The 55099-nt window shown below is 41.3% G+C and overlaps 1 protein-coding gene across 1 annotated transcript; it reads left to right on the top strand.

Annotated features, from left to right (window-relative positions):
* Positions 1-26214: 26214 nt before the first annotated feature.
* LY86 (lymphocyte antigen 86) lies at positions 26215-52320 on the top strand. Its single transcript, XM_021534998.3, has 5 exons — positions 26215-26474; positions 40029-40115; positions 41554-41682; positions 48595-48647; positions 51572-52320. Exons 1-5 carry the CDS (start codon positions 26354-26356, stop codon positions 51665-51667), a joined length of 486 nt encoding a protein of 161 aa, XP_021390673.1. The 5' UTR covers positions 26215-26353; the 3' UTR covers positions 51668-52320.
* Positions 52321-55099: the final 2779 nt, after the last annotated feature.

Here is a 55099-nt window from a genome sequence, read left to right as displayed (position 1 = left end):
ACCAGGCTGTAGTCCTGCTGCCTGCCTTGTTCAGCTACACAACAGTAGTGGCAAGACAGCTCCAAAAAAACAATGTGATTCCAGCTGGGCACAGCAACCAGGCAGGATGCTACAATAAAACAGCAGCCCAGAGTAGAGCAGGGAATGAAAACTGTACTGTTAGCCTGGGTAGATCAGGGGTCCTTTTGTGTCAGAAGGAGGTGGAAGCCCACTGCATTCAGGCATGTGTATAGCCATCAGAAATGAACATATGTCCTAAAAATGAATCCCCTGTCATAATGAAACAAAGCAGAAGTTCTCGTATGTGTCTGTGTTTTCATAATCTGAACCACATTCCTGTCCTGTGCATCAACTCTGGTCTGCACAGTGGGGGCAGGTCACACAAATAAAATCCCTGACATTTTGCAGCCCCTTTTACAAGTCTGCATCCATGCAGGGATTGTGACAGCTGCTGGACCAGCATCCCTGAAGCAGCACACTGTTGCAGGTTGGAGCAGCTGTGGCACAGTGGGCGGTGCTGTGCGTCCCCTCTGCGCCAGCCTGATGCAAAGGGACCACAGCAGGGGGGAGTCAGACAGAGCCAGCGCTTTAGCTTCTTTGCTGAAAGATGCCAAATTTACAGTCATCAATTCATTTCATTCTTAGGGTCTCTCACCCGGGGAGGGGCAGGAGTCACCACCTCATGTCACCAGCTGGTGAGCAGGCACTGCAAATTTGTACCAACAGTCAAGAAGTGCAAAGGCAGATTCTGCTCTCCACTGCATAAGTAGAGGACAGCTCTGATCTGCAAAGCAGCCTCTGCCTGTCCCTCCAATTCAAGTAGTTCAGAGCCTTTTTTTTTCAAGGAGACAAATGTTTCATTTGCATTTCTCTTTCCTATGTCAAGTACTAGGAACTGACGGCAATCACACAGACAGTACATCACACAGCACTTCTGAAATCTCCTCTTGTGTGTTTCACAATAAAAATACTATGAAAATCCACAGTGGCATAGGTCATCCTCCAAGTCACAGTATTTGCTAAGTGAAGAAAAACAGGCAATGGTTGTGTCATCCAAAGGCATGTCGGAATCTTCCTTGGCACTGTAATTGGTAACACTCGAGTTCTTTTACAAAGTATTGAAACTGCAGCTGAAATTAAACACATCTGCTAGCAAAGGTAAACTTTTGAAAACTCAGGATATATTACAGATCTAGAACGTACCACCACTGTACCCCTGCTCTTCTTTGAAAGGTGGGTAAAGGCAAGGGTCGCACTTCCGGACATAGCCATATAGTGAAATCTTCATTTACATTACCAATCTCCTATTGCTTGATCTGCCTCCCTCAGCCAGGACCTCAAACATCTCCATATGTGAAAGCCTGGATCCATCTCCAAGCCATCTCTGTACCCAAGGGCCTGGAGGACCCCAGCCCTGCCACAGGTTTCACCCGAGGTGCTGCCTGCCCCTCTGAAAGCAGACAGCAGCCACCCTTTGCTCTCCCTCACAAGACAGCTCCTGCACTGGGCAGAAGAGCTACATTTCAATGATTTGAATTCCCTGGAAGCCTAGAAGTAGGTTCTTGCCCACCTGGGGAATTGGATAGCATTAAGAATAGGCATAGACTTCTTTTATAAATGCACAGGTTTGAATCTTGCCATCTTTTCATTTGCTTCCAATTCAAAAATTATTCCATTACTTTGAAAGTTAATGGAGAAAACAGTGAAAGAGTGCAAATATCATACAATCCCTACCATCACCTGTGAGCAGGCAGTTGGAAAGGGATACAAGTAAAAGAGATATTCTGGGCCTGGGAATCTGTGTCCAAGCAAGCTGTTTCCCAAAGGGCCCTTTGCATGCAAGTTTGAAAGGATGGGGCTGAAAATCAGCATAGGCACAGGAATCTTTTTGTCAGAATAGTCCTTCAGTTGTGGAGGACTAAGGATACACTTTTATGACTTAATTTTCCTGAATACCATTTCACAGGAGGCCAAGCACCCTGCATTTTTAAGGAGATTTCATAGACTGTTGAGCTTAATATAATCTCCCACAAATGTTTATAGGGAGAGTTTTATTTAATACAGTCTGTGATCTGTATAAACATCACCATGGTTTTAGGCTAACCAAACCCTGAGCTGATCTGGAAGTCGTGTGGGAGCTTTATTTGGTATACTAAAGTAGCACAGTTCAAAGTATGATTTTATTTGCAGTAGACTTCTGGGAATTAGAGATTAGTCATATGAGGATTTTAACAGTTGTGTAGTTATGATAGGTGGACTCAATGGCTTTTGTCTTGTAAAATGTCACCAAACTGTCTTGTTACTTCAAATTACAAGACTAAGTAGTTAAATACTTTAAATCCCTAAAGAAAGACTTGAATTTTTGGGATGGGGATGGCAGGATAAAAGCACAGAGGGAGAAAAATCAAAAAGTGTCTGCAAATAAAATTCCACACTATTCACTGTTCTTACAAGTAACTAGAAAAAATGGCACTATAGCTTTGACATGTAATTTGCTCTCATGACCCTGTGACAGGTTTGTTCAGTTTACAAGTCTATTTCCTCTTATTAATTGTCAGCCTTGAAAACTCCACTTGGGATCCACAAATCAAGTTGCATCTCTTCATGACTCCTAAATCACCAGTAATGAAGATTCTGCCCTTTGTAATTTACCTGTCAGTGCTTTGAAGATCCAGACTCAAATCCATCTTTCTCTTGCAGTGCCTGCATGTGCTGGCTCTGGATCTTTTCTAAGGAAGAACTTCTGTTTCAGTGTGGAAGAGACTAAGACAGACATTTCCCAGATTGCCTCACTTTTTTTTCCTCTACTCTCTGCAAACAATCTCTATGGGTTTTATGCATATTTCTGGGATGCTCAGAATATTTGCAAAAGATAGGTCTTTAAATATTAGAAAAGATAAACTAAGTGAAGAGTGAGGTATGATTATCTGTTGTGTTTTCCTGGTGTATTTCTTGATGATTTTATTAGAAGAACAGGCAGACGAGGAAAACAAAAAAGATTGAGACAACTTGACCACTGTAGCAGAGTTTCAGCACACCCTCCATTCACTAGGTTTTATTTCATGGGCACACAGGAACGCAGGTTTTTGAGACATCAAACTTCTGGACATTTTGCCACCAGTATCGACAAGGAGTACTTGTCCTATTTAGGAGTCCATCCTTCTTCACTTTCTAGACTTGGTACTGATTTTATTTGCCTGATCATGCAGTTTATTTAAGCTTGTACTTTTAGGAAAGTGATAGTGTTTTAGATTAGGAAGCGTCACTTGGTAGATTCACATATGGCAATTGCATGGTGAGTTGAAAAAGAAGCAATCAAGGGCTGTGTGTGGGAGTTTCTGATTTGTGCCTTGGAATTACTGCCTCTGCCAGGTATAAAGGCAGAGACAGAACAAACTCTTCTAGCAAAAATATCACTATTTTGGACTTATCTCACATAACCAAGATTAGAGACCAGTCATGATATCTTAGCCAACTCTAGACCCAGCATATTTAGACCTGTGTTTCTCTGCCTGCAGTTCAGTTACCAGCAGGTAACTGCTGACCTAGAATGAATCTCCAGATAGGCAGAGGTAATCTGAATGCAGAAGCTTTGTATTTACTCCCCCAAACATCAAACCAATTTGAAAGTCCAAATAAGCTTTATTTCTTTTTTTTATCATATAATTTTGGAGGATGGAATAACGCCAATGGTCCGTGACTTCATTCCATTCATTCATCAAATTCTTGAGAAGGTGCAGCCAGGAGGAAGAAAATCACCACACAGACATTAAACAGATGCAACAGAAAGCTACAACCTGTTAAGAAAAGTTAGCTATATAATAGCTATATAAGACTTCATCAAATATTAAATGTAGTTTGTTCTCTACTGACCCAAGAATCTCCTTACAAAACCACCTTCTCCTTAGTATGTTGCTTGAAAGTGAACAGTATACAGGATATTTCAATAGTTGCAGAACTGAGGCCTCATATATACTCTTACATCTTGGCTGTATCTCATTTTTTCCCTGCTCTTATTTCCAATTTACAGGGCTCTAAAATAGCCACTGTACTTGATTAAGTTGAGCAACACTTGTGTAATTTTAATCTCAGGAATCCCCAAAGCACCTGACTTAAAGAATGCAGGGGAAGTGTGTCAGGGTAGGCATCAACCTCTGACACACCATGACAGTTTTCATTTTCTCAGTCTCTTCAAACAGGTAGAGTTGTGATGATACTCTTCCTCTGTGATAAAACACACCTCAGCCAGTAGTATTTTGGGTCTTTCTCCCTTGATCTTCAAAGGTCATCTTAGGAATTCACGCCGTGTAGAATGGTAGATTTGCAGCCACAGGTGGAGACATCTTAATACCTACAATATCCTCATCAGTCATTCAGTGATGCCACAGCCACTCCTAGAAGCACAAAGGATAATAATCTGTTATTCCTGCTTTGAGTAACCCAGCCTTACTTTCTTGATTTCCCTTAGTCATTGATGAACAAGGATCAAAGTAATCCATGTCCTTATTTTAACTCTTTTTAAATATTTGGACTTGCCCATACACTGTGGCAGTGAGTTCCACTACTTATCATTCACTGAGAGGAGACTTCTTCCTTGAAGACTTCCAAACCTATTTCTTCAAGGAATTTCACCACATATTCTAACATTGTAGCATCCCTTAGCCATTCCTTACTGGCCTTCTCCATTCTGTTCACAGCAGACCTCCAGTCTCCCCAGAGACTGGAAAATGTGACTTACTCTCCACACTACTCTCCATAATCCACAGTATCTATCATCCTTGCCCTTTCCTGAGCATTTTCCAGCCCTACTGCATCCTATTTGAGATAGTGTGATCAGAACTGTGTAGATTTATGTAGGGACATAATATGTTAGATCTTTATTCCTTTTCTGATCATGTCTAGCCTTCCATCAGGAGGTCATGAGGAAACTGAAATGACAGATTTCATAATACAGAGGCAGTATCTTCTGTGCCCCAGCTGAAACAGCTTTTGGTTATAGGGGATCTAGGTTCAGATGAATGAGAGGACGTCACCAATAAAAGCAAAAAAAAAATTAAATAAAATTAGGTAGTCAGACTAGATTTTATTTTAAAATATAAGATAGTGAGATAATAAGAAAGGAAAATGTATGCAAGCTTTCCTAGCACAGTATTTTGGAGGGGTGAAAAAAATAGTAATTTATTTTCAAGCCATGTTTTGAAAAAGTGTCACTGAAGAAACCACACCAGAAATTTAGGATATGTCTATGCTGCACAATGCTAATTTACGTAGCTGAGCTCTGTGCTAATGCAGCTATATTGCTTACTGCACTTACAGCTAAATAGTTTAGGGCTCTCTCTGAAATCTCTTCACCAAATTTCACTGTGCAATGGAGAAATACTTTTTTTTAGTCTTCACCACTGCAGGGCACCTTGAAAAGCCAGGTGTCACACTACTGTGTCCTTTACACAAGTAGAATTGTGCTTGTGCTACCCTTGCAGACTTATCATGTTAAATGTACCTTGCAGAAAGACTACAGCCAAGACAACCCACAGATCTTAAATGTGACTAGATGAATGTGCCTACAAATTTCAGGAGAGATGCTTCCAGGCACAAAGTTAAATCCAGGAATATGGGTCTTCTGCATCAGTAGGGCCCTTACTCTGCACAGGCTCAAAACGGAACAGCTGGACTGTGTCTTGCCCAGTCAAAAATGGCCCTGGAACAGGGAGACTTACAGCTTTAACTCTGATCTAGAGTTAAAGCTCTTTCTGCCCATAACAACACGAGCTTGTGCAGAGGTTGGTACTCACTGAGGGCCAAGCTCTTTTTCCAGAGAGGAGTCCCATGCTGTTACAGCATTGTTGCTGCTTTTACTTGCAGCCCTGAGCCACACACAAGCCTCACTGTCTTGTGTACAGATGTCTGGTGTGCCCCTACATCCACAGGGAACAAAAAATCCTCAGGCTGCCAAGCCCACTCTGACAGCATGCAGCAAACCACTCAGCACTCAGTGGTGCTTGGAGGGGACAGACCCAAACATTTCCAAGTAGCTCTTCACTGAAACAGGCACCAAAGAATCTCAGCTCCTGGACACCAGGACACCCTCCAAGGGCTGCTCTGGGAGAAATGCAGTACTAAATTAGCAGCTACCCATGAAATACACAACTGACATGATGGCTGATGTATTTTTGGCCTGATTTCTGTCTGCCAGCACCCTTTAGTGAATCTTCTCCTTAGCTAATTTTAACCAGATTTGAAAGAAGGGCTGGACTATCACTGATAATTATATTTTTATAAGTTTCAGAGATCTGACAGCTGGAGAGAGAGTTAAGATCAAAATTAGTGCTCTCTATCAAGGGAAAGCAGGCAAAATTCAGCCACTATATATTCTAGCAAGCCTGAGGCAGCAAACGAACCCATACACATTTGGTGGCAGTGTAGCATTGCTGGCATTTGCTTTTGCCAGAGCTGGTTGTTTTGCACTAGTGTATGGTTTAGGACACAAACTCTTAAGTGTCCATGTTTAATTATATCTGATACTGTCATAACAGTTTCTATAATTTTGTTGAGGTATTTGTAATAGCAGAGCATCCACCGAAATTAGGCTGATTTGTGAGGGAGCAGTCAAAAATAGCTATTTTATTATAGGAAAAAAATGCAATTACAACACCTCAGAAATTACTTTTATTCCTCTTGAACAGCCTGTTGTTCAACTTTAATCTTGCAGTTACTAGAAAGTAAGATTGGACAGTGAGATTTGTATTTATTGAAAAAGAAGTTCAAAGCATGTCAGACCAATCTTCTGCTATGTGTCAAATTAAGGGAAATTGTGTTTTGCCTCCAAATTAAAAAGACAAACAATTCTTGGGGAATAAAAATGTTATTGTTCAAGGAAGAGTAATACAGTATGAATGCCTTTCCTTCAGCTGGCTCTCTTTGTAAATGAGCAAGAACACAGACGTCAATAAATTGTCATTACCCAAGCTTCATAAATCCTCAGAGGCTGTATTTTACCATGTAGTTTGGGTTACAAGACCTTATAAGAGGCCAAGAAATATTCGTTAGGAGTATTTATAGGCAAAGATGAGGTCTCCAAAATTTTGTGGTTGTTATTTGCAGTGTCAACACGGAAAAAAACCTGCTTGTCCTGGAAACTGCTAATTCTAAAACAGCTCTCTGCACATGAAACCATTGATAGAAGCCTATAGTCACTGAGTAGAATTAGAGGGTTTACCTGTTCATTATCAAGCACAGCTTTGCTAGCAGATCAGTTGCAAAAGACAACCTAATTTCCTATTGCTTTTTTGGTTAAAAGTAGGGCCAGCACAGATAAAAATAGCAAACAGCCCTGAAACTTTGAGCACAACACAGAAAGGAAAAAGCAGGAAAACTGATTAGAACAGGAGGTAAAATATGACCACATATGCACAACGTTGCATAAATCTTACAGGGAGCTCCAAGGACTGCAAACTGGTTCCTCTCATAAGGATTCACTTCTTATATCAAACAACATGTTGAGCTGTAAAGGATATATAGCAGCACAGTTTGAAAGGGGAAAAGCAGAAAAAAACCCCCACAGAATGTCTACTATACACTACAAAATTAAGACTGCTGAAAAGCACTTTCTGCTTTGTGGAAACAAGTCTCAAATTGTTCTGTGACTAAAGTGTGAAAGAAAATGTTTATATTTGGGTACAACATCCTGAAAAAAAAAATCTGGAAGTGTATATTCAATTAGCTATGAGTAATATTTGGGCCTCTGCTTACCCTAACCTCCTTAAGTTTGAAGCTTGTGTTATTGCACAGTTCAGATGATTTTTACTTCTTCACTCCCTTTGAATGAAGTAAACTCAGCATGTTAGGCCCTGCCTTACATGTTTCTTTCTGCACTGATCCCAAAATACAAGCCATATCTTGCCATCCTTCTCCAGCAGGACAAAGAGAGTGGCCCCTGTGGTAGTGTACAAATGTGAGAAAGCCACCATAACTCAGCTCTGAGTCAGACCAGAGGGGGACAAGTGACCATAGGAAAGCTGTTAATTAAGCACTGCTTCTACCATGAATAGGCTGATAGAGGGCATCATTATCAAAAGGAAACATGCATCTCTTCAAACAAGCTGTTTCTTGTCCTTGCTTAGTTAACAAAGAAGCTGTTTGAGCATGTCAGGTTAAGATTACCATACACACTGCCATGGGAAGTCCTTGAAAGCAACCTATGAACCTAACAACAGACAGCATGTGACAGCATTCAGAGCACAGCTTTTACTGCTCCCATGCCTTTGTGAAGCTCTTGGTGACTTTGGATATTCTGAGCAGGGACACAGGAAGTTTATTAAGAAGGAATTATTAAATATTGATTTTTTTTCCCTGGCATTGGTTGTCAAGATAAATGCCAGAAATTCATCTGTCCTGTTGAAACTGACCCAGAAAAGGTACTTCATCAACTTCAAGTCCATGGAAAAGAAAACAGGGACAATGAAGCAAGAAACTTTTCCATCTGACCCACATAGATCACTCATGAGAACCCATGAAAGTGGCCTGAATATTGAGACCACAACATCTGGCAGAAGGGATTTTGCAACTGCTCAGTAATTTTGCTGATCCTACACCTTGTAGTTGTCTCACAGTAATCTCTCAACCAGGAATTCCTTGGTCATATCCAGGAACCTGTGCCACCTTTCCACTCAGCCGGCATACACTGCCATTTACCCAGGCTGCAGCTGCTTCTGCAAAGAAGACTCAAAAGTAATATATTTGCATCAGATCTCAGTCAGAAATCCTGAACTGTCTTCACCAACACCTAATGAAGGAGCACCCTTCAGCAATTGTTTTTCTCATTCACACCAAAATAACAAAATTTCCCATGTTTCTCCCAGAGTTCAGCAGTGTATTTTAAGGTCAGTGTGACTTTGTCCAGAACTGGATGAGCTCCAGGGCTGAAGGCAAGGAGGGTGCCAGCCCTAGTGATAGCATTGAAGCTCAGCTACAACTCGAACTAGGATACAGTCTTGCTGGCACCTCCAGTGCTACCAGATCCCCTTTACTGAGGGAAGGCTGGAGGACATCTTAATGAGTTATTCAGGCCATAGTTTGTTATCTGCTGACAGTGCAACACACTCCTTTGAGCTAGGGCTTCGGCTTACCGGTGTTTTTCCAGAAGATTTGGAACAACTGACCTCTTTGGAAGAGTAGCCCAAGGGGGTTGTGAAGTTTTTATCCTTGAAGATTTAAGGATCTGAGTAAAATCCTTAGTGACCTGGTCTAACCTCACTGCCTATCCTACTTCCAGCAAGAGGTGGGACTACAGATATCCCATTTTCAATTCCAACCTAAACTGTCCTATAATGCTGGAAAAACATAGAAAATTTGTGGGTAATAGTCTTCTGCATTTTTTTTTTTTCTCACACGGAATAAGAGAGAACTTTTTTTTCAAAACTTAACTTATAGAAAAGGTTCCTGTTTGCCTTGCGTCTTACTCACAATTGTTGGTATGGACTAAACAACATTTGGCTGGTCCAAAGCGTTGATCCTCATCTCCACCTCTTGAAACCTAAGCCGATTTCTCTGTTTCATTTTGAAGGTTGATATAGTGCTTATTTGCAGTCTGTTTTAGGCCTGGTGGCCTGAAATTTTAGTGGGGAAAAAGAGGAGAGAGTGCCTCAATTACATCAGTTGCTGAAAAGAGAAGAACCCTCTCTGACAAATTCCCCTTAGCAACACTTGCCAGAGGGAGAAGCTGTCCAAGGGAATCTGGTGAGAAGCACAGAGAAATACCTGGAAAGCTCTTTGGCTGAAGTAAACTTAATTTTTTTGTGTCTTTTCATGTACATTTCAGTTTCTTCATTGAAGCAGATGTTTTCAGCCGGAGATGGGTATAAAAGTAATTTTCACATACAGGAAGATAAAGGCAAAACCAAAGTTAATTGTGCATGCGGTGAGGGGTGGCAGTCTGCAAAGCTGTGGAAAATTGATCACGCTATGGAGAGTCTTGAGGGAGTTTTGTTTCTGAAAGGGATACAAAGACATTTGCTTGGGAGTCTTTCTGGTGCCTTACAAAAGCAGTAAGGATTGTGTAAGACACTTACTCAAACTCTTGCACAAAATCATGGAACTGAATAATAACAAGAACAAAAGAACCTCTGGAGGTCATCTATTCCCACTTCCAAAGATAAGATATCACAGTGTTTCTGAACATCTTCTTCCGGTATTTGGCCATCTTATCTGTGAACATTTTCTTCCTTACACCCAGCTGTAATTTTTCACACTGTGACTTGTGCCTGTTGCCTCTTGTCTTTCCTCTGCTACACCAAAATCAAAAATATATTTGATGGTTCTCACAGTCCAAGCTTCTTTAAGAGATGGACAAGCAAAGACATCAGCTGGCAGAACATACAGTAACCATGTCTGGTGACAAAAGTGACTAATGGGTGACACAGAGAGGTGCAGCATCTACTTTTTAAGTAAAAAAGTGAAATCTGCTATATTTATTCTTTCATGCAAAGTCTGAACTTACTTAACTCATGGCCGAAGTACTGTAAAATCATAGTGTGAAATACTGGGAAATGTCAGCTATGCTGTGAGAAAACCTACCCTGAACCAAAATTTAGACTCTGTCTTAAAAAGCAATTTCCATTGTAATTGTCCTCCTTCACCAAGTTGCTCAAGAATGGCAAACATTCTTCTTTGTTCTCCTAGATCCTAATACAAGTTCATTAATTTGCTCTCCACTTTGGAAATTAACGAAGTATTACTAAAAATTACCATTCATGTACAATTTCTGTCACTTGCATTTGTAGCAAATAATGTTTTGCCCTATGACTAGTCCTGTTTATTTCTGGGTTGACATAAGTGGCAAATTCTGGCCCATAATATCTGTGTGCATCAAAAATAGAGAATGAAAGAGAGACAGTAAGAAGAGATTAGAATACCATGTATGCTTAGTAACCACCTACACATGCCTGCACCCCCACAGAAAAAAAGTCTCACTCTACAAAAAGTTATTGATTTTATTTTAAAGATCGACAGGTTAATTGAGCTGTTTTGGGAAAACTGACTACAGAATGAGTTTCATTCTGTCATTACATTTTGTCAAATTAAAAATCCAAGTATATTTTTTAAAAATCTACAAGGAAGCCCAATGAAGACTATGATGGAGTCTAGGACACCCTCACATTCTTTTCCAAACCGCCTGTTTTCATTGCATATCATGAATATTTGCATCAAGTTCCCATACATCTAACTTCTAGACATTATCCTCCTTTTACAAGCTGGTTTTCACTGAGTACTTTGAATTGTAGGGTATGAGCCTGAAAAAACATTAAGAGATAAGTCAAGTTTAAAGAGAATAAAACACAAACAAAAACCTTCCAATACTCATAAAAAGTAGAGATAAGCACAGAGGGGTTTAAAGGGTTTAAAGATTTATTTTCCCAGATATATTAGTGAGGCGTCTGGCAGAATGGTGATTAAAGTTTGCAGTCACAAAAAGTACATCCCACCTAACTCTATTTTTGCAGCAAATGCCTTCACTGTGTTTGGGCCCTTTTGAGTTTTGAGGGGAAGGAACCAAAGGACAGCTATGACTTTGTACCTAGGAGAACCAGACCTCTCTGGGGGTTCTTCCAAAACATGCAATAATAGAAGGCATACTGTACTTCTATACATACATAAGCAGATATGAATAGCACAGTGGTGGGCTGTCCATGCTCTACAGACTTCCAGGCTCTACAGACTTCACCAAATCGAAAAGAAAAGAAAAGAAAAGAAAAGAAAAGAAAAGAAAAGAAAAGAAAAGAAAAGAAAAGAAAAGAAAAGAAAAGAAAAGAAAAGAAAAGAAAAGAAAAGAAAAGAAAAGAAAAGAAAAGAAAAGAAAAACAACAACAACAAAAAAAAACCCACCAACAAAAAACCTAAAGGAAAAAGGCTACAGATCATTAAAAATAAAGCTAGTTCCATGTAGTTTCGTGCTGTGGGCTAGTTTATATACCAAGACTGCATAGTAGACCTCTTTGAATAGTAGAGTCTAGACAATGTCACCAGCACAAAACGCACTCAGTCTCAAAAATTTCCTACCTCTATTTTGCGCAGTGTATGGCAAGAGCTTTGCACAAAGCAGGGCATTCAGGTTTGTAGGACCCGGCTGCTGCAGTGCAGCATCAGGTGACCTGTTGCACAGGCACACACTGTGCCAGGCAAACTGCAATATTGACATATTAACATCAATATTGATACATTAAGATTGACAAGCTGAGATGAAAGAGTGAAAAGATGAGGAGTCTATCTCATTTTTCACTCAGAGGAATTGTGGAGCTTGATTCCAAACTACCAACTTTTCTCCTCTGCATATGTCAAGATGACCCCCTACTTCCCACACAGATACCAAATTTTGTGTATTCACAGGTTCTCTCCTTCACTCTAGCTCAGAAACAGCAGAAAACCATCCTGCATTAAATAAAGAGCAGGCAGATTTTGCAGCCCATCCCTGGGGTCTAGGCATAAGAGAGACGTTTCTGAGTGTACAGGGATGGAGACAGCTTTCAGGTACACCTGGCCTCTTTTTCCCCTACTGTATCTCACATGGTCACAATAACCTTTGCTCCTTCAGGCTCCTTCAGACTCTCCACCAACAGCACCAAAGGAGAGGGTCAAAGAAGGATGGATGGTTACAGGGCTCTGGTGGCTGGATTGTTTTCTCACTAGTGAAACACAGTGCTCCACAGCCCTGGTTATCAGTGTGAGACTTCAATCACCATGAAAGCCACACAATCCAGAAAATCCAGGAGTGCAATATTGTTTTATACGGGTGTAAACGCCACCATTACAGAGGATGCCTTCCCACTGGCTTCTCTTCAGTCAGCAGGTGAGATGGGGGACACTGCCATCAGCACATCTGCATCATGCAGCTGGGACATTCTGCTGCCACTCCACCATCAGCAGAGCAACATCCTCGCTCTCAGCAGCAGGGTAAACTGCCGTTACAGATCCTGCTGTCAACCTTGGTACTCTATCCCGGCCTCTGATTTTTTCAGTTGGTTCAGCAATAAAACCCCTAATCATGCTGGTGCCTGAAACATCATTGGTCTCTGAGACAAATAGCTTGGGTATCCCTCTGCAGAGCGATTGCTCCAGGCTCTTTGCAGTCTCAAGCAGGCATTAACACAGGCATGTGTCCCCCGCACACCGTGCCCTGCAAAACGTTAGAATGTTTCGCAGCAAGATAAACTGGTCTCACCACCTCCTCTGCTGCAAGTGCCTATTCTAAAGAGGGAGTCTCTGATTCCAGCAGAGCCTCCCTCCTGGAGGTGTGGCACTGCGGGAAGGAAAGGAAGACTGGGTATTGCACTTAAAATGAATGGGACTAGATGGCTGCTCTTGCTATTTTATCAAAAGCACCCCTTCCCCAGACAATACTGATTAACATGGATTTTAAGATAAAAGAGTATTGTATTAATACATATATGTATTCCCCCCTCTTCTAAACATCAGCAGTTAGCATGCTGCAAAGAAATGATTTCAGGTTGAGTGCATCACATACTGACTCGCTGCCATGAAGCTCTATACTTCAACAGAATTCCTGGTGAACAATGATGAAATATTCATCAGTTCATATTTGTAAATAGCCCAGCAACATACTGAGCAAATGACCTCCAACGAAGTGCCTCGCATTAAAATGGAACAGCAACCAGCTGAAATGAGGGAACTACAAACTATGCATGTGTTTTGTCAGCACAAACAAGCAGCAAACACAAACAGAAAGAAATCTAGTTGGACTCATCATCCTGACAGTGAGAAACAAATGAGAAGCCAGCCTGTTCGCTTCAGCAAGACCCACTGGTGGTGCTGCCTGTGGCAGGAGCAAGTAGGGCAACTTGGGCTAAACATTGCTTCCTGCCCTCTATCACAAGCAGAAAGTGAACCAGAAGTGAAGCAGAAAGGCAAGGCAGGAGGTTGAGCTGCTTGTTCTCCGCACGTGTTGGCACCAATTGTTCATTACCTCAAGCACTGCTAGTCCTTAACTGCAGGTCTTGGTCCCTGAAGTGGAAAACACAAGCATATACCCTCCAGAGGAACAGTGAAACCTGCCCTCCCCCAATAGATACGTGATGCTGGGCAAGAGTATCCCCACAGATAGCATTTCTTGCCTTGCCTTTCCTGTAGAGAGTGAGCAAGGTTTCCAAGGGGGGCAGGCAGTGAACATGGGGATGCCAGCCAGCACTGCTCTTTGTCTGGGGTGCTGGTAGCCAGTGCTGATTTAAGCAGCAGAAGGGTGGATTTTCTGTCCTGCTTTCAGCAGTCATCATTATTCAGGATGCGTGTTTTCCAGGGAGGTTGCCAGAGCTGCACTGCACCGCTTGTGATGGTTAATCCTTGTATGGGAAAGCTCCACAATGGAAACTGTGAGGAGAATGCAAAATAAATTAGGAAAACCTAGCAAGCCATCGTCAGCCTTTACAAAACACAGAGACACCCAGACCTTTTCCAAGGTACTTTCTTGAAACTGATCTTAAAACCCCATATCTTGTTGCCCCAGGGCCTCACAGAGAGGTGAGCTCCCACTGCCAGAGCCAGGTGGGCGATGCAGCCCTTTTTTTATCATTTATCTATTAATTAAACGCACTGTGATAAGGCAGATCTACATGCAGGTCCACACACAGCTCTGCAGGCTCGGTGGGGCCTCGGCGGCCGGGAACTTGAACAAACAGCACCATCAGGTGGCTCTCCGGGAAATACATGTGTGGAAGCACCCGGGATGTCTCCAGGCGGACCTGGCCATCCCTCCGCTCTCCTCTCCCAACCCTCCCAGAAGGGAAGGTCCACAGACCCTCCTGGCAAAATCCAAGTCCAAAATTGTTAGAGAAAGCTCCAATGGCAGCAAGACACATCCAGAAAAAGTGTTAAGGAAAAACTTTTGATCTGCTTCCTTCCCCCCAGCATGCAAGTCTTTTTTGTCCTGTGCTTTCCATTGTTGTCAGCTGTGTGTATCCCAGCTCTAACTAATGGTTTAAGTGACTCCTTAACAGGCCACCAGGCATCCAGAGAACCTGTCTGAGCCCGGTACAAGGCTTAATTCCCTCCCTTAGCCTCTTCAATTTTTGAGGGCACTGGCAAGTAAATGTTTTGACCTTGAAAACAGTTCCTGGAGTACAACTCCCTTTGGGGCACTGCTGGCATCCACCTCCCCGCACCTGCACAGGGAAGGAGGAGGATGCCTTGTTCAGCCTCAGGCAGGTGCCCTTTTGCCAGAGACTGCCTTTGAAATAACTTGGCTCCTTCAGCCTGTTTGCTGCCTTCTGCTGCTGCTCACATATTTGGTCAGTGCAAAGTGGGTGCAGAAGCCTTTCTCACTAACTAACCAGAGCAGCTTTGCACTCCAACACACATAAAGACAACAGATTCAGCTTCTAGAATTCAGACCTCAGCCATTTCACAAACTCTGCTCCTAGACTCCTGCTTGTCACCTTTACCTATCCCCCCCTAAACAGAGAAGAACACTGGATAAGACAACCTGAAAGAAAGAAAGAAAAATGCTCTTGCACCCACAGTGCTGCAGTGACTGCAGCCATACATATTCTATTTTCATGACTGCCAGAGGAGAGACCTATGCCATCAGTATCAGTTGCTTTTCTTATACCTGGATTTTAAAATATTTTTCTTTAGGTTGTTCTCAACTTCAGTAAATAATTAGACATTTCTAATGGTCTCCTAGCAGAACTAAGGTAACTTAAATATTAATGCATATAAATAATATGTTTAGTTGTTTGTCTATTTATTTCCTTATACATACATGTTTTTATAAGTAAATATATGCATGTCTTACATTTATATAAGATACAGGAATCAACAGGAACGTAAACACATACATAGTCACATTCACAAACCTAAAGGAAAATTATTCAAAAGTGTGGTTACTCAGTTCCTCTAGGAAACACCTCAGTTCACAGTTTCAGCCTTGAGTGCCCACAGTTAGACCTTACAGCAACAGCTCTGAAAATCAGGACCTTTCATTGCTATGTTTGTGCCTAAGCATACAGAAGGGCTGATTTACATATCTAATTTCAGGCCTCTAATTTTCAAAAATTTGTGGCCTGAAGAGGCAATCCAGTGTTTCCAGCTATACTGCCCCCAGGGACACTTCTGTACAAAGCACATCATCCAGTCACCTTGAAAGGATGTCAAAGCATTGCAAGTTGTTGACAGCCCATCTCAAAAACCTCTGCCTTCTGTAATAAAGAGACCTCCCAATTCCCAAATATGCTCAATGCAATAAAATTTTTGAACATCCCATATAAAGTTAATAATAGAGCACCTATCACAAAATACAAAAAAAAAAAGAAGAGGAAATGAGATTATATTTCCCATCATGGCATCTGTATTAAGCTCAATAGCTGCTTATTTCTACTATAATTGTGCCAAAGTCATTTTGAATTTCATTTTCTTCATGCACCTTGCTCTGAGGCTGAGATATTTTGGGAAAAACAATGCACAAGACAGTACTTAAATGCAACAGCAGCATCTCACCAGTTGCTACTCATGATGTCAGAGGAGGTCAGGTGGGCACAGAAGTATGAATTTTCCCTACATTTGTACACTTTTTGAGTGGCTAAATAGCACCCAGGAGAACTGAGGTCTTCCTAGGACAGCAGGAACATAGAACTAAGACAAAGGAATGTCTTTTTTCCTGCCACCTTAATTTTCTTTGCTTTCAAGCTCTTCCTCAGCTCTTGCCTTCTATTTTTCTGTAAAAGGATAATGTAGTGCTAGGGGAAGTAAGCTTGCAGCAGCACTGGCTCATGGGAGAGCCTGCACAAGCCACATCCAGGCACTTCTATAAGTACATCTTTTCTATACTGGGTTGTCAGTTGTGCTGCTCTATTCTTGTAGAGCCATGGAGCAAGATGCTTGGGGTGGATTTGTTGGCAGATCAGTAGGGAATCATAATATTCCTGCCAAATTCATTTTCTCATGTGACCTGAGCTTGACTTAGAACATGGATTTCCTACAGAGACAAGTTTGAGCAGTGCCAGGAATTTGAAAGCCAGGTGGTCTGCAAAGCTTCTCCCCAGGCTCTGAGATCCTATTTCCTTGTGTCATTCTTTTCAGACAGCATGGAGTGCGGGCTGGGGTGCTCACAGCAAACTGAGTCCTCAAAATTAATGCAATTGCTCCTTCCACCACCATAATCCTCTGGAAGAGACTGTGACAGAAGTGGGAGGAAAGATAAGCACGTTTTCTGCAAGGAAACAGATTCAGACAGGCTTTGACCAAGAATGCTAGTGAAACTTTTCCCTGCCAGAGGAAACTCTAAAAAAAATCCCACTTTTTCATCTCAGCAGCATCCAAATCTGACTTAGCTAGTCCAAACTGTCGTGTCCTTGCTAACTCAGAAAGCCTGTATTTTCCTATTTGGAAGGGAAAGCTATCAGGCAAAGGCAGATAAGCTTTTCTGAAGAAAGCTATCCATAGGTTCACTGATCTTTTGGAACAAGAAGGTCCCTATATTAATTTTAGATACCTGGCAATCTGCATACTAGAAATACCGTATGGCTCTGATCCATACTGACTTCTATTAAAGAAACAAAAGCTAGAATGAGCTGGAAACTCTCCCAGATGATGATCTCTGAATATCAATTGAGAAAAAGCAGCCTACCTTAATATATTACTTGCCCCATCCCTAAGAAACCCTCATTAAAGAAAATAAGCTTGGCTCTCTGAAGAGGCACAACAGCGGTGTCAGCATTGTAAGGGGATATCAGACCAGGACCTGGACCAAATATCACAGACACAGATTGGTTAAGTCTGGAAGGCATTACTGGAGGCCATTAGTCCAACCTGCCTGGTCCAGCATGACACCCTACAGCAGATTAATCAGGATTCTGTTCAGATGGCTTTTGAGTGTCTGCAGAGAAAGAGACTCCTCAGCTTTTCTGGGCAATATATTCTAATCCCAAGTCACTCAAAAAGTAAAGAAGTTCTTAATCATGTTCAGATGAAACTTCCTGTGTATCAGTTTCTGTCCTTTGCCTCTGTCCTACTCCTTGGCACCACTGAGAGAAGCTGCTTTTCTCTGTTTTGCCTCAGCAGGAACCAGGAGCAATGCACAGATTACATCTGTCTGCTTCTGGACTTCTTAATCTTCTTGTACAGCTACAGAAGGATCCCTGATACAGAGCAGGGAGTCACAGCCTCATTCTAAAATGGCTCCTGTCATTCTCTCTAGAAACATTCCAGAAGTGGCAATGGTCCGTAACACATATAATCCCATATCTATAATTGCTGCCTTGGCAAATTCCCATCACAGATTGCACTCAGTTCTATCCCGCCCTCACATCAGATGCAATCCACACCAACCTGTGCCTGATGGAGTGCCTGGCTGAGGTAGCAGGATGGAGAATAGCTTGCTGCACTCTTGGGAGACAGGGAGCTCAGACTTCGGCAAGTCTGAACCCTGTACCTCAGCTGAAGCCACCCCTGTATCACCTCTGCTTCCTGAAGGCCCAAAGAAGGGATGGATGTAGCATGTCCTTCTCCTCCACTCTCTCCCACTCCCCCACTCCTCTCTCTCCACCTTAGATGCAGTCACAGCAGCCAAGCTGTCCGTGCAGTTACAAAAATGCTCAATGTGGAGGGAGTGATGTCTTCATTGAAGCAGCATTTCAAACAGCACAAGTCACTGAGAAAGCAACTTCCTTCTTAGCATTGTGTTGATGGCTAGGAGACACTAAGAAAACCTGTGTTTCTACAGTCAGAGAACAGCAGGATAAACTCAGGAATAACTTTGCTGAGTTTTGCTGTGCAAACTCCCTTAGCACATTTCTGGAAGAATGTAGCTGGGAGAGTGTCAGCAGAAGCTATGAAATTCATTTGCATCAGACTCACAACTTTCTGGCAGTAGGCTGACCAGTCTGAAATTCACTCCTTAAATCCATGAGAATTCAGTTTAAACTTAGTCTTTCTTCAGCTGTAGTTCTTCTGCCTCCTTTTTTAGTGTGCTTCCAAACAAATCCAACATCATCACCCATCAGTCAGAAAGGAGATGAGAAACACAGGTTAGGGAACACTCAGGTACCGCAAGGGAACAAATAGCATAGGATGTCAATGAAATCCCAAATTATTGCCTAATTTAAGCCTTGCTTTCCTGCTTGGAAGGGCTGAGCTGCTTGTTCACAATGTCTGTTGCTGGTAAGAGAATTCCATTTTCAATTTCTCTCCTTTTTACAGTTCTTTCTGAACTGGCACTTCTCTACGTATCTCCCAGCACATGATTATGAGACCATTTTTAAAGATTTTACATCAGCCTCTGTGGAAATCAATTGGATCATATAAGGGAAGGAAGACTATCAGTGCCAGGTGATCCAGAAATACAAGGACAACTATTTTGGATATTTATCCCTGCTTGCCGATAACTGTTCAATCCAAATCCCTGATGAGTTGCCAAGTTCCCCAACATAATACTTGTGTGACTACAAAATTCCATACCACTGCACTGTGTGAATTGGCTGTAGATACTTGATACCCATAGATATCACTTCCTGCCCTGTTGAGTCACCTGCAAACAGAATTTGTCTGTAGAGCTAGGAACTCTGTTCCTTAGATCAAACATTAACTAGTCCTTGACCAAGTCTTCTCTGTCACAAGGTCCCAGGGCATATTATGAAAGGAATGTCTGGACATTGCTGAGCATTTCCTAGGCAGGAAACTGAGCTTATTCTACAGAGTCACTTCCCCATGAAGACAGAGGAAACTGCATTAGCCAAGATGGAGAAACACTTCCAACAGGAATGGAGAAACATTTCCACTAGAGTTGCAAAAATGGACAGATACCACATGATTCAAAGCAACTGTTCTGGTGTGCTGTTCCTTACTGCCTAATATGCACTGATCTGCATTGATCCAAAATTACACTCCAGCACCTCAGTGTTGGCAAACAAATTTGCTCTGTCCCAGGAGGGCCACTGGGTTTTGACAGAGGCCATTGATCCACTGCGATCCTGATTCAACACCAATATAAATATATTGCCTGGCTGAAGACCCACTCACAGGGCACTGTCATGAGGTAACATATGAGAGACTGACTTCTGACATATTGACACCTGCCAAGTTCATGCTAAACCAAAGCTGTTTCCATACCTAATTGAAGGTGCCTCACCAAAGCCATACACTGAGAGGCAGTTCACTGAAGGGAGAATATAGCAGTGTGAAAAATCCTTTTCTCACTCTCTGAAGTTGAGGTTTCAAAGCTCCTTCCATTCTGAGCTTCATCTGAACAGGTTGTCACCTCCAAGGCAGGTCAGAGCTCTTAGCCAGGAGAAGTCCCCACATTTTGAGTTCCAGCTCTGAAGAAGTAAAAAAGTCCATTAACCTATACAGGCTATTCTGGAAGTGGAGTTTTCTTCTAATTTCAGTGCTCGGTCCTGGTGCTGAGAAAATTCCTCTTCTGATAAGGCACATTTCCACAATATTGTAACAGCTCTTTCATAAGAAGCTTGGAATTCAATGAAGTGGTATTTTCTAAGGAGAACAGTATCCACTAGAAAATTCCCACCCACCTCAAAACCTAACTCTGCAGCAATAATTCTGCACAGCTACTGAGACTGGTTGGTGGAACTGAGGAGAGGAGAGGCAGAAATAAATGAATATTTTTTCCTTTGCACCAAAGCTGTTTTTGCCACTTTTATCCTGACTATGATTTTGGAGCCCACATGACTCCAAGGCCAGAATTCATTTTCAGCCTTAGACCATATATATTTGCATCATGAACATGCGATGTCAACCCCAAATAAATGTATGCATGTGTCATTGTCTCTGCTCTATGTTACTAAGTCTGCTTTCCTCCTTCCCATTCCCTTATGAAAAGCTGCACACTGAGGACAAGTTGACAAACATGACAACACTAGTCCAAGAATAACATCCCAAACTCTCAGTCAATCTCACTTATCATGGACATATGTCACCTTAGGCACATCACAAGCATGGCTGTCCTCTCCAGACAGCACCAGAACAAACTTATCCTACATTTTCTCCTTGCATGCAAACAATTGGCAGAGGGATAGTATATAAAACTCACCTTCTTGCTCTAGGATCACAGACTGGTTTGGGGAAAGTTTAAAGTCATCCAGTCCAACCCCTTGCAATAGGCAGGTACATTTTCAACAGGATCAGGTTGCTCAGAGCCAGATCTAACCTGGCCTTGACTGTTTCCAGGTTCTTTGGACAGCCTGCTCCAGTGTTTAACCAACCTCATCATAAAAAACTTCTTCCTTATACTTAATCTAAATTTACTCTTATAGTTTCAAAGCAATAACTTTCATCTTATTCCTACAGACATAATTAAAAACACTGCCCCCATATTTCTTGTAAGCCCTCTTTAACTATTGAAAAGCTGCAATAAGATGTCCTTGGAACTTTTTCTTCTCCAGGCTGAACAATCCCAGCTCTGTCAGCAGGAGAGGTGTTCTAACCCTCTAATAATTTCTGTGGCCCTCCTCTGAACAAGAGGAGCATAGCTGCTTCATGACAGCAGCCTAATTTCACCATTTTCCCATGACTGCCCACCAGTTTACTCCAGGAAAGACTAGTTTTTAATGAGAGGGAAAGGCTTTACACCTCTGTTGCAGCTGCACAGCCTAAGGTGTGTATGTTGGTGCAAGCACACACCCTCTCCATTTGGCATCAGATGAGCCAGGAAACTTTAGTCTGTCACACAGGCTGCAGACTCCAGATGGAGTCCTGAAAAGTTGTAACAACACACAAACTTAGTTTTCTGAACATTTAATATAAATTAGAAGGAGAAGAAAGTTCTTTCCTTTTCTCCATACTACTGACTACTCCCTTTTCCTTAAAACTTTAATTTTAAAATGAGCTGTTAAAATTTTAAAAGTAGCTACCAGAGTAGTCTGCTACTACATAGTAGTAGTAGTATAAAGTGAAAAGTAGTATAAAGTAAAGTGGTATAAAGTGAAATTAAAACCTGTCCTGTATAAAACCATGTAGACTCATGCTATATATTCCACTAAGGGCTTGTGCTGAGAGCATTCCAGGACTCAGCAAAACTCAGCGTTACAGTGGTTACAAAAAAACACAGAACATCAGCCCCATCTGCAAGTCCTGCTTGCATCAGATTTTGTCACTTTGCAACACTCTCAGCCCCTTGGTTTGGTCTTGGAGCACTTGAAAAGACAAGGGATGACTGGAGTAGCTGGGTTCCCACTCCAAATGCTGGGTTGGCAGCTAAGGGCTGCTGGATCTCAGAAACTTTCATGCCCTTCAGAAGGAAGAAGCCCTGAGGGCCTCAGGCTCCACTGGTCTGTGCTCCTGGCCGGGCTTACAAGGTGCATGAGCTGCATCAGGGACACTGCTGAGGGCATAGCATCTCAAACATCCCCAGCACTGAAAATCACAGAAAATAAAACTCAGGTACAGCTAGAAAGGGAGTGAGAGGGTGGCACTTTAGCTTGTATTGCATTTCTGGGTCCTGTTCTTTTTGAACTACAATATTAAATATACTATTACAGGCACAGTAGGAAAATTTTACTTTTATTGAGAGAAGGTATCACCTTTGGAAAGTCTTGTCTGTTTGCTGAGAAATTTTCACTCATTGTCTTTGTATAGAAGGAGATCCATGCTGAGAAATACGAGGCAGAAAGCTTTTGTTCAGACTGAATTGCAAAAGAAAGGAAGATAAATCAGCAAAGCTTTTATTATGTAGTTTTCTCTCTGGCAACATTTCATTGTATGATACAGGCATGCAAGGGTGCCAAAGGAAAGAAAAAAATATTTTGGCTTGAAAGAAAGAACTTAAACTTTGTTTAGGACTCACCTGATACTGGACTTGCTTAATAGAGAAAAAATAATCCTTAAATAAAACATGTTTTCAAGAGGAAACCCCACTGCTGAGGTGAAGCACTACCCAGGTCTACCTTTGAAAAAGTTTTGGAAACACAAGTATTTGGCTGGGAGGCTAGGAAAAACAACATACCTATAACTATCTTGGCAAAAGTCACAGTGTAGGTGCAGCTGTACGAGTGCAAGCAGGAGGCCCCTCTAGACCACCAAGCCCCATGACTCGCTAAGCCTCTGCGGGGAACCCAGAGAGCAATTAAACAATTCAAGGGCAAAGATGCTGTGTGAGCACAAACCATCCGTTTGGAGGTGGGAGGGGTGGTGATGTCCTATACCAGCAATCTTTTTTTTAGACAACCTAAGAAGTTACAGACATTAATGTAATATTATCTGCTTAGCAGTGGGCTTTGTATCTCTTTACTCTTCCCAATTGCATTACAGATAAAATAATCTTCTTGATAGGGAATAAGAAATTTTTTTACTCTTTAATATGTCAAAAACATCTGATTAAGGTCAAGAGTCCTCTAAGTATATGAAGGCACTGCCCCTCTACTTCCTTTGCAGACATTTTTGAGCTGTTTATCTCCATGGTCAAAACCTTCAGTCAGGCATATAAAGAAACACACTTGTTGGCCAGATAAGCAATGTGCCAAAACAGAATTCCCTCTGCCAGAACTGATACCATTTCTTTTAGATGTAGTTTCTCATCTCACAGGCTTTGGCTGTTTGAAGGGAAATTAGTTCTCAGAACATATGGAGTTGGTAATAAAGCTCTTTCTAGGAGATACAAGGATTACACAAGGAATGAAATGGCGAAACACTGTCTGCAGTACACACTGTAAAACTTGAAGTAAAATTCCACTCCAAGTAAAATTCCCTTCCCACTGAGAAAGAACAACATGGTGGGACAAAGTGGAAGTGACAGCATGGCTTTCTAAAATATTAGCTATATCATGGCTGTTTCCCCTCAGAACACTGGCTACCCAAAACCTGCTTGAGACACACATTCCAACCTCACACTCACAAAAAAAAATCTTGTGACTTGTCATTTTGAGTCAGTGTCAGGAGCACTGCCAAAAAACAAGGATGAAAAAGCTGTCTTAAAAGAGCAAGAGAGAGTCTATGCACCAGACGGGGAAACAGTGCCTGTGTATATCAGAGTTCCTAAGCTCAGCTATGAAGTTGTATTTGGTTTCTGCTAGATCTATTCCAGGCATCCTAGTTCCAGTAAAGCAAGAAGACTTTTATCCCACAAGTCCAGTATTGTTTCATGTTCCCAGGCTGTCTACTTGTTCTTAGACTAAAATCTCTACAAGGCAAAGCAAAGACACTCAGATATCTGCAGAGAAGCTGCCATATGCCAAGAGGATTGCTTGGAATCAGACCTCAAAAGCCACAACCAATAGCAACACTGCTTCAACAGTATGGGGCGGGCAGAGGGAAGGGTGATAAAGAAAAGCCCATTTTCCAGGAAAACCATTCTAATCCAGATCAATGTTCCATTTAACCAGCAACTTGTTCCCAGTAGTGTGGACAAGCAGGCATGCAGAGAAAAATAAAAGCAGGCCAAGCACATTTGCTTTCTCCCATGTATTTTTGCAACTTTCAGTGATTTTTATCACAGGAGAGGTCCTCATCCTGATTTCATTTGTTCATTGAATGATCCCCAGTAGGTCTCTCTTTTAAGCATTTGTCCTATTTTTTCATTTGCTTTATTCATTGCTATTGAGCATTAGCCTAATATTTTAAGTGAAAGACCATGATGATGTGTTTCCTAAAGAAAAAAAAATCTGGAAGTTACATTCTCAAGGTCCTGATCTGAAATACTTTGTGTTTTGTACTGTATTGCTATATACAATTTTCACTATCTTTATAGACTTTTGTGTCAAGAAACTTGTTTTAAAATGTGATTTTAGTTTAAATGTATTACAGTAATCCTAGACATTGTCTCTCCCTACAATTCCCTTTTCAATTGCTCTTGCTTTTGTTGACTATCTGGTCAACAAAATGGTACAACCTAAGTCCATACAAATCAGATCTGTAATTCAGATCTCATTATGTGACTCATATATGTCCCATGCCTAAGGACAGTTGCCTGGACTCTCACTCTGGCCATCGACATAAAATTTACCATTATGATAGCATCCAAAAATATAAAGCAAGCTTGAGCCTCATTATTTAAAGCAAGGTCTCTAGGATTGCACTGAACTGGCTTTTAAATTTAATACATCATGGTTGAAATCTTGGCTGCTTCTTTAATCTGTGGGATTACTTTTATTACCTTCGTTGAGGCCAGGATTTTGCCTGAAGAATAACCCTACCATTTAGCATTATTTCATAATTATGTTGTTGGGTGCTTTCCTGTTTACTAAAAAACATAAGTTTTCCCCTGTTCCTCTTTACTCAGTGGCAGAGCAAATGATACTTGCAGCCTTCAAAGCAAGAAAGACTGAGATGACCAAAGTGATCTTTTACCTAACTCTGTTATGCTACAGAGCCAGTTTCTCCTTGTCTTGAGCTCAGAGAAGACTATTGCAGATGTTTGCTTTAGGGTTGAATTCAGCTTGCAGCATTTTTCCAGTTGGTGCTCTGTCCAGAAAAAGACCTTTCTGGCAACTACAGTTTGAAATTCTATTCCAGCCCTGGATCTTAAAACTGAATCAGAGAATTTTACTGGAGATGAAGGTACTCTCCCTCCTTCCCTGACTGCTTCCCTGCAATCTGCACCAGCCACTAATTTCTGCATAAAGCACAGCTTTAAAAGATCTAGTGCAAATAACAAATGCACATTTTCACTAGAGGGCCATTAAGTAACCAGGAAGACAGGAGGAAAAAAATTAAGTCTAGGTTTATCCAGCTGGGTATACTGCTAAGTTGTATATTCCCAAAAACCACTGAACAAAACCAATGTAAATGAAGGATTTAGCATAGTCAAGCAGCAAGAATTCGTTCCCAAAAGTTTCAAGACTTGCTTATGTGGTGTCAGCTTTATCAGACACACCTCCTTTCCCTCCAGACGACAGATTTGTTACTAGGAAAAACATAGAGACCAAACTGTTCATCTCCCAAAATTTGGACTGACTTTGTGTGATTAAGATGGGGCAATTTGGATTGCAACTTTTTTCAGCCAGAAGGCTGCAAAATAAGCCTGTTTGAAGTCTTGTCCCAAATGCTTTGACTTCAAGAGAAGAAACTGGCAGCAAGAGCAGAAATAAACACATTGCTGCATTGTTCCAGCAGGCACCAAGGCAGGACTATGCCGGGCAGTGAGTAGGTGTGATTAGCTCATTTGTCATTAGTTTAACACCAAGGAGAAAGCAGAAGTCTAAGTACACGGAAATAACACCCTCCAATTCTGATTAGCCTCTTGTTTATACCGCATTGTGGGAAGCTGAGGCTGCACTGGCTCACTTAACCTTTTGCAAGCACAAATGTTGCAAGTCCCGTGTCCCTTGGAGAAAGGAAGGAACACCTCCCTCCAGAGTGTTAGCAAGAGACAGAAGTGATCCTGCAAACTACCACCACCACCACCATGAAGACATCAAATACTCTTCTTTTCATCTTAGTCCTGCTTTACATCAATGCCAGCACACAGTGGCCTACGCACACAGTCTGCAAAGAGGACAACTTGGAAATATATTACAAAAGCTGTGGTGAGATTTTTTTTTTTTTTTACATTTCCACTTTCCTTTTAGCTGCTCAACAGAGTTGTTCTTATATGCAGTTAGTGATGATTATAAAGCCAGGCAGCGAATGGAAGGGTTACACTCCCAAACCTACTCTGGGTTTCACATCTAAAATATTTTTTGTGTTTCAAGTACAGCTGGTTTTGGTTCACATACACACAAAGCTAACTGTATTTAGAAGATAATAAAGAGGAAATAATGTAACAATTCAGAATAATAAACCACTGTGAAAAACCCAGTTTAGCACAAGATCTTTATCTTGGAGATAGGTTAAAAAAAATAGGAAGACCTTAGGTCTTTAACTTTTTTTACCCCTGGGATGAAACAGGCTCTTCAATGCACGAATCTGCTGCTTCCCTAACGTGCAATGAGGCTGTGGTGATGTGCTTTCTGTCCTCCCACTAGGAATGACAAGGGACCCAGTGTGACAGTGGGAAGGATTCATGTTCTCTGCCATTGCCACCACGCTTAGCGAGACTTCAGCAGCAGCCCTTACCAGAGGCATTTCCCAGGCATCACAGGGTTTTGTTTGTTCTTTAAATCTGTAGAGAAGAAAAGGAGCAAGCGACACTGGAATTGACTGAAAATGAATTCACTGAATGTTGCCTGCTTTCCACCTCTTGCTTTGCTGGCCGTGTGCCTCGCCTATTGTGCTGATCTGCTTTACAACTGGGACAAAGGGAATTAGATTCACAGACGCCTCATTCATTTTCCGCACGTGATTTGAAAAGCGATTCATGGCAAATGAGCACCCTAGAGTTTGTTTTTCCAATTCATCCAGTTACAAAGGGCTTTCCCGGGGGCTTTTCCGTGCCTGTAGCTTTCATGCGTTTTTGCACACCCATTAAAATAAAGCCAGTGAGGGACAAGAGAAGTAAATAAATATTTGCAATGCTATTCTTTTCTGGCCTGCTCCCAGGGGACTAAAGTCAGCCTTCAAGTTCTATAAATGGGTATAATGCATTAAGAAAATATTTAATTATATATTGAATACAGACTTTGGTATTGCCTTCATTTTAGTAAAAATGTATTGCATAAGTGAATTCTGTTCCCTCAACAGGTCTCAGTCAGCATGAGATGCCTTGACACAGAGGCACAGGCTACAGTCTGGGTGAATTCAAAGTATGATGAATTTGCCTGCTGGCATGTGCCAGTTAAATGTTGCTTCTTACTGTGCACATCACTGGTCTAGCTAACAATATGTATTTGTTTAGAGCCATTTGTTTCTGTCACTCCCTTTGGTTTGCCATGAACAGAAAGAGAAGAGGTATATTCATTCAGGGGGAATTCACAAATTGAGAAGCACAAGACAGAGAACATAAAGGTCAGGTCCCACCACTTAGAGTTCTGTTCTCCTGGGCACAGCTATGGGAGATGAAAAGATTACACAGATGTGAAAACAATGCAAGAATTAAATAAGATTCCTTGTTTAAAGTCAGTTTCCTTTCTCCCTTACTGCTCTGTCAGATTAAAGTTGAGGCAACTCACAACTGCCTTGCCTTTTTCCAGAGGTTACCACATCAGCCCAAGATATACCTTCTGCATTGCTGCTGATGCAATGCGTAATCCAGCAGTTTGCATAAAGGAGAAGAATTTAAGGTGCTTGGGGTCAAGCCCCAAAATCTACAGGTCAGGAGGATCAATCCAAGTATACTAGTCCACATCTACTTCAGAGAAGACCCTGTCCTTACTGAGCTCACAGGCAAGCTCACAGTGGTGCACAAGGTGCTTGCTGATCACCCTCTCAGGAGAAGAGGAGCTTTGTCTCTACTTCATTTCACTGTAGACCATAACTAGATGGGCAGAACATAACTCCATTTTTCATCTGTGTCCTGCCAATTGTTCTCACCCAGGAAGACACACACTTGTTAGTTTTTGACAAGACCCTTTCCCAACAAACCTTCCCATTACAAATTTGTAATGGCAGCAACCACAGAGTTGATGTTAGGCAGCTGCCCACACTCTTTAGCTATTTCAGAGGAATACTGCCCCAGAGGTCACTCCAGTCTGAAAAATCCCTTTGCTATTTCCTGCTCCACTGAAGATACCAGTGGATGTACCATTTGGGGGATAACACGAGACACAGTGAAGTAACAAGTACAAAATCTTGGGTAAAAGATTGCCTGTTGACTTCAAGAGGGTGAGGATTTCACCTCTAATGTTGTTACTATAGACTCTAGGATGTGATCAGGGAATTAGGATTGAATCAAGGAAAATATAAGGATGTTAAAAGAATTTTTACCAAGTGCTTCACAACTTGTTTCTGCAGCTTAATGTCGTCTCTCGACAAATTATTAGAATTCAGTTTGAGCATTTAAAGGGGAGCCAAGTACCCATTTTTTCTTTGCTGTTTATCACAGTCTCTCCTATTATGCAGTAAAAAACTGACTAAATTCAAAAATATGGGCTAATATAACTGTGATTAATGCAACAGAGAAGTTTAGGTGGATAACTCAGAATGTGAAGCCATCTCCTGTACCCAGGAGTAAGTTGCAATTGCTGGTCACAAGCTATTGTTCTGGCTGCCTCCTGCTCCTATAGCACGTAAGGTACAGGCATGCATCAGGCCCCCAGCCTCAGCCCATGCTCTGGATCCTATAGAAAGCATCCCCATTCCCACTCAGCCACATCAGACTAAATGTTCTGTAACCAGGACTCCAAGTCATGCATCAAAAGAAAGGGCTAGACAAGATCCTAGTGATCAGTATAATGCAATTGTAAAAAAGTAATTAGACAAAAAATCCCAACAGGACATCCATGGTAAGAAAATCAAGCTGAGAGACAGGTGGTCTAAAAGTAGAGTAAATAGACAGTGTGCTGCCTCCTCTATGTGACCACAGGAGACATTATACCGAGACAGTCTATAAATAGCAAGACATTTCCTATTAGGGTCACTCTTCCTCCCAGGAACAAGTGACAAAAATGAAGGAAGATCTCAAATGACCACAAATCACTTTAGAAACCTGGGCAGAGATCCTGAGATAAAAGCAGCACAGGTTAAACATCTCTGACTGAGAAAAGAGAACAGTAATTGGCAAGTCTATGCACAGACATGAAAAGAACCTGCTACATAAATGGCAAATTTCTACCCCTTTTAATTTCACTGCAATAATGCTTTTGATCTTTCTAGCTACATTATAAAAGGCAATTGTCTGGGAAGGGAAGGGCAGGTAGGCAATGGTAACAAAGTGCCTTGGGCAGATGCCAGTGTTATTTGAGTAACAGGCATCCTCTTGGAAGTGCAAAGTCCAATGCAGTCAGAGACAACAGAACATAACTCCCTAACACGTGTACCAGCACCTGCTTCTGGATCATTCATGTAAAGCCTAATTGTTTTAATTAGCCATGAAAACATTCTTAGTATGTAGTGTTCAAATGGGACCCCCTTCGTAGGGGAAAGCAGGTGATGCCTCCTGCAGATACATGAAAACTATTTCTCAACTATTTTTACAGCCCTTTCTTGAAATATTTGTGGGCCTGTATTAACACTTTAGTGCTTCAGAATACCTGCTTTTGTTTCAACCAGCAAGCTTGGCGATTATTTAATTAAATTATTTAGATTAGGACCTGGGAGATCTTAGAGCTGCCCATTATCTGAAACTGTAGGTTTCTTTACAGTGCAGAAACACTGATAAGACAGAAGGTTCTAAAAGAGGGTATGGACACCATCAACCATTAAGGACTTTGTTTTCTGTGCACTGTAATAAATAATGGGGAATTTCAGGGAGCTCTTCAGAAGAGTCAAAGCAGTAGTATTCAAAGATGACATCTTCAGAAATACTCCCAAGACTATATAAAACACTGCTGAGACCACATGAGGTTTTTAAATATAGACAAACATTTTTTCCCAATTACTATCTGATTTTGTTTTCTTGTTCTTCTGTTTTTCATCTGAAGCAAGGTTAATAACCATTAAAGTTTCAGGAGAAGGAGCAAACAATCTGTATTCATTTCAACCTTCCGAATTAAATATGACATTGGCTGCACCCTTCATAAGTTTTATATATGTATATCTACAAATTTTAAAATAATAAAACAAATATACGGATATGGGTAAATGTTTGCTATAATTCATGTCTTCTGCTAGACAAAGAGCCAGGGCAATCTGGTCATCTAGGAAATTATTTTTACATGACAACGCCTCTTCCAAAACAGAGGAAGGTCATGCTGAACTTATGTCCAATGAGCTCTATGTTTGCTTGCATAGTTCTATGTCACACTTGAAGCAGTGTCATTTCTATAAACCTTTTTCCCAGCCTCCAGTGGTACAATAGGAGGGAGTAGCACTGCCTACTTCAGTACACACTTGCATTAAATTGCATTTGTAGATAGAGGAACTCTCAATTTTATGGCTTTTTTTTCAACTGTGTGAGCTCAGATTTGGATCTCTGTTAAAATGGCTCCATGAACTCAACAAGTTGTAGAACCCACTCTGGTCAGATAGTGCACTATAGACATGTTCCTGTTAAATTGTACATTGAGGGAACTTTTCTGTGCTTAAAATAAAACAAGTGGCAACAGAGACCAATTAGCTCACGATTTCCTGATGATTTGTCTGTCTTTTCTGAAGAGTTTCAGGCTTATTAGGGTCCCCCTCACACACTCGTTATACTTTCTCCTATATACTGAGAGATCAAAGATACTATTTTTCTTAAACTCCACTGTTCCTTTCTTAAAAATATATCTGTAACATTAGGTGTATTTTTAAAAATACACCTGCTCATTCAGCAATACCAACTTATAAACAGTACTGTTAAATTGGCACTAATTTTACAGTATATGACCTTCTGTTCTCTATGTCAACCAATATAACTAGTCCTTTTCCCTCCCTGACCACACACTTACATTCTTTACTTAAAGGATATAAGTAATCTGATAGCTTCAGCTGGAAAAGAAAGGTCTGCAAAAAAGCTCTCACTCATGCCTCTTCAGGGCAAAAATTCTTCTAGACACTTGGTAAAAAGAGGTTCTTTTTCCATTATTCTTTGGATTTTTGGCAGACAGATTGAGCCAGATGCTTCTCTTGGACTTATTTATTTATTTCCCTCAAACAGTCTCTAGCAATTGCTTCTGCTTCTAAATTATTGAAAGCCACACAACACCAACTCCCCTCTGATCTTTTGTTACATAGATTGCTAATGGGCAAACAATCAAAGAACTTAAGAATTCCACTTGAAAACAATTTTTTTGTTTGTTTACTCTCTCCAAGCCATCTTACTGTCATAGCTTTGCTGTTGAACTCATCTGGTATAATTTACTTATTCCAAGGGGAAGAACAGATGTGTACATATATATTTCTGGCACCAGATCCTAATAAACTGAAACTATCATTGGAATCAAGGTAGCATAGTTATGACTGCACATGCAAGTCTTCTTTTAAAATTTTGGTCCCTACGTGAATTAAAACTATCCCATCTATTTCATTCTCCACATCATATTAGAGGATTGAAACTTTCTTTTTTCTATGTGAACTCATTAGGTGATTCTGAACATCATTTTACCCTTCTTTCATGGGGGGAGAGTACTTAGTAAGTTTTAAAATGTAAATGACATAGAGGAGCAGGACCTCCAAGGTACTCTAGCAAAAACATTAGATTCAGTAGCTAGACTTTAAATCTTTCAGTAAAATCAATATTAATGCTTTCAGTGAGACTAGTAGTGGAGAGAATTAACCTCAGCTGAACTTCTCCCACCAGGCTTTAAATTCTCCCATCTAATTTAGTTCTCAGTGGTTTCCTCACAGAACCAAATTCTTCACCAAATCAATTAAGGTCCTGCACCATGGACTGTAAAAGAGAGTTGTTTATGTGTGACAGCCTCTTCTGCTTATCTCCAGCTGATAAATCTAAACTGGTTGGCATGTTTTTCACCAACTCACTTTTGCCACATCTTTGGTTGCTGTAGCCACTGAGTCACTAAGGTAAATGTAAGGATGAGTGGCAATAGTTCCGAAAGCAAGCCATAGAAAAATATGTTCTCCTCTTTGGAAACATATAGGGGAGACATACCTTAAAAATGGTATATTACATTACAGTCAAGTAATACTGTGGGCAAAGCAATACTGTCATTTGCTATTGGCTATTGAATCAGAGCCTATGGAGGGAGCACTGTAATACACTAAACAAGTGAATCACAGCCATTTTAACAATTTGACAAAAATTTGAGATTAGGTCCTGTATTATATAAAGCAGAAATTGTCAAAAGTCACATTAACTGCATAAAGTCAGGAGCAAGAGCAAGCCACAGTTGATGATAAGTGCTATGCAAAGCCATCTCTGTAAACCTCTAAGCAATAAAGCATTGCTACACTTTCTTGACATTGCTACATCATCTAATCTAAAGCTGTGACCCTATTATGCTTACAGTTTAGCAAAGAAAATAGAGGCAGGAGATTAGACACTCACAACAATTTAATATCCATTTGGAAAAACATCCAAAGTATTCTAAGAAAAATTAACACCTCAAAATCAGCATTATTGTGTTTTGGTGTCACTGAACCAACTTTGAGGAGGCAGCCTAAAACTAGGGAAAAACAGAGGCCATGAGGGACAAGATGTCCAAATGCCTTTTTACAGATTCACCACATACCAAATCAAAACCCTTTGGTCTATTCCAGATGCTGCTTTTAGGCTCAGGAGAGCTTCTAGTTGCCAAAAGCTAGCATTTTGAAAACTACCACAAATTGATTCAATTCTTCAGTTTCCTCTTCACCTGAAGATGGATGGCTCCTGTCAAATGATCCAGCAGTGATCAGGCAGGTGGGAACTCAGCTAGTTTCCTCAGCAGAGGGAGCATGCCATTCCAACTGTAGCTTACTGCCATGCTCTTGTAGTGGATTTAAACCCATCATGGGAAAATGGGAACATTTAGCCCATTTATATGCTGCTGATTACTGTTCTGGATAATCAGCAGTATAGTTGCTATCCCAAAGCATGGCATGTGTCTGACAGCAGGGCAGTTTCCAGCAACATTCGGTTCTATTTCTGACACAACTCTGAAAGTCTGTTGTGAATCCCCAGTCATTCTGGCAAGCACTGATGTCCAGAGATCTCAGTCTCAAGTAGGGCACTATGAAAAAAAATATTAAAAAAAAAACCACATTGAAGAGGGAAGAGACAGCTCTGATTAGGTATACAGGCAGTTACTGTAAGCATCTTATTCATACAGTGCATGGTGTTTTCTTACCAGCAGAAGAACAAAGACTTTCTCTCTCTAATACAGTCCCTGCTGGGCCCAAATTAATGCAGTATTTTCTTGTTCACTGCTGTATTTGAAGCCTGCCTTGTCTGCCTTTCTCAAGCTAACTAGGACAAATCAGGATTATCAAGTACAGATCTGTATGTGCTATGGCTCAAAGCCTGCATCTTCCAGTTTTGTCCTCTTAAACAGTCTTGGATAAAGCTTTGTCATACCACACAAAGCAAAGGAACCCCCCTTTCCAAATACCACCTCTGGCAAAAGCAAGGAGAGAGCCTTCAGATAGTGAGCCTTCCCTTAAGCCTCAGCCAAAAGCTCTAACAAGCTTGCTCTCAGGAAAGGTGGTTCAAGCAGGAAAAGGCAGGGAGACTCAGGGCATGTCTTTGACAAGGCTGCTTTATGCATGCTAGTCACATCCCCATCCCCCAATAAAGCCCTGCACCTGTAGAGAGCCCCTCACACCTGTATTCACTGGGCTTCCCTTTACCTCATCATAATCAGCCTGGTGCCAGAAAATCTCTTCCTCTCCACCTGACATTTGGAGAAGCCTTCTGAGTTACTGTTTCTTAATATTTGCACATTTTGACATCTGTTATATTTTGCAATGAGTTTTATTTGAAATACCAAGAGAAAAAAATCTTTGTATTTTATTCAAACTAATTTCATAAGACACTGAAATCACCTTGCTCCAAAACTAAGGCCATATTGCCTGTGCCTTAATCTAACCAAGTAATATATAACTGCTCTATGCATTACCAGTGTTCAGTATTCTCGGAAGAGCACTGGAAATTATTTAACTTGTATAAACTGGTTTTTTTTTTAATCACATTTTTAGTTTATTTTGCTAGTGTCCTGAGCTTTTTTAGTTTATAGATTATACTGAAACCAAATCTTTAGGCTTCACTCTACAGCCATGTAAGTTTTATCAGAAAGCAAGCAGAGTTATTCACTCCACTGGACATCTCCAAAAGCTTTAGAGATTTGGGTTTAAGCAACCCCAGAAACCAGAAGTTGATAGCACTCTTTGCAAAGTAGAACTCCCACAATCTGAAACCCCAGGACATTAAGGATACATGAACTCTAATCTTCTATATTCCTTCTCCTCTGCATTGCCTAAGGAAGTCAGAAAAGTTCAGGTGATAAAACATACAGTTTTATCTGCAAATGAGGCCAGACTGACTGAATTGAACTAGGCCAGAGTTCCAGTCTGAATTAGGCAAAAACCTGGAGCTGGTCATGGCTAAGGCAAATGTCTTGGGATGAAGCATTCTCATTATAAAGTAGTCACAGCCAGTGTGAGCATCACTATTTATTCTGCTCTCCTCTGAACAGAGGGTCATTCTGCCCCTCCCAGACCCGTCTGGATGTGGCAGTGGCATGCAGTAAAGGCAGGCCCAAAGGGAAGTTCATTAAACTGAAAGTGCTCAGGGAAATGCAGATGCATAACCAGAGAGCTGCTAATTCACCTGATGCTTCTTCCTCAGTAGCCTATAAGTAGATTCCAGTGTCAAATATAACCTTGAGCATTCAGGTTAATTTATTTAAATAGACATTAAAGGGAAATTGTTAAACGAATACATAAAGTCTGAAATCCCAAACAATTCCTCATTCTTTCTATCTCCTTTCATCACTTTGAATGTTGTAAAGACTAATGATTTAATTTTATTAAGAGCTTTGAAGGTGAGGAATATTGGGTAATTGCTAAGTGTTTCTTCCTTGTGCTAATTTCCATCTCCTCTAGCACTAGCTTGTCCTTACCTGACCCTAGCCAAGTGCAGTTGTATTATTTCATTCCATTCTGTGGCTTATCTGCTCCTAAAAGTATTATGAAACACCCAAAGCTCACCAGTTTGGAGGGTCTTCTTACCACTCCAAGGCTTACAGATGTGGACATTTACAAGCAAAGCTCATCTGCTTGTTGCTGCTATTCACTCATACCACTGATTTTCATGGTCATATGGAAACAATGTGATTTTAGAGCAGATTCAGAAGAGAGAGAAGCCAGTACAGGATAGTTAAAAAGACTGGCGGGGGTCGGGGGGAGAGGGGGGAAGGGAGAAGGAAGAATAAAAGACAGAGGCTGTTTTACACCAGTGCAGCAAAATTCCTAGAACAGGTGCTTCCCATCTGGCCATGCAGTTTCTGTGATGCCCAGTTAGTCATCTAGCAGCTCAGGCTCTGAGGGACATTGCCACAGTGAGTTAGCACATTATCATTCCCAGCTGTTCACTTCATCCTGTGCTCTGGAGATCCCTCCCACGAGGCTGTAAAGGCAGCCCCAGCTCGCAGCCCTGTGCCTTTCTGCACACCCATGTTCAGCACGGGCAGGAGCCACTGGCCCCACAACTGCAGTAACCAGGGCACAAAAGGGAGTTCCCATCTGTTGTCCTTGTCCCCGAGGTTACACTGCTGGAAATATGTCTGAGCTAGTCTACCTATGAACCTTCTGCCAAGAACACAAGCAGGGGGAAAAACCTCTAAAAAGAAAAGTTCAGGAACTCATCTGAGCTTCTAGGCAGTACTACACACACCTGCTCGGTCTTCTAAGAAAAACCCAGCCAAACCCATCCCTGTGAGCACGTCGAATAGAAAGTCAGGCTGAAATCTTGCACTGTGGTGCCAGTGTACATGGAAAACCTCATCCCAAATCAATATAGGAACAAATCTCCACCAAGGTACTTTGGTAAGGGTGAAATGGATGGTGGGATGCATGGGCTTAGCTGACACTAAGCTATGTCAGGGGTGATCAGTAGCAAGAAGCCAGGCACATCCCAAATTCAGCTCTCACAAAGCAGAATTGTATTACAGAAGCCAGTCTTCAGTAAAAGCTGGATAGCTGGGAACTCAGCATCAGCCACAGCATCAGGTTCAGATAACAGGTCTGGAAGATCTTGGAGTGCATTGATGGTTTTAAAAAGCCAAAGACTTTCCCATTTCCTAGAGCAGATGCCCAAAATTTAGGACTGCCTAGAGAGAAACTTGAATCAAAATTCTGCTTCCAGACACCTTTCATGCTAGCTGTAAATATGTTGCAGCCTAAGTCCTTCTCACTAGATACACAAAAAATGCCCTTTTCCCCCTCAGTAAACAGATTTTCACTGATAAACCTCAATGTGTTTGCAAAATTTCCAACAACATTATGAGTGCTGGTGATTTATCAAAGCTGAACTGGAAAAGCAAAATTCTGCAACCAGTTAAAGAGTTTCTAGCTTTAATTATGGGAGAGGGAGCAGATTGAAGGGAGTAGGTGGAGGGAAGTCTGGGAACATACAGTACTGTGCACCACGAAATGTTGCAGGGAAATGGAAGGCTGAAGGGCAGTCCCACATATTTTAGAGATCTAACAGTAAATGTTATTGCTCTGCACATGTGAAAGACATAACATGTATTTTTTTCAGTCTAACCAGCTCACTTCAGATTGAGGCAAACACAGAAGAATAAGTATTAAACTTCCATAGGAGGCACACAGTGACTCACAGTTGTACATCTGAGATGAAAAATAAAAACGGCAATTGCCTTGAGTTGCCTTGGCCACAGGAGGGACTCCTCACAATTTAAGGAAAGAGGGTTATGGCGCAATCCCTTAATGCAGAAAGCCCAGCTGAATTTACAGACTCTTTCACTTCTTATGAGGCTTAACCCCACTAGTTACATTAATTTCGTTATAGTAGCAACGTTTCTCCCTACATGTTTGGAAATCCAGACTCCCTGACACCATAGCTTTAGCAACACAGCCATCCTTTCAATTGATTTCAGTGGGAGGTCCCCATATATGCCACAGTATCTAAGATTGCAAAGTTGGATTGCTAAATCTGAGCAGGAATTTCCACGGGGAAATTCTCGAGCAGCACAGGGATGGTCAGAAAATTAACTGGGATTCTTTGGGCATTGGAAATTTTTACATTTGTCAGCAACAGAGTAACAACACAAATTCCAAGTGGTCCGATTCACAAATTTTTCTGCAATTCCTCATGTAAGTGCTTCCACAGTTCCGTCTTCTCTGAGGACTAGACAGCACCTCCTGGATATGTCAGGATCCTATGCTGCATCACTGCCAGTGCAGTAAAAGACAATGTGTCATCTGTCAAAGAAGCTCAACCCATAGAAATAAACAGACATTCAAACTAAAATAATCCTGAGATCAGGGTCATTGTAAGAAGCCCAAGCTTTCCAAAAATGTTTGGTTTCATGAACATACCCTTTCCACTCAGTTACTGATGAGAAATTTTAAAATAAAAGTTCAAATCCTAGCCCTGACACTGCAATTTAATTTGTTCATTAAAGTACAGCCTAGTCTCTTTGAAAAGAGAAAAGCATTATATAAGTTCTGCTGCCAGGTTTGACCATAACTCTCTCTGGAAATTGCAGAACCAACAATTTAAGTCACTCAACAACCAGCACTATTTGTAGGCATCAATGCCCAAATTGCTCTGAATCTGAGCAGCTGCTTCCTGAGCCTTATCATCACACCACACACAAAACAGAAACAAGAGGGGCTCTAGCAGAAGTGCAGAGGAATGCGGAAACCAAGCCCTGAGAGATGGTAGAAACCAGAGGGGAAGCAGGAGTAACCGCCCTGGAGAAAAGAGAAGTTTAACATACTTTCCAGCTGGAGCAGGAAACTGCTCTCTTAACCAATCCCAGCAGCTTCTGAAGCTGCAAAAATAAAGCTAGAACTGACAGGCATAAGAAAAAAGAGGAAAAACAACCCTCTAACTGTTGCCACACTTGATAAACAACTGCAGGCACTAACTTTTTATCCCAAGAAGATTATGCAACTGCAGAGACTGCTTTACTGGTGTGGAGGACAAAATCCAGCACAGGGGCACAGAGCTTTAGAAATACCAGTGCTTTTAATCTCCCTACTTTGAACAGTCATTTTAACTTACCAAAATTTAGGGCTTGGGTACTCCTTTTAGACCACACTGATAATCTGTGGGCTACAAACCTGGCTTAGTTAAAGCCCTCCAGGTCCTCTCAACACTTTCATTCATTCTGTGATCTCCTCTAAGCAATCAGGTTTTGGTCACACAGGCTTGCTGATTGCCAGCTGCTACAGTTGTGGGGCACTGCTTCAAAAACAGGATTAGACTATGGGGATGCTGGCTCAGCCTCACAGAGGGCACTTGTGACTCAAGTTTCACCACAGCATCAAAGGAAAAATCTCCCAACCTGTTATTTTCAATTCAGTGAGAAGATTAGTTCAAGCAACAATAACTTAGAAACAGAACTCAGTTCCCAAGACTATATTTATCACTACCAGATCTTTGTAAACCAAGGAGCCTATGGCTGCTTCTGTACATGCCGCAGTTGCTTCTCTTTTTTCCACAGAGGGCTGTGTTGGATGTGCAGGCTGGCTGGAAAGCCATAATGAGGGACAAAACTATGCCTAAAGCAAGTTTAAGGCTCAAGGTATCTTTCCAAATTGGCCAAATCTTTCCCCTCCTGCCACAGCTTTGGAAAACAATTGCACATTCTATTGGTTGTGGCAGCTGAACTGTCAGTGGTTGCTGCTGCCTGTCACCAGAGAGTGACATGTCAGCAAGCCTTCAGGCACAGCATCAAGTCTCATGGAGTCTAGCAAGGAAGAAGGTGGAAGTGGTAGGAAAAACAATTGTGTTTTTACAAGAGTTTTAGAGCTTTTTGCAGAGAAAGAGATACTGCAGGAATTGGAAAGAATCACGTTCAGAAGAATAATGACAATTATCAGTCAAAGGGCTCCCTTTGGCCCCACAGCTCTGCTAAAGTCTCCAAGAAAAGGAGAAATGTAGAATATTTTCTGGCATAGAAATATCACAGGATGATGGACCCAGAAAAAAGTGCTGCTGCAGCCCAGTTAACACAATTTTATTTTCAGTCTTGGACTTTTCATCCCACTCCAGAATTCAGTTTCCTAACCAGCTGCACTAAGACCTCCCGTGATACAAATTAATTAATAAACACCTTCATAACCAATTGCTCCTCAGTGCTGAGGAAGGAATGGCAATATGCAGAGTCTGGGAAGAGCAGTTGTGCTGAGACTTCACCACTGAGTAAGTATTGGCTATCTACCATTGTGGGGAACTCACCTTCTTTGAGGAATAATTTTCCTACATAGTAGATTCTAGCCTCACACAGACTATCACCTGAGTGCACTTCAGACTGAAGGGGCAGGAAGGACAGAAGTAGCTACTGAATGCAGGGTATGGGATCTCTAGGCACTTATTGGAGAACTTTTAAGAAATATGTAATTTGTTTTTTGTAGCACTTATACATTTTATATATTATATATACAGTCTCATTAAAGATACAACTTGTAACCCATTGTTTTGTGTCTTCAAACAGATCCCCAGCAAGATTTTGCTCTCAGCATTGACCAGTGTTCTGATATTGCAACTCACACCTTTAACATCAAAGCTGCAATGGTCCTAGGTAAGTGAATTGCTATTTTCTCATGCTGTACACAGGTAATTCATATGTGAGTGCTGGTATTAAGAAGTAAACAAGGGTGACAATCTCCTATAAAATAAGAATGGGCTTCATTTCTTAGAAATTTCAAAACCTGTGCAAGGTTACAAAAATGTCACTTCTGTTATCAGCTTGGCCTCAAACCACATATGTCACCCTAAAGAGGAGTATATCAGCTTTCAGCCCCTATTCTGCTCCTACTCTTCATTTGTACACATGGAGAGCCAAGGGGATGCTGTTCTAGAGCTCATCATCTTCATAGCTAAGTCTTCTGGGGAGGGTCTTGTTGACTCTCACACACATTCTTGTGTCAGTACCTCACCAAATTTCAAAGGCTGTGACCCTTGCAGGTAGGAGACTGAATGGACTCACACAGAGCAGCATGGGGATACCTCTCTGCCCCTCCTGGGCGTACGGAGGAGCATGATGGAAAAGTGCTGGCCTGAGGCAACAGTCATGCTGTGCAGTTTGCCACCTGTGCTAGCTGAAATTATACCCTTCAGTACTTGACTGATCAGCAATAAAGGCACAAGCTGGGTGCACAATTTCATATTAGCCATAGCTTGCTTTGTGATTCTTTCACAGGAAAGCCACCTCTTGCAAACCTGAGCCTCAAGCTCATCTAGATCCTGTCCTACCAGAGCATAAATATGAAAGTGCTGCTGTATGGTCTAGCTGCTGAAAATAAATTTGTGTGCCAAATGTCTTTTAGCACTTGGGAATGCTTCTTTGCATGCAAAAGGTCTTCCTTCCTGTGAGACATGTGGTCTATTTATCCAGGGAGCATCGGTTTTCAGGTGGCTGCAAAAGTAAACAAGCCAAGCCTGAAAAAAAAAAAAAAATCACACTACAGACATTTGCAAATACTTTTCCCACAAGTCAGATTACAGGACCTCTGTCTAAATCCAGTAGCCTCACTGGCTCCACCTGTGTCAGCAAGCTAGGAACAAACAGGCAACCTCCTAGCACTGCCAAGCTGTAGTGCTGGTCCCTGGCACAGGTTTGGCTCAGGCCAGGTACTGTTTTCTCAGGCAGCAGTTACAGGTCACATGTTGCTCCCAGGGACCCATTGGATATAATCCCTCTGCTAAGAACACAAGAAAAGTTTAGATGCAAGGACGTGAGATTTGCTACGACATTTGACCGAGTCAGAAAATGGTCATGGGCATAGTTTATTTAACAATCAAGATAACTGCTATTATGTCGCCCTGTCATATACCTTGGAGGGCCTAGAAACCTGTTCCTGAAGCACAGATTTCTATGTATCAGGAGTCCTCTCTGAAGAGAAAACATCTAATGGCTCAAACAGCAGGGAGGAAAAAAAAAAATCTTTTTTAAAATAAAGTAATAAACTTGTTTATCCTTGTGCTTTCTCTGAGCTCTCTTTCTACTTTGTGTGTAGGATACAGCATCAAGGAACTCTATGTCAAGCTGAACATGATCGTAAATGGAAAGACTGTCTTAACCTATTCGGAGACACTTTGTGGGCCGGGTCATTCTAAGCTTATTTTCTGTGGAAAGAAGAAAGGAGGTAATTTAGGTGGCACTCTTGAGTGTTTGATGGCTACTGAATACTCCAAGCAGGATGCGCCCGCTGTGCTGTTGACTGCACCAATACATCGTAATGTTCTGTTTAATTCACCAGCATGTTAATGGGTGACAGGAATGCAATAGGACAGAGACATTTTAATTTAAGGGCCTGCTTTTCCCCCCAACCTGTTTATTTGCTTTACTTTTAATCACAGAATATTGCACACACTTGGGATTTCAAATCCATTAAAAATAACTGTGGTTATGTGACCCCCATCCACCAGCAAAGAGGTTCATAAGCCCTATTTAGAGGCACATGCTTGTCGTGTGAACAAGAAGTATGACAAAAATAAAGGCTAGTTCTGTAAAAAAAATGGTGAGCAAACGAACAACCATTCTGAATATGTTCTTCACTATCAAGAAAGTCACACCTCCTGTCCTCAAAGGCAATTCTTTAATCACTTTATGAGGAAAAATACTTGAATAATGATATTTGGAACAAGATACTATTTGCTACCACCTATGGTTTGCATCTTCTTTCTGTTCAACATATGCCTGTGCAGCAGTCAAATGAATTCAGCTCATGCCAGTCACACTGCCAGCTGGTGAAGTGGCAGTGTGTTGGTTTGTTTGTCCCAGAAAACAGGCATCTTTGGGCCCAGGTGAGCCTGAGCAACTCAAGGCCCCTTCTGCCACAACCCAGGCTAGGTAGTGCCAAGTTAGCTGTGCCATGTCTGGAAGAGCTGTGGTCAAGCTTCTGGACTGCAATACTCACGTATCCAGTAATTTTTAAATCCCCCTCACATCATGATCATCTATTTAGGTTGATTTTATAAAAATAAGTAGAGCCACAGAGAAGTTTGAGTTGTCAGAGCACCAGATAGTTACAGAAGCTCTGCTTTCCTTGAGTCACTCACATTTTCAAGTTGACAACGCTGCAATAACTCATGTGCAAGGGCCATGAGTTTAAAGACCATGAACAGCACTACTGCTAAGACAGTTCCTGGAAAATTACTAAGACATTTCACACTGCACAAAACTATCACAAAGAATAATAGAGAAATGCTGCATGAACAACCAATTATGTAAATCCTGTAAAGCCAGATAGACAAAAAAATTAAATTCAGATGTTTTTTCAATTGTGTATTGAATTACAAGAGAAATCCCACCCACAGACCTATTGAAAAACTATCTTATTCTGATGAAGTACTTAATAACATCCTTTAGTGAATACATTAAGGAGAAGTAGAGTCAGTCCTGAGCTGAGCACAAACTGCTATTCACTCATTAAGCTACAAAGCCAAAACCTCCCAGGGTTTCCAAGTCTCTTAATCTTAAACTGACAGGCGATTGTTTCTGCTAATTGAAGTACATTATGATATAAACACATAGTTGGTTGTTTAAATAATACTATATATCTTCATCTAGAAGTATCCCTACTTCAATGCAAAGACATCTGCCATGCACTTTTTAATACACACCCTCTCATCCAGTAGCTGTTTTTATTTAGTAATTAAGTCACAGTGGGAAAGAAGTGAACTTTCTCAAACAGGTTCAAACTGAAAATGGGGTATTTCTTAATTAGTTGACAGTCAAATCTACCCCATGTTTTAGGACAGAGAATTGACAAGACCGAATTTAAGGCTGTTCAGACATAATTTACCATATGAGCACAGCTGTAAATCTGACCTAATGCCTGTGCAAGAGGGACAACTTGTGAATGTCCAAGTATGCAGACTACTAAGACACAGGAGAGCAGAGAGCCCTTTCAACTGAAACTTCTCATAGAGAGCCTCTTTTCCTTGTTGTATAGGCAACATTTCCAACATCTGGCCAGACCTGACCTGAGTTTAAATATAGTTTCACACAGAATTTGCTTGCCTTTCACTAGCAGGCCAAATACTGTCTGCTCCTCCCTCTCCCAAAATTAGACAGAGCATCATCCTACTACAGGTTTTGTTGATCCACTTACTTGTGGGGAAAAGCAGAACAAAAGCTACAAGAAAAAGAGACTTTTAAGAGCCGGCTGTGGCAAAGTCTTAGTTATTTGAGGGAAGTTTTCTTTTTTTCATGTCTACATTTTTTTCCATGACTGGAAATGCTCTGTATGCTGGAAAGACTTAATATAGCTGGAGATTTCATGTTCATCATAATCATATAGTATTTACTATTTTTGTTAACCAAAGGTCATGTCTGGCACTGCTCACTTGGACTCATAAATAGCATTCCAAGATCTTTTTCTTTGAGCTATATGTCTGTTGTGAAGTTGATAGCTCAAAGTTTGAAAGGAAATTTACCATTGTCTATTTAGGAACAATAGCAATAGAATTGCTAAATTCTTTGTGGCATAACGTGAACTCAGGCCTTCCTCTTTTTTAGCAGAATGTGCTGGTTATTCCCAATTTCCTCCAAAGAAAACAATTACGTAAGATTTAACTGATTTCCCAATGCAATCACTAAAATCAGAGTGGAAGATCTACCAGGGTAATATTAAGCAATGTGCCAACTACAGCTTGCAGGCTTAAGCAAAGCTACCTGACAAAAAGATAGCTGCCTCCTCTGCAAATTTTCTTTTGGGTCCAACTGACATAGGCACCATCAGAACACTTGCACAATTCCTTGTGCACACACCCCAGAGACCATAGAGAAACCTCCATCTTGCTTCAGACCTCCATTCTTTTACATTTTTGTCCCTTTCAGTAGGCGTTACAGTGAGCAAGTTTCTAAAACAGTATTTGTGAATAAAAGTAGAGAACATAACATGAATTAAAAGACTGGCTATCACATTGAGAATGTAGGTAGCTGTTTCTGAGAAAGCACCTATATCACAAAGCTAGGTCTTTGGACTGACACACAAGGCCATCTTGCTTAGCCCCTTCATCTCACCTTTTCCTCACCAGTAAAAAAGATTGAATCTTTCTCACCTGGCCCTGTGTTTAAATATGTTTCTTCCCACTCAGCTATACATCTATTGCTGGCAGTTATTCACATAATTTCTACCTCCATAGCACCCACAGAAGCTGTGTGTCAGTTGCATGGGTGCAAGATTGTATCCTAGAAGAACTCCAACATGGAGCATTGAAGTTCTAAAAATATTTAAAACATAGAAAAAGGAAGAGGTGGGTGCAGCTGTACAGGGCCTTTATATAGTATAAAAGTGTGAGAACACATAAAGATTTTCAGTGAAAGGAAGATTTGAGAAAGAGGAGTGAGAATTTCATTATAGGTGTTTAGTCAGGAAGGAGAGGCATCTTCATGACAAATTATAACTAGTAATTTGAAGTAATCCTCAGGAAGTTCTTACACATTTGAAAGCTCTGCCTCAAACTGGAAACTACTAAAGGCATGCTCACTAGCAATGAAAAGGACTATGTCCCTTTTAGTAGAAACAACAGCAAAAAGCTGCTACAAAAATACAGTAGTATCACCTTGATTCAGTGGTACAATAGAAATATTTTCTAAGCAGTTCTACAGAAATCACTTTCAGATAAATCTATAAGAAAAAGGGTTGAAAGCAAATCACTGATGACAGCATGCTTGACAGGTACCATAAATTGCCAGCAGACAAAAAAGGAAAAAGGAGAATATTTAATTAGAAAAATACATTCATGGTTTATGCTCTTCCAAATGTGTGAGCATTTTTTGCAACCATATTTGGGCTTTTCTCTAGGAAGACCATAGAATTCTCTCAATAAGATAGGCTCAGTGTTGATGACAGTTACATTTACTGCAGCAGATGTGTTCATCCTCTTTCAATGGAGGAATGTAAAAATGTTTGAATATGTGGAGAAAAAAAATGCATATTAAGGATGCTGTGATAAACTGCAGTCCTTCAAGCTTTGGAGGATGTTTACACTTCTAGAATTATAGTAGAAATCCCCATGCAACTGGAACACTGAATGGTCTTTGAAAAGCCTGATCCACTGAGGAGGTTTCCATGGTCCAAAGTGAATATGAATGATAGAATTCAGTAGATTTATGAATCCATAGTATTTCCTGACAGGTCTCAACTAGCTGAAAATGAAAACTGCTCTTGCTTTCCTATAAGGACATACTTTCAAAGCAACATAACTTCCTCCTCTGCATTGAAGCAAGGAAGGTTACAGGAGTTTTCCAAAGGACTAGTTACAGAACCACAGAACTGTTGAGGTTGGAAAGCCATTTGAAGGTCATCTAATCCAGTTCCACATACTTCAAACAGGGCCATCTGACAGCCAGTTGCCCAGGATCATGTCCAGGGCAAGGTTTTTAGATATAGCTAAGGATAGATGCTTGGATGCTCTACAACCTCTCCAGGCAGCCTCTGCCAGCACTCACTCACAAGTCTTTCCTGATGTTCAGGAGAAGTCTCCTGTGTTTTAGTTTGTACCCACTGCCTCTTTGCCCTGCCACTAGGCACCAGGAGAGACAGCCTGGCTCCATCCTCTTTTACAACCCCACTTCAGGTATTTGTACATATTGATGTGCTGTCCCCTAATGTTTTTGTTCTCTACACTGAACAGTCCCAGCTCCTTCAGTCTCCTCATTGGAGAGATGTTCTAGTCCCTTAATTATATCAGTGGCCTTTTACTGGACTTTCTTCAGTAGCTCCATATGTTTCAGCTCTGAACCACTGCAAGACCCCTGGTTAAAAAGACTAAATAAGGGTAAAGCTGAAGCATAAAGCAGTAAATGTGGACCTCAAACTGGACAAGCAGCACCTGCTGGTCCACATTTGAAGTCTCCCTAAAAGATAATATAGTGATTTCTTTCATAACTGAGCAAAGGCAGAGCTACAACACATCAGAGCAATCAAGGAAACTTCTCAGAGTGGGCTGAGGCAGAGCCCTGAGACTGCATTCATCTAGTTACTTTATCACAGTGAAGTGTGTGGGGAAAAATAGCTTCTACCTACACTAGATGAGAGATTAGCATTGCCATCATTTCAGAAGCAAATTTATGGCCTGATGACACCTACTTCATTTTAGAATACAGGCTTTGCAGAGTCTGAATACTGCATCTATGTTTTTAGAATCTGGATGGCTTTCTGAGAGCCTAGATGAGATCCTAACAAGCCACACGATGCAAGAGAAGCTTCCATGTCCCCCCATGCAGAAGGACTTTGGGTGATTGTTCACAGCCCAGTTTCCTCTCCACTCTCCTCTGCTGTCATCCAAAATTTGCTAGGCTGTGAGTTGACTGAAGAAGAGGTAGTCTTACAAGGCTCTCTGCTGAACAAAAGGACATGCAAAGCATGAGCCCCACCACTGCATGGTCCACACCAGCCTGAGGGGGCAGCTCCCAATATGCTTTAGATCACATCAACACACAGAGCTCAAGTCCCAGGGGAGTCACGCATCATTATGCAGCCTTCAGTGCCTTTAGTTCCCATTTAGAGTCTATTAAAGCTGTGAACCGAGAGGTGGGCTGTACTGTATTTTTAAAATTTTTGAGTCACCGCTCTCTGCAGTGGAGATGTGTCAGACTCCTGGGCTCTTGCTTCATGCACAGCAAGGTGATGGTGACTGCTCTCTGAAAACAGCAAGACTTCTTGCTGTCCACTTGAATTAGACAGGGATGCAGAGGGGAATGAGTACAGTACAATTGCTGTAGCATAGTTGACCAGTTTGGGATTGACAAAACAAGACATACTTGTTCTGCTCTCTGTTTTGGGATTAGGTTTTTCAGGGCAACACTGAGTTGTTTTGCATCTTCTCCACCTCCCAGGATCATCAGGGCATTACTAAACAAACTTCTCACTAATGCAAAGGTATAGTACATTGGCGATACCTCAGGTTTCTCCTTTTCCTAGTTTATCTTATTGTCATGATTCTTTCACATAATTTTGTTAAAAGACTAATATTTCATGTCATGTGTGGGAAGAACTTTTGTGGACTTTTTTGTTTTCCAAGTCCGTGCATGCAATCTAAAGATGTTGCAAAGCTTTTATCCAACTTTTCACAAGAAACAGTTTAAATCAACAGTGAGACTAGACTAAAACAACTCTCTAGAAGTGAAAAGCATCAAAATGCCAGCACATACTCATATAAACATGATGAAACACTCTTCTGTCACTGTCAAAGTAAGGAATATTTCATGACACCTACAAAAAAGAATCCTTAAACAGTTCTTAGACTTTTCCATGACTTGTTGTGCAAGAAATTCTGAAATACTGAAACATCTACAAGTTTTATTTTCAGACAAGTCTGTACAGTTTGGCCCAGTAAGCTATGAAGAAGTAGGAGGAACTGCAGAACAGCTTGCTAATTCTCTCCATTAATGCCAAAGTTGCCCTTTCTTTAACAGCCAAGAGCAGGCATGCCTCGTATGATTAGGGAGATGAGGATTGGAAGGTGGAACTCCCAGGCTCTATTCCAGTCACCAACACAGTTGTGATTACTTTAATACCTCATGTAACTTCTTGATGAATGCTCCTTCAGCAGAGAGACAGGCATGTTCTTATTACTTTAAAGTCATGTTCAGCAAGCAGTCAGAAGTCCATACCTACAGCTCAGCTCAGATTGTTGTTTCTAAAAGTCACCAAAACAGTACAGTTCAACTACTACAGGTGTTTAATAGTTCATGCTAAAGGACTTGAGTCTGGCAGTCCCCGCCTCACCTTCATTTTCAGGATGCATGATGACACAGTACACCCATCTGGTTGTGCAAAGATGTGTCCCCCTTTTCCATCCACATGGGCTGGAGTTGCTCCTTGAGCCCAAGCTCTGCCTTGCTTTCCCCACAAGGCAGCATATATCCTGATATTTCTGTCAAGGGGGCTGTTGCAGGACTATGTATGGAGCATTTTTGCAGTTCCATAATACTTGTCACTGAAGGCTTTGAAATGCCATTACCAAAAAAGCACGTATGATCAGCTGACTTTTTCCTTCATGTGCTGCATGTCTAACCATCCATCATCATTGTTGCTTTCCAGAACAACTCCATTATGAGGGGCCAGTCACACTGGGAATCAAAGAAATCCCTCAGGTAAGTTGGTCATGGTTGTGTTGCCAAGCAGAAGGGCTTCCCAGAGGAGGTATGGTCAGAGGATTACCAGAAATCATGCCAGTACATTCCAGGCTTCCCCACCTGGCACACTGGATCTGATAGTGTTTTATATTAATAACCCTTTTCGGTATGAAATTAAGCAGTTTTGCCTATAAAGAGTTACAGAAGCACTACTATCCAGCAACAAAGTTGTTTTTTTTTTCAGGACAGCAGATGTCTGTACCAGCGTAAGTCAGACATCCATAGAGTTCTTTAGTAGGCTCTCCCTCTCCTACTCTTAAAATAGCAAGAAAAGAAGCAGTTCCAGGGGACTCTCAAGAGACCAGGGCTGCAATTTTGCTCAGTCCTTAGTGAACTGAACAATTTGGAGAAGCTCATTCATCCTCTCTGGCTATAAAGGCAATTTATATAGCTATTGCAATTGAACAGGTTCCACTGTACATACATGGTGTCAGGCAGAGAGACCAAGGTCTTCTAGGTAACAACTGAAGGTACAAGTTATTAGGCCTAGCACATTTTCTCTGGATTTATGAAGCCTTAAAATAAGAAAATAATTTCTTAGGAAGATGAGAAAACAGGCAGTAGTGCAGGCACTGCTCTGAATTTCCTGGTCATCCATTACAGATGCTTTTTACTGGCAGCCTTCTCCACACACAGCTAAGTCTCCTAGAAGAGCAACCAAATCACACTTTTAAAAAAGATTCAAATGCTGAATGCAACAGTCTCTTAACTGGGCACAGCATGAAGACGTATTTGATCAGTATATAACAAAGGATTTATTAGAGACATACAACAAAGAGATTGGATTGAAGGGAGGAAGGCAAAGTCTTTGATTATCACGGCATCTTGTTGAGAATGTGGCAAAGAAAGGATCACAATCACCACTGAAAAAGTACAGAGTTCAGGTGCTCAGTCAAATACCCCTTAGATTTACTCAGAGAAGCACAGCATGAGTTCTCAGTTCTTCAGCAGCAGATATAAAACATATGTCAGAGGCTCAAAGATGAGGTCTGGGATCTGCTCGGTGCTGGATTGCTCCAGGCAGGAAAAGAAAACAGGATCAGAACAGGGATAGAGAACAAAGACATGAGTCCCAAAGAACCAGGCTTGCCAAGACCTGCAGAGGTGATAACAAGGATAGCTGGCTTCTGGGAAGATTGAGCCTCCGTAAGTGCTACCATCTCATATGTCTCTTTGGTGATAGGAGCAACCAGGACCTTAATTTTCCCAAGGCTTTCACACAGGGAGCTGGATCCCCATTATGCAGTCTGTTATCCCACCCTAACCAGCCTGCTTCTCCAAAGGCTATACCTACAGAAGCTGTGTTGGGCACTGCCTTTTGATATCTCACACAGGACTGCCTGAGCTCACATCAATCATCATCCTGCTCCAGGAGCAGCATTACTAACATGCTTATGTAGTCAATACAAACTGAAGAATAGGTCTTTAAACTTAGAAGAAGTCATAGAAACACGCACACAGACCAGTAAAACTCCAATTCTGGGAAAATCAGCTGAATTTTCAGCTAGTTTCTGGAAGCAGAAACTCCAAGACTGATCACAAGCCTCTTTTAATAACATTTTTCACCACAAGCAAAAAATTATTCTGAAGAAGATAAAAAGAAATCTAATCACTAATAAGCAATGGAAATTAGTTATTATGAAGTCTCCTCCATGAATTAAACCATAAGCTTTTAGAGAGTTAAAATGCTTGTGTGAAAAGGAATAGGAAGCCTCTTTTGTTAATTAATCAATTAGGCAAATAACACCATCCTTCCATGCTGACATAAAGGAATGATTCCATACAGCAATAATCTTCTGCTCATTGCAAAGCCTGAGGGATGTTCACATGCTCCACACAGGAATTACAACCAGGCTCTGTTCTCAAGAGTATGTTGCCACTGGATCTTTCTCTAAATTTAGATTTTACTCTTAACTTGAACCTCTCTGTAAGGATGCAGGCCAGGTATTGCTTTAAAAATCCCATTGTAAAAGGCAAATGCCAAAAACCCTGACTCATTCTATCCATGCCTCCTTCTATTCCACAACCAGTAGGGCTCTAAACAGGGCACGAGCATTCTGTGGTTCAAAGCAAGGAGGTCACTGCTGTCAACCTCTCCCACCCCACATTTTGCTCCCCTTCGTGCCCCAGCAAAAAGAAAACCAGAAATAACTACTGCAGTGCCAGCAATACACAGTGAATAAAATCTAGTTCACCTCTTCTTCCATATCTGTTAAAGCCACCTTGGTCACCTTGGTACAGTGCTTCTCCAAGTGTCTGGAGAGTGCCGTTTTGACCTATACAAGCTAGCCATGGCATATTTAAAGTTCAGATTTTTTTTTGCATTTTAATGATAAAAGTTCTCCCCAAAGACTGAATTCATATTTTCAACTATACAATTGGAAATTAGACTACTTCTTGTTTTATTATATAGGAATTCATTATAGATTGAGTCATCTCAATCTACACACTTCCCCCAGCATGCTCTGTTATAAAAATTCATATCACTAACACTGAACAACAAGATCCATGTAAGAGAAGTGCCAGAGAACTGAGCGTCTCTTTTTCTAGTTACTAAATAGTACAAGCCATATTGTGCTTGCTCATAACAATCATGAGAATTTACACAAATTTGAAGGGATTTTTTAATGCAGCAAAACATTTCATTCCGCTTGCACTGTTTAATTTTCAATTTATACTGTCAGCATTGGTATCCCTGAGGAGAGTATTTTGGCAGAAAATATGGGCACATCCTTTACCACCTCTGAAACATTTGGATCAGGAAGGTTTTGGAGGAAATTGATGAGAAAAGAATTGTTCTGTTTCTAAAAAGAGGAGTCAGAAACTTAAGCAGTTATATAGTACTATGGGCTAATCTCTTGATTTGCATTTTTCTCATCCAGGGAGATTACACTATTTCAGCAAAGCTGACTAATCAAGATCACGTCGTTGTCGCTTGTGCCGATTTTACTGTGAAAAATTATTTAGACTATTATTAGCAACAAACCAATTTTGTGAAAGCTACAGACTACCAAAACTATTCAAGTCAAGTAGGCTGCTTGCATGCTACAATGATTCTGAAGAAAATAATCCTCACATGGTGATTCTCGTGCTGTTGCTCTTTATAATTTGCTATTTTCAAGAAGTTACTAGATCCTCTAGTGGTAATTTTATCTCTAAATGCACACTGCAGCCTACTTTTTTCTTCTAATATATACAGCTGTAAGAAGAAAGTATCCAATACCAACACTCTCATCTTAGGATGAAAATAGCACGAGGCAGAACAGGCGAGAGCCTAAACACTTTTTGCAGTAAGTTATGGAAGTATCCATTTCTAACACAGGCTAGAAGATGACTTTCACATATATCACATATTATGCAGTTACAGAACTCAACATCTTAAATCTTCTCTAGAGCCTGTCTGGAGTTTCCACTCACATAGCTTTTTGTTACAACCACAGAACAAAAGGAAATAGGATGAACATGCCTTTTTTCCAGTGATCAATGTTGTGTCACTGGATTCATATCATTCTAGTCTTCTGGAGTCTACCTGGAATTTTTGCACTGTAATGTCTTTTAAGTGATGCGTGAATCATTCTGTACTTATGCTCTGTGCTATTCTTGCTTCTCAATAAATTCATAATGAAAGACCTTTTTTTCTCATTTTTTGTCAGATCTCTCCAAAGTTTAAGGGGGGAAAAGGATGATGAGGGAAACAAGTTCAAAGAGCACATTTTAAATATGAAGTATCAGTCACGTTTACACATATTTTATATTCACAGAGGACAAATTGTTCCTTGCTATGGAGCCCCAGGAGAAGTAACACAAATTATATTCCAAGTGCAGCACATCCCCAAACCATCTCATTCCAGGAGACTTTGTAGCTGACATAGCTGATGGGTAGATAGATAACCAAGCATTGGGCAGCACATAGGATTAGGATCTTGGCTTGGAGAGCATAGAGACCTGTTTGGGATCCTGACATGGAGTAGGGTTGAGTTATGATTTGAAAAGGTATAGGGAGGAATCAGAGACACAGGAGGCTGCTGGAGCTGAGTACAAATTACAAAGGCTGGTCAAAAGCATTGGGCTGCATGCCTCATGTTGGAGAAGTTCAGTATGTACAGCTAGGGCAGCTGTGGCTCACATCCGGCCACCCAGGAGCTCTGACATATGGCCTCCATCCTACACATCCACATTCTGCACTCAAACAAATTCCTGAGCAGCCAAAGAATCCCTGGTGCACAGACAACCAACACCTCTGAGCAGCCAAGAGCTAGCAGCAGGGGAGAGTCTCTTGTTTTCTTGTGCAGCAAAACTCTCACCTGGTAGCCCAACAATGGAGAGCAAGTTTGAGATCTGTGAGGCTTACCACAGCTGAACTTGAACCAGCAAGTATACAAGATGGGATAGAGCACATTACATACACTGCTCTTTCAGCCCATTCCTATTACACCCTGGTTTGGAGAGAGGAAAAAAGAAAGAGAATGCCAAGGTGTTCATCACAGCTTTGATTGCCACACCCCAAATCATGTTTCAAATTATGCTGTTTTGGAAACAATTTATCCAAGACACCATCATTGCTGCATTTTAGGTCCACATAAACAATAAAATAGTATCACTATACAGACACAGGAACTTTTTTTTTCTCCTCATGCCAGCAGCTCTTCAACTTTATCTGACCCCCATGATTCCCACAAGCTATCAGAAGAGCCATACGTTGAGAAGCTAACAAAATTCCATTCAGCAGCAGCATTCATGAAAGAATCCACTTGCTCAGCTCTATTTCACTGCAATCACACAACAAAACCATGACTAAAACCTAAAATCCTGCCACCAAACCTCTTGGTCTGTTATCTGATGAAAGACTCAGCAAATTAAAAACAGACACAGTGTAGTTCAAGCACTTGAATTTGAAACTGATTCCATAACAGCCAAGATCGTCCTAGCCAAATTCACCAGGCTCCATATATAGCCTTGGGCACATCTGAAGGGGCCACCAGGCCCACCACAGCAAACAAGCCAGCCTTTGCCACCACATAGTACAGAGGCTCCCCCAGAGCATCTGTAGCAGAATCTGCTGTAAGCAGTCTCAGCTGACTAAAACAAAAGGAATTCACTCTCTAAAGCATCAAACTTCTGGCCCTTGAGATCTTCTGACCCTTCACTGCCCAACTCACACATGAAGATTGCAGAGCCTCACTCCCAGCACCAGCTGAAGAGCATTTGGCTTCCTATCACAAAAACTGCTTGCCCTTTTTCTGTAGGAATGAAACTGAAAAACCAACACTACATCTCAAACTTACATTCCACCACTTAACCTGGAGCTTTCTCCATAGTAGGAGAAAGATATGTCTGTCATATCACAGAGACAGGGACATTTGTTGTCTAAAAATCATTCAGGGGTTAAAAGTTCAAGATCTCTGCTGTCTTCTAAATTAAAAAAAAAGTGCTTTACTCCTTCCACCAAAGAATTTCCTTGGTTTCTTCCTTTAATTCCTGTTTCTAATCAGAGACCATTTTGGCATGATCAAGCAACAAAACCAGAGTTCATCTTCACTGATCCCAGCACAGCAAAAGAATCCCTTCCTGTCCCAGATGATTTGTGGTATATTCATGCTATCTCACCTGAATTCTAGTATATCTAGCAGCTACTGCAGTTATATTTCTGAATGAGCCTCAAAAGCTTAGTAAGGGCTCTATAGCAAGAACCAGGCTCTGAACACAGCTCAGCTGTACACAGGTGAGAGCAGTATCTTCAGGGATGTGTAGCTTGAGCAAGAAAGTGGTGGGGTTTTGCTGAAGCAAAGATCTGGACATTTCAACACAGATCTCCTTGAAGTAAGGGGTATGAGGCACAAGAGAACCCCATGGTCAGATTCTGGGCCAGAATTTCAGACCTTGCTGGCAAGATTACCTGAATTGGAATCGTCTTTATGCTGCTACTTCTGTTATGTTGAAAGATGCTACTCTTTCCATAAAAATCCATTGCTTAAATTTATCATATACCATCTCCTATGCTTTCCAGTGCAACCCTAAAATAATCCCAGTGTGGCTGCATTTTGTTATTTTGATGGTGTTCTGCAGCATGAGAAAAGAGAGTAGTGGGAGCAGGAACATCTAAATTATGTTATTCCAACTGAAATAAATTTTTTGTCCCAAAAGACACAAGGGAAGGTAAAGTATTATATCTTTACCCTCACCTCTTATGCAACGGACCATGATGAAGAATCCACCTAGAGCACAAACTCCAATCTCTTTCATGGATTGTTCTGAAGTAACCTTCCCAGGACTGACAAATGCTTCAGCGAGACAGATGGGATGGGACTCTGCTCCCCAGGAGCTCCCACAGGGCTCAGGCAAACACAATGATCAGTGTGCTACAAATGCACTCACTGATCAGCTAAAGCTGAGATAAAACAGCTACTACA

The sequence above is a fragment of the Lonchura striata genome, chromosome 1 (genome assembly GCF_046129695.1).
Source record: "Lonchura striata isolate bLonStr1 chromosome 1, bLonStr1.mat, whole genome shotgun sequence".
In the NCBI taxonomy this organism is placed as follows: Eukaryota; Metazoa; Chordata; class Aves; order Passeriformes; family Estrildidae; genus Lonchura; species Lonchura striata.
The sequence above is the reverse complement of the archived record's forward strand: the minus strand, read 5'-3'. Positions and strand labels throughout refer to the sequence as shown.

Bases quoted from the DNA above. Each gene is read 5' to 3' on its own strand.
- LY86 (XM_021534998.3), top strand. From the start codon at position 26,354: ATGAAGACATCAAATACTCTTCTTTTCATCTTAGTCCTGCTTTACATC. The intron at 40,116-41,553 runs GTAAGTGAATTG...CTTTGTGTGTAG, and splicing joins CAAAGCTGCAATGGTCCTAG to GATACAGCATCAAGGAACTC. The intron at 48,648-51,571 runs GTAAGTTGGTCA...TTTCTCATCCAG, and splicing joins GAATCAAAGAAATCCCTCAG to GGAGATTACACTATTTCAGC.